This window comes from Bactrocera oleae, chromosome 5, assembly GCF_042242935.1.
Source record: "Bactrocera oleae isolate idBacOlea1 chromosome 5, idBacOlea1, whole genome shotgun sequence".
Taxonomy (NCBI): domain Eukaryota; kingdom Metazoa; phylum Arthropoda; class Insecta; order Diptera; family Tephritidae; genus Bactrocera; species Bactrocera oleae.
In genome coordinates, this window is record NC_091539.1 from 32519122 (window position 1) to 32580265 (window position 61144).

The following is a 61144-nucleotide window of genomic DNA, read 5'->3' on the forward strand; positions in this document are numbered from 1 at the left end:
CAGTACAGTGAATAATGAATATGAAATCAATATAGATTTCCATATGTTGCGTATAATCAACGACTTTTTATCTGCACTATAAGTTAAATTAATTTTTGTAATCTATCTGTTTACAGTTTCTCATGATAATTTTTATAAAAATATTTCGAAAGATTCAAGTAAAATTTCTGAGCTTATAGCAAAGGTGATAGATGTATGACCCAATGAGTGCTTGGTTGAGTTAGGGAAGTATGAATGTAAGTATATTAAGTATTGTATCTAGCTTTTTCCAATAGCGACTGCTCTTAATTTAGCTGAAGCGCATCAAACTTGTATGTTGTCATTATTTCACAGCTCCAAAACAAAAAATATCACTTCAAAGCATGAAAATTATCGATTTCGTATATATGATATTAATTTCTTTAGTTTTTTAAAAATAATATTTTTTACGACACCTAGAAGGAAACGTCGCAGACCCCATAAAATATAACTCTGAATTATCAGCCATGTGCGTCTGTTTGTCTGTATGTACGCGACCTTTTTTCAGTTTTTGAGATATTGATCTGAAATTTTGCACACATCCTTTTCTCCTCAAGAAGCTGCCCATTTGTCGGTGTATATATACATACTCGTATCTGAGTAAAAACACGTCAAGTGGACCCCCCATTTTCCACTTGATCATCGAATTTGAATGTGAGAATTTTTTCATAAAGTAGTCATCATAAGCAAGTAATCCCCTGCTCAGTTTTTTTAAATTTTAATTTTAACAACAATTTTTTTTTAATTGAAAATTTTTTCTACTTTTAGTTAAAAAATTAATAACTAGAAAACTATTGGTGATTTTTTAATAAAATTTTCAGGAGATATAGTTCAAAACTTTTACTTTGAAAAAATATGTATGAATTTTAATAATTTTTTTTTTCAAATTGTTAATTAACTTTTAAGTTAAGAAATGAAAATTTTAATGACTTCTCCCTCAAAAATTAAAAAATTTTTTTTTAGTATTTTGCAATAAACATTAAAGTAACGAAATCCGCAAAAAAATTTGACCGATCGCGATTAGATTAAGCAAAAAAAAATTTTTATGACGGGCGGTAGCGCTGCCGGTATAGCGCTGCAGGTATAGCGGTTCGGCAACGCAACACTTAGAATGTGTTGCATATTTCATTTGTATGTTGGGATGATGGTCTCACATTTTGAATTAGCATGAATGTGGTAGAACAATATGCATAATACCTACCCGCTTAATAGTTTCAAAGAAATACTTAAGACGGGAATTCCCTAATCCACCAGAATGTATTGAATACCCGCTATTAATATTTCAAGGCCAAATTTTTAACTGGAATGTCCTATTCTTTAAGTATTAAAAATTCATAATTTCTTTAAATTGAATATTTTTGAGTATCTTAGTCATTGACTTATCTTTAGAGTTACTTAGTAATTATAAATAAAGAATACTACTTCATTTTTTAATTAAAAATATCGTTATTTTATGAGCGGGTAGGTATTATGCATATTGTTCTACCACATTCATGCTAATTCAAAATGTGAGACCATCATCCCAACATACAAATGAAATATGCAACACATTCTAAGTGTTGCGTTGCCGAACCGCTATACCTGCAGCGCTATACCGGCAGCGCTACCGCCCGTCATAAAAATTTTTTTTTTGCTTAATCTAATCGCGATCGGTCAAATTTTTTTGCGGATTTCGTTACTTTAATGTTTATTGCAAAATACTAAAAAAAAATTTTTTTATATTTTGAGGGAGAAGTCATTAAAATTTTCATTTCTTAACTTAAAAGTTAATTAACAATTTGAAAAAAAAATTTTATTTAAATTCATACATATTTTTTCAAAGTAAAAGTTTTGAACTATAACTCCTGAAAATTTCATTAAAAAATCACCAATAGTTTTCTAGTTATTAATTTTTTAGCTAAAAGTAGAAAAAATTTTCAATTAAAAAAAAATTGTTGTTAAAATTAAAATTTAAAAAAACTGAGCAGGGGATTACTTGCTTATGATGACTACTTTATGAAAAAATACTCACATTCAAATTCGATGATCAAGTGGAAAATGGGGGGTCCACTTGACGTGTTTTTACTCATCTGCTATACAAACTGTTCAAAATGAAGTTCTGGTAACTTGGAAACATTATTATTTTGAAGGGTCTTATAATTTCGATTCTAACGTCTGTACTTGTTTGATTTGAGAATACGTTAATATTATCGAAATACATACATGCAAATTTGTGTCCCATAGTGGTTATGGAGCATTATCGCTTGTCAATTCGAAATTGGCGCTCACTTTATTAGCGAGCGCGCCATGCAATACAAGTAGAAACTCAGCTTCGATTAGAAAGTGAATAATTATGAATACATTTACATTAAGTACATTACAACAAAGGGAGTACTGTAGGAACACAAATTGGTTAAAAACAAATAAATTTAAAAATGTTTAAGCTATAACATGAACGAAATGCATATGTCGACATATAAACTGCATACACACCATATATAATATGTTATGCATGTTTGTAAGTAAGCATATTTGTATATACATCTGTATGTAGTTGATGCGTTTCAATTTCGTTTTATTATTACAGTGAAATCTTTCTGAAAATTGTCGCTAATTTTAACGTATGCGTATCACGTGCTTCATTAGCCTTTAAGCAGATATGAAAAATAACTCGAATTAAAAGTAAACAAAAATAAAACCTTAACTTCGGTTGCACCGAATCTATAATACCCTTCACAAATACAAAGGTTCTTTACAATTTCGTTAAGATGCCTCGTCAAAAAGTTTTCCATGCAGGCACTTTACTCCGATCGTTCAGTTAATCGATCTACACAATTTCTTCGGAGATTACTTAGTCTATGCAAAAATTTCGTGAAGATAATATCGTCAAATAAAAAAGTTTCCCATAGAAGGACTTGCTTCCTTTGTAAAACAAGTAAGGAAGGTCTAAGTTCGAAAATATTTAGATTCGGTATATAGGGGCTATGGGAAGTAATCACCCGATTTTACCCATTTTTGGCACAAGGGAATGCATGCTGCCACGCCCACCGTCCAATTTTAATACCGGCTCCTATAAAGCCCTCTTGTTCCATCGTGGGTGTAAAATTTAATGTCTTTGACGCATTTAGTTGTTGTTAAATCACACTTATAGTAGTTTTTAACAAAATTGTTGTATGGGGAGTGGACTGGGTTATCATCCGATTTCATCGATTTTCACACTATGGTAAGAAAGGTTGAATAGATGTGTACTCTGCAAAATTTAGATAATATAGCTTTATTATTTTGGGCGATATGTATATACATTAAAATTATTAGAAGGCGGACCCACGCCCACTTTTTCATGATTTTCAAACCACGGATGCCCCTCCTTAATTAGGTGTCATCCACGTTGGGCCAAATTTCAGTTCTGTATTTCAATTGACGGTTTAGTTAAGGCATTTTATATGTTTTCGATTAATAGCGTTTTGTGGGCGTGTCAGTGGTCCGATTACGCCCATCTACGAACGCGTTCTAAGTTATTTACTAAGAAATATGTGTACTACAAGATATCTTAATTTTTATTAAAGCTACAGCTTGCACAGACAGACGGACGACATCCTACTCATTTATATAATAATATATATAACCAAATTGTTATCTGTAGCAGTATGTGCAAGAGTATAAAAATAACAAATAAAGAATATACATATGTACTATGTACATATATCATTTTCAAAATTAAACCTCGCGGACAATCTCTTTGATATTTATACCGCCAATAACATTATAAATATAAATATATTTTCACTGTATTGAATACTTTACTATAATGTATCTAATGTATGTACATATACCACAGCAACGGGTGACCGGATCTACTAGTAAGAGAAAATAAATATAAATAATGCCGTCAAAAATGTTAAATTTTTCCTCAAAGATGATTCAACAGGTCCACAAGTGACTAAGCTGTTCATTGAACATGGTGTCATCCACATTGAAAGAAATTTCATATCTCACAAAGTACCTGGCCGATTTCAACCACATATACATAGTGTATGTCAAAACAATATAGGCTCCTTAACATATGGCAATTATATTCCGAAAGTAGTCGTGAGTGATCCTCTTAATAATGAAATGAATTAAGGCTCTGTACTTTTTACTTTTCTCTAGCCTCCGTATACAGACCAATATACGATATTTCTTAATAATATTATGTGAGTATTTTTTATTGGTCCATCTGTTAGGTCCCATATGTGTATCGCTCAGGTTCACCTAACACCGTGTTATTCGATGAAATAGAAGTCTACTAATATTTATATATTCTATTAATAGGTCTTCTTATTTTTTTTTGTCCAATTGTCGCAAGCAAAAACCAGAAATGGTTAGACGATTCCTTTTTTCACGACTATCCCGCTCTTGCGGTATTAAGCTCATATTTCTTCAGCCCTCCAGGTGTCTATCCTCCTCTCTTCGTATTCGTTTTTTGAAATTCTTATATGTATTAAATTTTAAGCATTAACGTTAAAATTATGTGCCAAATTTCTTGTTTCATTTCTATCCTTCAACTATTTTTGTACAGAATATAGAAAATCTTCCATAAAGACACCCTTATCTTAAACGATTATTTTTTAGTTGTATATATTTTTTTTTGTTCAAATTAGCTGAAATATCTAAAAAATTCGTGCTATTTTTACATCAAACTTACATAGAACCTGACATAGCCACTCTTATTTGTTTACTATGTATGCATGAGTATACCATATATTTGGTTATGTATGTATGTTCGTACAACATTGGACTATAGTATTTAAAATTCAGCGCGCAAACGATCATTCCAAACGTAAACAAAAGTTTATGCAATATGTATGTATGTAAATACTTTGAAAAATTATGCTTCGTTCGTTTTTGGCAGTTCCCTATACTAAAATATTAAACTTTTTCTGCAGGTGCTTTGATGATGTTCGTAGCACAAGTAGGCCGATATATTTCAGGCAATATTTTTGCATACTGACAGCATTGAATTTTTGAATTCATTTAAGTGCCACGCTCCATTTTTTTCTATACCAAATCTTATGTATTTCGCTCATTTTGGCTCTAAGAGCTGTAGGTTATATCAATTATGTAAACAAAAGCTTAGCATTATGCTTTTCGATAGCATAAGTTATGGTATATTTATAGTGATTTTCAAACAAATAAATTTCACAAAAGCTGGAAAGTACTAACAGATTTTAGTACGCAGCAGCGATAATTATTTTTCGCAGTATATAAGCCTACCATATTTATTTAATTAAAATCAGGCAACCCCTCCCACTCCCCATATGTTGAAAATTACTAAAAGTGCGATAAGTCAATAAAAAAATACGTCATAAGCATTAAATTTCACATCTTTTATGATACCACTTCGACCACTTTCAACCAAATTTGGTGCATTATACCATGTTCCGACCAAAAATTTTAAGTGATTAGATTACATTTATTCTATTCATGAATCTAAACTGTCCTCACTGCCATTGGAGACATTAAAAATTCCCAGTGTTTAATATTTATTAAAAAAAAACATTGTAATGTCGTATTTTGTTATACTTGTACTAAAGGTCGTCTAGTTTCAAATATTTTCCATTTAATGGATATGATGGACGATTTTTTTTGATTTGGGAAGTCGTTTGCCAGGTAAATTCAGGTCTATTGTTTTTGATTTATTGGTTTGTTAACATTCTTGTTCTCTTTTTAGTGGCTAAATCAGCTGTGATAATGTGAAAAATTTCCCAACTGACAAACAGATGGCGCTAAACCAGAGTCGGATACGGAGATTTCGAGTAGTAGATTAGCTTTCCTCGGTGACGAGATAATCTACTCAATAGCCTAAATCTCGTGATAAGGCGTCGGTCGGAACATCGTATTATATTATCCTTACCTACTAATGCTACAGTGCCAAAATGGGCAAAATTGGTTTAGTTCCTACATTTACAAATTTTAAATACAATCTGTTTCATTCATTTTACAATGCATATATCGATAATCAATTACGTTATCGAAATAAAACTTTGCACAAACAGCGCCTTTAATTTATTCCATCTCAAGTTTAAAAAATGGCGAAATCGGACCATAACTTTTTAAGACCCCCGTCACCGAATATGTGAACCCCTGTGGTTATGACTAACTTTTTATGAAAATATTGGTCGGTCTGTGAGATCTAGTATTTGGAGAACATATCTTTATCTTGTACTTTCGAACTTCAGGTTGAATTTTCTAAGAACAATGTATCCTCTTTCACAAAATTGATGCCGTATATATCAGTCAAGACATCTAAGCAAAATTATGTTGGGTAAAATATTGGATATATTATAGTTTAATGCCGAAAATGTGGGAAATCGTTCCACGAATTACCCCAGCGCCCATATGCTTCATACCATGTATAATGATTTTCACTATTTTAACAGACTTTATGCAGTATATGTCGGTCAGCGTATGAGTTTTCTTCTTAAAATTGTGTGGAAACATGGTCCCCAGCATACTAAAAATACGAACATCATTTAAAGAACTCAAACTGAGCGCTTGTCACAACAATTCAAATGCTTTTCTGAACTCACTTTGTCTATTTGTATAAAACCGTCGTATTTAAGTACCCATAAGTACGCTAATATATATATTATGTGGTGGTGTAAGTATGGAGCAGTCAATGGCTAGTTGGGTGCGCAAGTGGAATTTGAGACGCCATTAAAGAAGACCACTTGCGCAAATGTCACATTGAGATATACATTTATTATACAATATATGTATATTTTAAATATGTATTTGGCAATTTGGAACGCTTTAGATTAAGTACTGGCACATGAAACCCCGCTCGCCCAGCTGCGGCTGCTTGTCAATTGAAGCGCATAGGCCGCAAGTCAATACACAGCACTTCATAAGAAGAATCGAATTTAAAGAAAACACCAAATACGAACTATGTTAGTCGGAGCGCCAAGCCATATAAATTTGTAGCCCAGATAGTGGCAGGAAACGTGCGTGAAGCGTTTAGCAACAAGCGTGGTGGAAGAGTGAAGAGGTAACGCCATATGGAGAATCTCACATGACGCCATGCCACAAGTGAACTTATTGAAAATTTTCCATAAAAAAGAAAAAGTGATCATAAAAATGTATATATGTATGTATAGTTATGTTCAACAGAAAAGCAAGAGGAGCAAAGCAATAGAGAGAGAGCGCCCAAAAATAAGCAAACGTAAATAAATACAAATTTAGGTTTTCAGAAACTGAAATTAACAGCTAGTCAAGGATAATTGTAAAATTTATACTTTTATTTTATTGAATATATTTGAAAATTATATTTCAATTGTAAGTTAATCTGCCATACTTATGATATGTGCACTTACATATGTATACTACAAGTATATTACATTCATTCGCATTTATACATGAACTTCATTAGACCAAACAAGGAAAAAGTACCGTTATGCGGACATTTTTTTCGATTGGAAAAGCTCCTGTAAACTTGTCAATTAGAAAAATGTTTGGAAAAATCGGCTAAAGTGAGAAAGCAACATAAAATTCTTTATAAAAACTTTTAAGTACAGCAAGAATGAAAAGAAACATATTGAATGGAATATATGTAAGTGTTATAACGAGCTCGCCCACAGTCCAAGCAAAAATGTGTTTGATTTTCACACGAAAGCACATAAAATGGAAATCTGAATGAAGCTACGTTGTCTTTCGTATGAAAAGAAATTTTCTTTAGAAGGACCCTACTAAAGCATACTAAAGGCCTTAAAACTAATATTTGCAAAATGACCATGACGATACGGAGAGTTACGAGTGCGGAAAATAATACTTCAACAAAGAAGGGTAAATTGAAGCTATTAAATGGCGTCTCATCAGACCTAGATTTAAAAAATATAAAATACTATATACTTGTACATATGTACAATTCGCTTACCAATCGGAACAATGGAGGATCAAAATACTACAAAACATTATTTTAAAAAATGTTCAAATTATTGAGGAAATATATTTCCAAATATAATATAAAATATATATTTGCAAAAAATTTGAAGATATATCATTTTATGCTGACCCGAAGACCAAAATGAAATCCTTTTTTTCTTAATGATTTTACAATTAAAGTTTTTGAGGAATCAAAAAAAATTTGGTTCTTTAGTTTGGGTGAAGTTGTTCTAAAACTATGTAATGCCTGAAACTACATCTGCAGCTGGAATACATGTGCAGTAATTTTTGACAAGCAGATGATTACTGAAGGCAAACAATTCAAAAATACGTTAAAATTTAATAAAAATGGAAGTTGAAATGTTCAATGTTTCGGAGAGCTCCTGAAATTTTTTTCACCCAAATTGCTATTTTTATAATTTTTGTTTGATTTTTTGTTGGCGAGGAGGCGACAAGGAAGGACGATTAAGTTTTTGTGTGAAAAAACTTTTTGCAGGAGCACTATAACGTATATCTGCCATACGAATTGACCGATCTAAATCAAGTTCTTGTAAGGAATCTTTTGTATTTGTGAAGGGTATTATAGTTCTGGTGATACCGAAGTTTACGATTTTTCTTGCTTTGTTTTCTAATGTTTAATCGAAGTTTGGTTGAAAAGCAGTTGATCGCCACTGCGTATGTGTAATATTTCGTAATATCAAGTGTTCAGTATGTGTTCATAAATACACAAATACCAGCACATATCCAAAGCAATCGTATGAACAACAATAATACACAAAAACCATGAAAAAAAAACATAAATATATATATGTATGTAAACAAACGCTGCCGCCGACAACTTGGAGGTGCGATGAGCAACGTCTACTCGTATATTAGCGAAAAATAGCGACCTGAACACACAAGCTCTCACTGAGCAAATAATTGGCAATGGTGAGCTGGCAACAGGCAACGCGCGGGAATCGCGGTCAAAAAAGCTGGCCAATGTACAAATAAACAAAACCCATATAAGCGAGCGACTATGTACATCTGTATATACCTGCCTACCTGCATACATATCCATATATGTTACATACACACACATTCTCAAATAGGCAGCCGCTTATTGTTCACCGCTAGATTGATCTCCTACAAACACACAGCGTAACTGGATGCTGGAGCTGTTTGTTTAGTGTCTGCTGCCTGTTCAAGTTGTTGCTTTATTTTTGGGCCTTTGCCGTAGAAATCCATCGTCATAGCGGCTCACTTTCAGTTTCGTTGCGTACGCGTGCGGTGTTGAGCGGTTTCATATTTGCAAATCACTTGTGTGCCGGATACAGAAGGAACACAAAACTGTGAGATTTTCTAAGAAAGCGTAAAATGCCTCGAAATATTTAAATATTCTAAATCAAAAAGTTACCGAAAAGTCGCCAAAATTCTAATAGTATGACAAGTGTACTGGTGAAATATATCGACGCAGCGTCGCATTTACAATAACAAATGTGTGTTAAAAATAGATATTAAGAAATGATAATTAATTCTTAAGCACAAACGACGCGTGTCATCAACAATCAGTGTTTGCTAAAAACACACAGGCAAATACATATGTATGTATGTATGAAAATTAACTTGGTATACTTAGTGAAAATAGCAAACTTGTAGTCTTCGAACGCTTGTGCGTAGCATTCTATGCAACCTCGAATTACGCTTTGTGGAAGCGTGTCTGACAAACTAGTAGTGTATTCCATTAAAGTGTGCAAATTAGATTTTTTACTGCAAAGCGGAAATACTTAATTCCTGCAGTTAAATACAAAGCGATAGCAAAGCTTTGCGATGCATTCCACGGCATGCAGTGCCTCAGCTTTAAACTCGACGAACTCTACCAACACATCTTCTTCCAACACGTAAGCTTGCATTTTTCATATATTAACTAGTTATCTTTCGTTTTGCATTTTCGTGTAGAATGAAGTGTGAGAGAGCATAATTATGCACAAAATATTACATTTTCTGCACAAAATATAACAAAAGTTAGTTCACCTATACACTCCCCCGAATTCATCAATGTAGATTAACATACATATCAACAATAAGTCAATAAGAGTTGTCTTATTTTACATCTTGTGAAGAGAGTATAATAGTTTTGTTCATATACATACAGGGTCGCCAAGAGAAAAACCGGGCCCAGGGGTAAAAATGTGGGGCACCTTCCTTTCAGAAATATTTTCAATATATTATTAACTATCTTTCCACTTACTACTTCATTGTTTTTGAAGAATCAATCAAACCGAAGGTTTATGCTCTCATCACTTCTGTATTAAATTTGCTTTCTTGTTGATGTCGGGTGGAACAAATTTGTTTTGTACGATTTTAGAAATCATTAATATATAAATCAGTTCACACTTAGACTTTAAGTCAAATATTTTTTTCAGATTATACCGGAATAAATGAATATTGGGATAGCAAGACCTGACAGTTAATAAGAAGACAGAAACATCTCTTTCAATCATTTATTTATCGATATAATTAATGAAAAAACGGGTCTTTTGAAATCTGTTGACTCTATCATGATTAAGTTTTTGAACATGCAGTGTTAAATTATCCAATATTCAATTATGTGGAACTTATATAAATAAAGTGAGCTTATCGACCTTTGGCTGCAGCGAATGCGTCGATAATAGTCTCGAAATCCAACTTCTTGGTTAATTGATGTCATTCATGGTTGTATGGAGTAAGACGGGTTTCATAAATTACATCGTACACGTGTTTGAAGGGAATAGCTCTATTGAACAACATATCAGATACATCAACAGGATAATTTTTTACAAAATTTTTTTGCAAATGTGTTAAGTTAATCTTCGTCCATATCATGGAATTGCCAGAGAAATGACAGCGGCAAATATTCGCTTCATTCCACAGATAACTATGTAAAGTATGACGTAAAAAGTGTTTTTTTTAATTCAATTTCTTCTTCACTGCAGTTTTTATCTACTTCTTCATCGTCGCTTTTGTATTTGTTTTTTGCTAATGGTAACATCGTCACGACATGCTTAAAATTCCCTGCACTAACTTGGCATTCTGTATAAATTGCTTTCCACTGGTCACGCAGAAATTGCAAATCCACAAAAAGGTTTTTATATTTCTTCAGCGTCGATGGTGGCATTGATCTGCGAAGAACCAAGTTTTTTTCACTGATTGACCGAAAAAGTTATTGCTCGAGGACAGCATTCCGCTGAATCGACTCCAGCCAAATTCAGCGTGTAGGCGTCATTGAACTGAAAGAACTGCATACTTATTTTAACGTTGTAGCCCTATTCACGGCAATTTTCCAAAAGAATGTTGCAATTTTGCAATATTTTGCAAATTAAAGCGGCAATAGATTTGCCGGTTTATTCGTGACAATCTACAAAAGCAAGAATACGTTCCTCTATGTAGTAACATTTTTTCTCAGCATCGAGACGGATATAACGCAAAATAAATATACAATAGTTTGCCACAGGCCTTCTCGAGAACTCTGGGCCCGGGGGATACACGCCAAATTCCAAACCTTCCACCAGGCGAATACTGTTAATCAGGGTTATTTCAACTTAGAACAAGTAACTAAGTACAAAATTAATAAAATGAAGTTAACACGTCACCTATTTTTATAGGTGAATATGACACTAATAAGTAAAGTGTACTTAAATTTTCATTACCAAATATTTCACATACCTTTCATTCTTGCAAGTTTCGAGAGTATCTAATTACATCAGCACTTAAACTTAGGCCTTTTTCACATATTTTATTTGGTTTTAAAATTCGCTTCCCCAAAAAATCAATATCCTGTTTAGAAAAACTGAAGGAACGGCAATTCGATTGTTTTAAGAACTCTTAATTTATAAATATTGTATTGGTTTTTGAAAGTGAAGATTAATATACAATTAAATTAACAAAAAGAAAGAAGTTAACAATTTCTGTTAGCGAAGAATAAGTGCAATTTTTATTTACGAAAAGAATCTTTAACTGGAAAAACAATTTATATATGTGGTCTTTAACTGTTGTTGTTGTATTTTTCAAATCGAACAAGGACAAAACAAATTTTTAGAACAAATGTGCACGAAATTATTTTATTTTCTAAAACTATATATTATTATTAATTGACAATCAAAGACGAATTACGGGCAGAGATCATACTTCTCGGTGCTGGACGTAAGCACTAAAATATAGTTTGAAAGTTTCCAAAACTTAGCTGACCATTAATTTTGATTACAATGAAAGCTGTGGTATTCAAAACAATTTATACATATATTATATACCATTACGCTTGATAACAGGATAGTTATTTTACTTAAGAATATTTTGAAGCACTATAAGGAAAAGCTCCTTGACAACATTACTCAACTTGTGTCGTTGATCTACCTGTGGATCGAGCTTGGTATTTGCATGCAGAAACGCGTCCCCGCCGAAGCAGAAAAATGTATTTAGTTCATTGTCGCCTGCTTATATATTTATAGTAGGCATTCGAGTAAAAAAATAATTATAATTATGCTTACCGCTTTTAATTATTGAAAACATTTTGTAGTAGTTTTATTAAGAAAACTTGTTATGTTATAATTGTAATACCTTCTTCATACATAACTTCAATTAAAAAAGCGCCCTCTTTGAGAGTTTGTAATGAGCGACCACTCTTCACCTGTAACAATTCAATCGACAATGAATATTCTCAAATTCTGTGGAGACACCTATCCAACAGTAGATACTCGCTTGTCTATTTGTTTATGCCCTCGTGGTTACGTGTTAAGTGTATAAAGCATGTGGGAATTGACTTCATCAGATCTGATATGAATGGTTTCCTGCAGTCAAGTAGCGGTGACGTGATGCGGAGTATTCATATGTAAACACAAAGTTAAACTAATATAAATTTACAAACACCCATTTAACCAAAGTTAAAAGTACACCCAGGAAAAGTTTTCTGAAATAGACTACTTATGTATTTATATTTTCAAAGTTCGCTTGGAGATTTATGTACAACTATCGGAAAATACAAAATTGTATAATTATGTTAATTAGACCACCCAATATTTTTTTTATGGAGAGGAAAACGTTTCTGTATTCAGATTAGTCAAAACTTGTTTGAGAAACAGAAACATTATCAACTCGAGGTTGTTTCAGTACCTAGAGTAAGAGGTAATGTATATTTTATTATTCAGAGACGAATTTAATCAACAGTTGTCCGTCCGTTGAAATTTTATTATTCTCAAATAATTTAATCAATCGAAAGCGTTGATTATTTAAACATTAACTTTGATTTCGATATTCATTGTTCCCGATCGACTATTAGGTTTTCGGACGTTTACGACATTTCTTTTTTCCATTCTTAACAAAAATAGCAGAGGTAGTATCCCTTTGAGAACAATACATTGAGTTTGGATTGGATGAAATGATGAAGAAGGATGAAAATGTTTTATAGGTGGTGCGATATCTTCGCCAAGCCAAGAACTTTTCAGTCCATGAAGTAGTATGAAGTATGATATTAGGAAGAAATTCCATAAAGAAAGAAAGTGGTTCTCATTTTCAAATCTCGTCATTAACACTTATGCTCATTTTCATACAGCTTTTATCCTAATACATTTTAACAAAACCAGGAGCGCATATAACCTTTAGTATTACTAAACTTAGTTCCGAATATATATTATTCGGTTCACAACTTCGGTTGCCTCCATTTCATCAAATTATTATGATCCGTCCGTCACTCAACTTAAGAATTACTGTAGCCACATTAATTTCTCTGCTGGGTTTTGCTGCTTATTCGCTGGATGCACTTACAACAACACTTGCGTACACATCTACATATATATATTTATAATAAACATTAGTTAAAGAAGTGCGGAATAAAGCAGCTTATGTACAAATGTAGTATTCGTAAGTGGATCTGCACTTGTTGTCTTGTTTAGTTAAGGAAATTTATTGAAATGCATACATACAAACAGTTTTGCTTAGAAGTATGCGTTGAAAATACTTATTATTGTGAGTAGTTGTTATACACAACTTGTTGTTACGCACAACTTGTACATATTTTTTATGCATAAATAGAATTTTTAGCCGGGTGTTTCAGCGTAAAAATATGGAACAAAGTTCGGAAAATAGGCACATAAGTTATGGTCTAAAGAGTTTGGAATTTTTTTTTTAACTGGACGCCTTAATCACACTTAAGTTCTTACGCACTTGCACATGGAGTGTAACATGTGTCTTCAGGCATGTGCTTAGCCTTCACTGATCGTGCCGAAAAAATCGACGTTCCCAGTGCAAAACACATGGCGTGTTTTAATTGCCGTCTGATTAACTTATGAACTGCCAAAGCTTACCGCACATTAGAAACGACAGCAGACGCAGACGAATAAATTATTATATTAGAGTAGCGTCAGGGTCTCTGCCAAAAAAGCACTAACATAACTTAAGTTAATCATAATGAAGTCGTACATCCTCATGTTGGCGAGGGAACCCATCAAATAAATTAGCTCAATGACAAGTTCAATTATTTCGCTTGCGACCTTATTAAACTGTTGATGCTGTCTATGTTTAAAACCATACTTTTTGTTTTCTTTGCTTAAGGGCTCATATTGCATAACATCATTCCCACATATGGTACACAACTTCGCAGACGGTATATGTATTTCCACATCCGATTCTCGTCGCTAAGTCATTTAATATTAAGAATAAATAATCTCTTTCTCACCCTTGAAAAGTTGTTTCGTGTCTTTAAGCAAGGCATGGTTTAGCATATGTGAATAATAGATACATACATATTTATCTAACTCTATATATGATTTGTATTTAAATATTATTATTATCGTTTCGCCGCTCACTACTTTCTCATTGTCACACCTTAAACTTATAGAATACATGCAGGCATGAGTGTATAGGTATGTATGAAAAGTGCGCAATATTAGTGATTAATTCTCATTTGGTAATTTGAATACAAAATTAAACAAGTAAGGTGAACTGAATTTTAAACAGAATCGAACATAAGATACGTTCGGGTAATTCAAATTTAGAAATTGTTGAATAGTATGCTCGTTAAGTTGTGAGACTACATCATATATACAATTTTTAGCTTCTCCAGGTCCCTTGTAAGGTATGTATTTGCTCCATTTGGTAGTTTACTTACTCGCATTAATCTATCTCATTTCTACCTTTCTACAAGATACAAGATGTAGATAGATTTCCTATGTTCAATTAAGTACTAGCACATTTACATTTCACGGACCCAAAACCAAATTTCGTATATATGGGAACATATGCCGACAGAGATGATTGAAATGAAATATACGAGATATATCGATTGATATTGTTTAATCTTGAGAAAGTTCGTTTTAGCTTTAGCAGAAATTGGCTGAAGTTAGTGCTACCAATCTTTTATTTATTTTATTGAGGTTAGCAATGTTCTTATGTTGGCATTTGCTATCATGAAATATTCATTCTCGAAATGTCATCGGGTAGGTATGTTCGACCTGATATAGCTCTAAAATCGTTTCAACATTTTATAAGGATGAGGATTTTATCTATGCTGACATCATGCGACCGAAGCTATGCATGTTCATGTCGCCTCTTCAAAATTTGTGTGCCAATCAAAACAGCTCTGTCAAACCACCGAAATGACAAAAAGTTTATTGCTAGCAATGTAAGTCATGAAATGTATTAAACATCAATTGCTAAACATTAGCAATGTGCAGTCTCCATCTGCAAAATTGCTAGCAATTCAGATTTTTATCAATCTTTAGTTGCCTGTCAAGATGCCCCTATATGTGTTCATGCACCATATTTAATATTTGCTGGAGTTCTAGCATCTACAATATTTAGGTGTTATAAACATCGGTTAGGTGCATCGGGTTACGAGAGTATAATAACAAATAGTGGAAATGCCATTCATCTCAAAGATAAATTTGGTAAACTAGATAAATTTCAATATTTATCAATATCTCCAACAAGAAAATTCGATTTGAAAAAAGTATGAAGATCTTTTCTACTTTAACTATGATTACTAAATCCTCTCCTTTAAATTATGTCATTTATGAACTCATTCGGACAATCTTCCAGTTAGACCTAATATCCAATATTTTTAATCAATACCAAAACAAAGAAGGTGAAATCTGTACAAAAATGTTTTCTTTGATTTTGAATGAAATCAAGAAAAATAGTATTTTAACTAAAAATTTCCAAATTTTATTTGTAAAATAGCATTATTACTATGCTATGAAAATATTTTCACTGCAATTATTGTACTAAAAAAACTTCTTTAGTTTCATGCTGACACTAATTTTTTTATTTTATAATTTCGTTTTTATCTGTCTTAAAATTCTCAACCAAGTGTCAAGACACTAACGTTAAAACTACTTAGTATTTTTCCGAAAACTCAATGAGCATATAACGGAAAGTATCTTAATTTCCAACTTAAAGCATCGTAGGTGTGGAGGAATAAATATTTAAAAAAAATGAAAGTTTTTTAGACAAATATTATATCAAAACAGTAAGCACTATAAGCTGTCTTCGATTCGACGAGCGTTGTAGAGTAGCGAATTGGACCACCTATACCAGATGTTCAAACAAACTTTTTTTCTAAGTTTTAATGTGTGATTTTCACAATAGTAAAACTTTTCTAAAATAGTCGACCAAATGGGAATGTCATGACACTATGACATACAAGTATATTTTGAAGCGAAATACAAAATATAAGAAGAGCAAGCATAAATAAGTTCCTTATATTTTTATTATGTTATTTACATAGAAATAATATTTAATCGTCTTAATTTGTTTATGTTTTTATAATTACATTTAATCTTATTAACCCAATTATGTAATTTGTTAACAAAAGGTGATGTCATTGCCAACAATAAATCAATTGTGTGTCCGCTGCGCTAATTGTTCACTTCGTAAAACTAAACTCTCGATCACAGCCAATCGTTGTAGATCAGCATCATCAACACAATTGCTCTTTCGATCGTAACGAAACCATAGAACAATAATTAATAGAATATGCATTCAACCAAACAAAGCAATAACAACACACAGACATGAATGAGCGGAAATTCTCACACCATTATGATTAGACGAATTAAAATTTTTCAAAATAAGTGCAAGAAATTTTAGAGCAAGTAAAATATCGGTAACAAAATGCATCAAGAATATCAATGCAACGCCAATATTTATTATATACTTACATAGGTACTACATATGTACATATATACAATACAATAAAATTAATGGATATAGCGGTTGTGAAAACACAACAAGCGATACATTTAAAAGTTTGATATTATTCCAAAGTATTTCTCCAGTTTATAACGAACCATAAACAGTAAGTTTATATTTAAATATCAAGCGAAGCACAAATAATTTGTGGCCCTTCCAAACTTTAAACAAGTTTAAAGAGAAATTGGGAAAAAACTGGCTAAAGATTGAATATTATTTTGGATGATTTTTAAACTTGATATACAAAACATTCTTTTGAAAACCTTATCAGCAAAATTGAAAATAGAAATATTAGGTTTATAAAAACTGCCTTCACTATTGACAAGGTTATTCGCCAGTAGAGTGACTAGCTGTCTTCGATTCGTCAAGCGTTGCTCTCCAGCGAATCGAACAAACTATACCAGTTGCTCAAACTCAACACTTCTGATGCAACCCTGCGCTAACATGTCTTCTAACGAATGCGCAATAGTGTTATGATCGTTCTTTTAGTGGAAAAATTATTTTTTTCGGGTTAAAAAACTTTATTTCAACCCTTTATTTTTGTTTTCTATAATTTACTACTATAATTGAGTTTAAGTATCACTTTGTAAAAATACATGAAAAATAGAAATTTGTATTTTGTGATTATTTGTGATTTGAACCATTTACAATAGGAAAACTGATCTATAATATGCAAAAGAAAACTTGGTTGCATTGAAAATCGGTTATAACACTTTGAGATATTCGCATACTCTCTTGTACGAATTATACTCGATAACTTTGTTGTTGCCTTTACATGTAATTTTTTTTTGACTAGAGAGTAGGAACGAGCAGAGAAATGGCGAATCAAAGACAGCTACTATTGAAAAGCTTTAAGAAATACGCTTGTCACATCGTGAGATCTATTTTGGTTCAAACGTGAATGTTTATTGATTTCATACTCGTAAATTAGGATATATTGGTATGTAGTGGAATTTATGAATGACTGCAAGCGTGAATGACTTAACTCACTTTCGCCCATTATTTAGCTTCTTGTGTATAGTGATCCATTTTTGGTTTAAAAAACTTCAATTTTTCTCGATGTAAGGCACTCCAAATATTTCATATAATATTTAATTCAAATATGTGCCTGATCGCTAATACATGCGAAATGTTCTGCTAGATTGCCACAAATTTACAAATTAAATTAGATTTCCAAAATTATTAACGGTTAACCTTGACCATTACATGATTTTTGCCATTGTTTACTAAACATAACGGTTAAACACATGACAGCATGAGAACAATTTAAGTAACATAACCAACCACATTGGTTTGTAGTAATTAGAAAAGAATACTTACCAAAACTTCTTGAATGATGACAATGACCTTTTCCCAATTGTTGGTTTTCTTTCAGCCAGATGTTAGCAATCTTGCGCTTTTTTTTAATATTAGGTGTAGTAAAAAGGCTTTGCATGAAATTTAATGCTTTAATTATTACTTTTCGTATCCAGCCATATTAAAATGGTTCCAACGGTTTTTTGTGCAATGTTTATGTCCTGGACAATCGTAATCGATGTTTGGACCCGGCGATTTCCATTATTTCATCGATTTTTTCGATAATTGAACTTCCAGAGCGTGGTGCATCTTTCACATCGAGTTTACCGGAACGGAATAGACGAAACAAAAATTCCACATGTTTAGCTGTTACAGTATCAGGTCCATTAACTCTATTCACATTTTCAGCCGCCTGGTTTGCGTTTTCGTCCTTATCGAAGAAAAACTGTAAAATATATCTATTTTCTCTTTGACGAGCGCTCAAACAAAAATTTTTTAGTACGAAATGTCATCTTTTTATCACCATCTAGCCGAACCCGATCGGACTTACACAACGCGAGATACAGATAAATAACGCCATCTATTGGAAAAACAAGTAATGAAGGGCTAAGTTCGGATGTGACCGAACATTTTATACTCCCGCAAAGTCAAATGGTATACTCGTTTCGGCAAAAAGTCAACTATAGGCACTGGGGTCCACATATTCACTACCTAGGGGCTTGAATAGTTTTGATTCAATCTACATACTTTTGATCACAAGGTGGCATACTTCAAACGCATTATTCACGCAAAGTTTCACCCCGATACAGTCATTGTTGCTTGAATTGCATAGTGGAAAGTGAAAGAATCAGATGGAATTTAAAATGATGTTATATAGGAAATAGGCGTGGTTGTAGTCCGATTTCGCCCATTTTCGCACTATAACATAGAAATATTTAAATAATGTTATGTACCAAATTTGGTTGAAATCGGTTAAGCGGATCCCAAGATATGGGTTTCACCTAAAAGTGGGCGGTGCCACGCCCACAATCTAATTTTGAACGCGGTTCCTATAAAGTCATCTCTTACCATCCTAGAGTTAAAATTTAATGCCGCTGACTTGTTTAATGCTTGGTTTATCGCGCTTATAGTAATTTTTAACAGTACCGTTATATGGGGAGTGGGGAGGGGCCGATTTCACCCATTTCACACCGTCAATAGAGGTGCTAAAAACATTTGCTTCCAGTGAATTTTGTTATTATTTAGCAGTTTAGGAGATATAAACATTACACCTATCAGGAGGCGGGACCACGCCCACTTTAAAAAATTTAACTACAGATGCCCCTCCTTAATGTGATGCTGTGTACCAAATATCAGTCTTGTATCTTATTGCGGAGCTCAGTTATGGCAATGTATTTGTTTTTGATTAATGGCGTTTTGTGGGCGTGGCAGTGGTCAGATTACGCCCATCTGCAGTACCAACCGTCCGTCAATTAACATCACATTTCACAATTTTCAGGAGAAGGAAAAAATAACTTGATTATATCTGACAGAAAAAGTTTAAAACTTTGTACATGTATAAGTATGTTATGTAATATGAAATCGTATCGAATCAGTATCAATAAAAAGCTTAATTTTAAGTGTTAATATGTAAATATGCTATTTCTGGTGTTTTTAGTATAAATATACATATACATACATATATCCGACTTTTAAAAAAGCTCATTTTGTTAATAAATTTTGTCCATAATTGAGGAGCGACTTGAAACCAAACTTAGTAATTTTTAGGGCTAGCTAACTTAATTAATTTTTAAAAATTTGTTAGTAAAATTTTTAAATTTCAAATACTTTATAATTATAGATGATTATAATATCAAGTTTTATGTATCATAATTACAAATTGAAACTAGAAGAAATAAAAACAGGGAGAATAGATTTGAAATCTATGGAAAATAGTTGTATAAGAATGGGTTATAAGTTTCATTGACCATACAATTTTTGAAAGCTTTTAGGTGTGTTTAAGTTATTTATAATTTAATTATTGACAATTAAGCCGGATACCTATCCTATACGAATAGTTGGAAAGTAGACGAATTCACACACCATACAAGCCCACCTACCTCAAAACGCCATTTGGAACTCTATTCTTACCACAAGGTACAAAAAAGGTGTGATCACTAGTAGAATACAGTTTCTTTAGAATTTAACATTTTGTTTTGATAGAAATATGAAGCACTGACCCACTGGGTGACAATTACGTACTTAATACACTCGGGTAGGAGGACAGCTGATTTTGAGCCATATCTCTTGCGATGTCTATCTAGTATTAAACAAATTTTCGGTAGACAAACAAAGCATTTAAAAATATATATTGAACCATATGCGATGCACAAAGAAACGAATTCTCTGCCGCGAAATTAAATTTACTTTCTGAATTCTTCATACATATACATAGATCTCTCAATGTTTATGAATTCACTTGCTAAAAATATCCCCGTACGATGAACTTCATATTTATTTCATCTTATACATTTTATTTTGTTATATATTTTTTTAAAGAGTGCCGCTAATATAAATAATTATGCAAAATACATTATAATTATACTTTCGCAACCTGTTGCTACAGAGTATAATAGTTTTGTTCACCTAACGGTTGTTTGTATCACCTAAAACTAATCGAGTTAGATATAGGGTTATATATATATAAATGATCAGGATGAAGAGACGAGTTGAACTGTCTGTCCGTCCGTCTGTCCGTCCGTCCGTCCGTGCAAGCTCTAACTTGAGTAAAAATTGAGATATCTTTATGAAACTTGGTAGACATGTTTCTTGGTACCGTGAGACGGTTGGTATTGCAGATGGGCGTAATCGGACCACTTTTAGGTGAAAACCCATATCTTGAGATCTGCTTCACCGATTTCAACCAAATTTGGTGCATAACGTTCTTTTCATGTTTCTATGTCATAGCGCGAAAATGGGCAAAAGCGGACTACAACCACGCCTACTTCCCATATAATACCATTTTAAATTCCATCTGATTCTTTCACTCTCCACTATGCAAAGCAGGCAACAATGATTGTATCGGGGTGAAACTTTGCGTGAATAATGCGTTTGAAGTATGGCACCTTGTGATCAAAAATTATGTAAATTGAATCAAAACTGTTCAAGCCCCTAGGTAGTGAATATGTGGACCCCAGTGCCTATAGTTGACTTTTTGCCGAAAATATCGGTCAACATAGAACAAGGCGGCAAGATCCACAAAGAAATCTAAAACGAGTATACCATTTGACTTTGCGAGAGCATAAAATGTTCGGTTACATCTGAACTTAGCCCTTCCTTACTTGTTTTTCATTGATTTGATTTGAAAAACATTGAACAGAATTAATAAAAATTCAAACTTTTGCTAGAAAATTTAAAATACTTACTCATCAGTGTATTCTTTCGCACGACTGGGTGACTGTCTGCCCGCTGTCCGTCCGTCTGTGCAAGCTGTTACTTGAGTAAAACTTTAGATATCCTTATGAAACTTGGGACATTTTTATTTCTTGGTACCGTAAGACGGTTGGTATTGCAGATCGGCGTAATCGAACCACTGTCACGCCCACAAAACGCCATTGATCAAAAACAAATAAATTGCCATAACTAAGCTCCACAACAAGATACAAGACTCTTATTTGATATACAGGATCACATTAGGGATGGCATCTGCAGTTTAAATTTGTTTTAAAAAGTGGATGTGGTTCCGCCCCCTAATAGGTTAATGTGCATAGCTAATAAATCACTAAATCTATATTAACAAAATTCACTGAGAACAAATGTTTTTAGCACTTCTATCGACAGTGTGAAAATAGGGGAAATCGGGTGACAACCCCGCCCACTCCCCATATAACGGTACTGTTAAAAACTACTAAAAGCGAGATAAATCAAGCACAGACATTAAATTTTATTCCTGGGATGGTATGAGATGACTTTATAGGAACCGTTCAAAATTAGATGGTGGGCGTGGGACCGCCCACTTTTATGTGAAAACCCATATCTTGGGATCTATTTAACCGATTTCAACGAAAATCGGTACATAACATTCCCCTCATATTTCTATATTATAGTACGAAAATGGGCGAAATCACCACATATAACACCATTTTAAAATCCATTTGATTCTTTCATGTTCCAGTATGCAAATCAAGCAACAATGACTGTATCGGGGTAAAACTTTGCGTGAATACTGTGTTTAAAGTATGCCATCTTGTGACCAAAAATTATCTAAATCGAACAAAATTGTTCAAGTCCCTAGGTACTGAATATGTGGACCCCAGTGACTATAGTTCACTTTTTTGAGAGAACGTGGTTTGCTCATAACATTTTTTTCTGTGCGTTAAGAATGGATCAAATCGGGTTAAAATTTTACTTAGCCCCCATATGATTGGATGATAAAACAGTGGGAGCATTTTATTAGTCTGTGGTATTGGCAAAAAGTGGTTAATACTAACCTCAACTTCCATATACTTCTTATAATGCTTTTCGTTATTCTACCAAGTTTTATGCCGAATATATCGGTCAGTGAGTATTAATATTTTTTTTCTCAAACGAGTATACCATTTGACTTAGCGAGAGTATATAATGTTCCTTCCTTACTGGTTTTGATAACAATGTTTGATAGCACTACAACTAGTTTTATAAACTAACGAACAGTTTGATTTTAATAGGTTATAAAGAGAACAAAGAAATTCTAAATTCTTTGGTATTCTAATTACCAACTAAATTAGGTTTTTTTTCGGCGTAAGCGACTAGAGAGACATGTGTCTAAGAGGAGATTAATCGCTTCCTCATTCTCATGTTCATTAAGTTTTTTGTAGTGGGCCTCTGCCTAAAATTTTATATCTTCTTTCCTATAGTTGCGCAAAATATGACCATATCGGCTTGATAATTTGTTTATATATGTATAAGAGTAATTTGTTATGTATGGAGAGGTTTGACCTTCGTCTAATTAGCCATTCCATTTTTGACAATTTCAGGTTAAGTTCAATCCTTTTCATCTTTATATGCTCTTTCCAGCGTAATTTAACATCGAGCGTAATGCCAAGGTATTTTGCTGTATTGGTAAATGTTATACAGACATCAAAAAGACTTATAGGTTGATCAGTGATTCTTTTGTTAGTAAAATTCACGTGAATCGACTTGTCAGCATTTAGATTTATTCTCCATTTCTTCGTCCAAGTGACTACGAAGTTAATTGCATGTTGCAGATGTAGCACAGTTTTTTTTTGTTGTGTCTTCAACGCATATTATGCAGTGTCATCAGCAAAAGTGGCAGTCATACTATTTGGTGCTAACGGTAAGTCTCTAGCATACATAGTATACAAAAGTGTACCTAAAATATAAGGTTGTCAAATATCTCCCTTCCGCTCAATATCTCCCTTCCCAGAGCTCGTATCTAGCAACACTATACCTAATTTGAAAGGTCTTGACATAACCTACAAAACAACGCTATGCATGATTAGTTTGGATATTGCGTTCAACAGTTATAGACGTGTAAACATGGAGTTCACTAACGCCGAAATTCGCGCTATTTTAAAGTTTTCCTTCCTTAAAGGCAAATCCGCTAGAGAAACGTTCCGTGAGATTAATGGTGTTTTGGGGGATGGTACTCTATCACTTCGAACCGCGGAGGAATGGTTTCGACGATTCAGAGCCGGTAAAAACGACACCATGAATAAGCCAGCCGCCGGAAGACCTGTGACGACAAATACCGATCAAATCATGGAATACATCGAGTTAGACCGGCTTATGGCATCTCGTGACATCGCCCAGGAGATGGGAGTTAGTCACCAAACCATTTTGAACCATCTGCAGAAGGCTGGATACAAAAAATAGTTTGATGTTTGGGTGCCGCATAATTTGACGCAAAAAAACCTTCTGGACCGAATCAACGCCTGCGATATGCTGCTGAAACGGAACGAACTCGTCCCATTCTTGAAGCGGATGGTGACTGGCGACGAAAAATGGATCACATACGACAATATCAAGCGAAAACGGTCGTGGTCGAAGGCCGGTGAATCGTCCCAAACAGTGGCCAAGCCGGGATTGACGGCCAGGAAGGTTTTGCTGTGTGTTTGGTGGGATTGGAAGGGAATCATCCACTATGAGCTGCCCCCATATGGCCAGACGCTTAATTCTACCATCTACTGCAAACAACTAGACCGCTTGAAGCAGGCGATCGACCAGAAGCGTCCAGAATAGGCCAACAGGAAGGGTGTAGTGTTCCACCAGGACAACGCCAGACCACACACTTCGTTGATGACTCGTCAGAAGCTACGGGAGCTCGGATGGGAGGTTTTATCGCATCCACCATATAGCCCGGACGTAGCGCCAAGTGATTACCACCTGTTCCTGTCCATGGCGAATGCCCTTGGTGGTGTGAAGTTGAACTCAAAAGAGGCTTGTGAAAAGTGGCTGTCCGAATTCTTCGCAAATAAGGAGGGGGGCTTCTACGAGGAAGGTATTATGAAGTTGCCGTCTAGATGGAAACAGATCATCGAACAAAACGGCGCATATTTTAACTAAATCCGATCACTGTAACACTTTTTATAAAGCATTGAATGAAGAGCAAAAAAGCGGATATTTGACAACCTTATACTTCCCTGCGGCACTCCTGCTTCAATTTCTTTTAATTTGGCGAATTTATTTTCTTGTTTTACACGGAGGAGTCTCGAGGTGATATACGATTCCAGAAGAGCACAATACTCAATCGGAAAACATAATTTTAATTTTTGCATAAGACCTTCGTGCCACACATTATCCTGCCTGCGCAACGTCAAGGAATATCGCTGAGCACACTTTTTTCTACTCCAACGATTTATCCAGTTTGGATGTTATTTTATGACTTTGTTTTATTGTTGAATGCTTGTTTCTGAAACCGAACTGGTGCAATATAATTAATTCATTGATAAAAGCTTTTAACCTTTGCAGAATTAATTGTTGAAAAAGTTTTGAGTAAAATTGGTCTTTAAGACGATACTATGTGAGGATCCTTTCCTGGTTTAGAAACCATAACAACTGCAGCAACTGTCCAAACTTTGGGAAAATGTGTCACACGAATTGATGAATCTAAAAGATAGATGAGCTTTAGTAAACTGCTTTAATAAATATCAGCTGTTATTAGATCGAATCCTGGTGCTTTCTTAACATTAAGCCATTTGATTTCATTTTTAAGTTCACGAATGGAGATGGCTGAGATTGTTGCATGATCTGCATTGCTCTATCACAATCACTTCTATGTTAGCCCAAGTACTACTGTTAATTTTAAATGACGCAACGTGGCATCTTGGACTTAAGATATTTCATACTTTTGATAGCGTATAGTACCATATTATAAATTTGTTTTATAATTGCAATGTTTAGTTGATAATATTCCCTAGAAATATTCTTGATTTTCAGTTGATTACTGCATTTAAATTAAAGCGGATTATTTCATTACAAAGGGTTTATGCGAAGCTACATATATAGAATCTTTAAATATAGGAATGTAAACCAAACCTACTTTAGTATTTTCAAAGCAGAGTTTCGTTATATCCGTAAATATTCGGGATTGCTAGAGAGAGTCAGCAAGAATTAAAAGCTCATGAAATATTTTTTATTCGGTTTTAAGCGAAATAGTTAGTACTTTTTCAGTGTCATATTATTTTATGCCATATGTCTAAGGCACCTCACCACTTAGTTCCATTAAGATATCTAGCTCAATATCCGACTTAGACATTTAAAGCATGATTAACATAATATTAATTATAGACATTGGTGTTTTGGCAACTATTCTAAATATCAATAATTTTATACACGGTTGACATAAATCTAACCTTTAAGATCCCAACTTCTTATCTATATGGACTCTGGGAGAAGGACTGATCCAAATAACATGTCTGCCTATACTCATTAATATATCTTACATATTGTTGGATATGAACGGTATCTAAGCTGTCTAGAAAAGATATGTACCGAATTCGAACATTTTAGATAATAATAACGATTTGCATTCTAGATAAAGTCTTCCTTCATATATTAGTCGTATCCAATGGATACACTCGCTGGTGGTAGGTACATGTTTGGAATAATATTTTTAGTAAAACTCTGGTCTGAAGTTTACTTTAATGTTCCAGCTTCATAATGAAGGCAGTTAAGCCCCTTACATCTTAAATTGGCTAAAACAAAAACTAGGCGTATCATTCTGCCACATTCGTAAAATACTTAAATAAGGAGCGGTGCTACGTGATTAGGGTGCCACACTGCAGTCGCTGAAAGCCGAGCCGAGCGCAAAGTTGACGAATGCGAGAAAAAGCTTCAAAACAGTGTGCGTACATTTTCATAGGAAATCGCAAAGGCAACGCAGAGTGGAAGCTGACCGAAGTCGAGCGTAACACTGATTAATCCGAGAAAATAGTTGTGAAGCGTTCTTTTCGCGCCAACTGGCGCATACATTATATATTTAAACAAGTAAGGAAGAGCTAAGTTTGAGCATAACCGAACATTTTATGCTCTTCCAACTTGCAAGGATCCAAGCCAACTAGATACTTTCAGGTGTTGGGAAAGCTTTATATTAAATGTTGCGAAATAATTCAACATTCATTACTCGACGAAATTATGAACAGAATACAATCTAATTTGTATCTTATTAACTTACATTCATGGGTACTAGGGCAAGTTTTCAACTAATTTCATCCACTTAAAGCACATAGATACATTATTATAAGAGAAACACGCTTTTTCAATTTCATTAAGATAACTCTCATATTGACCGATATAAGGGGTAAAAAGTCAGCCGGAAACTCGAAAATTATCTATTAGGTATATGGGGACTACGGGAATTATTGATAAGATCCAATCCATTTTCGACATACAGGCATACTATTACAAGGAAAGGATTCTCTCAGAATTTCTATAATATATCGCAGAGATTAATCGATATTTTCGTTAATTCGATAATACTGCGAAAGCTCTGTCTAAAGTGCTAATCGAGACTGTCCAAAGTGCAATGTTCCAAACATGAAATTATTTCTGCAAACACAACAAATTGTAAACTCGGTAAATAACGACACGTGCTTTTTATTTAGCGATTGATAAATTGTGTGAAATCCAACGTGAACAATTTACAACCAAATGTCCGTGTAATATTGAATATATGCTGGTCCCACTAATGCCTATAGATCTCTCAATCTCACGATAGGTCTCATGACGATCGTGCAATATCAGTTTGGGCACAGCATCAATAATGTCCGGAACAACAAACCATTTTCGACGACCTTCAGAGTGGTGTGATCTATAACCTCGATTAAATTCACCATACCCTCGATGAACACAGGTCTTTGAAGCAGTTTCATGGCCAAAAATTGAACTAAATTCATCAATCCACTGTTGCTGAGTTAATCCACGTCGTTTAGCAAAAATGTTCGCGATTTAATTCCATTTTTTTGTCGAAATGAATATTTTAAGTTACTGTAAAGAAGGCTCATAGCACTCGTATGTCAAAACGTTCTGGGTATGTATAACGTCAAAAATTACAAACTTTACGATAAAGTTGTGATTTGCAGGCTTGCAACACTAGGGTTGCCAAATCACAATATTTAAAAGGCAACCTACGTATAGTTCTAATCATTTCTGGAGAATCATAATCATCAGTTATGATGTTATTGGACCGCTGACGCATTGAAGCGGTGTTGCGATATTTTACGATCATTGTAACATTTTCGTACAGTGATGCATTTGGCTTAAAATACTAATAATTTGGTCCAATATGGTACCAAACGCATTACAATTACTTTAAATTTGCAACAAGAGAAATGCAATAATATAATCTTATATCAAATAAAACCAATTTCGAAACATAATTCGTTATTTGGAAAACGTTAGCTTCAATCATGCCTTGTTCATTAATATTTTAGCTTGAAATGTCCTTCTTTGAGCACATTACACTTTCATCGCAAAGGGGAAAAAAAGAATTCGGTGCGCTTCTAGAGCAGTGAATCTCATGTGCAGTGCTGATTTTAGATATCTAAATACTTGTGTGCGCACATTTGAAATAATCGCCATGCCACATCCCACATTAACCGACAAACAGATGCATACATAATTCTATATATCTGTATATACATATGTATACATACATGTATATATATATAATTTAGTGGATTACTAGTATGTAAGTCAGTGGAGCTTTAAGTGCAATTGTGATAATTGTGTCACTGTCATCAGCGAATCGCAACGTTTTTCGCACACCATCACAGCACCAAGTAGCACAAGTGGCACACACAGAGGCATAAAACAGCCGCGTCTGAGTTAAGTATTCGCAAGTGATAATAAACTGTCGGCCTGCCGGGATGTCTACCACCCATCTGTGCTGTTAGCGCGCAAATTCATTGCGCCAGAACCACAGTCGCGCAACATGACCCGGCAGTGTCCGCAAAGTTTCGTCTATTTTGCGATTTCCGCACACGCACTGACACTCACAAGCACACACGTACGCTGATACACACGCTTACAAATAAGGCGGCACGCGTACGCGTCTGCTGCTGTTCGAACGCTGGCATTTACATATCTACTTGTTCAGACATACCGACATTATGCTTTAATACGCTTGTGTGTGGGTGTGGCGCTGACAAGCGAGTCTCCAGCTCTGCATCGCCCCATGCTTAATTCAGTTGACCATCAACCAGCATTGGCGACAGACACGCGCAAATCCAGCTATCCAGTCCACCGAAAGCGACAATTACATTCAATATAAATTTGATTCGGGCGAACGCTTCAGTCCGTTTGGCAGTCAGTCGTTCTGTCAAGTCACACTGACAAGTCATATAGCCTAGACGCGCGTACGTGGGCCTAACGCAGGCGTCGTCGCCTCAATACAGCTCTGCAATTTGGACGTGAACTCGCAGTTCCAGCGGCTGCTTCGACATTCTGCATTTATCAACCGTTTGTGTATGTGCGTGTTTCATTTAATCTGTCAAATATTACCTTTTACTTGGGTCTAATATCTATATGTATGTGTGTGCGCGACTATTTAGTGAACTTTTTTGTGCCTACTGTTTGTGTAAATGTGTGTTTGACTGCTACTTGGCCATGTAATAGAATCAGTAAGCCACAAATAATGTATTTTTAAACACGCACGTATCTGTGGCACAAGAACACTATCTACCTACGCACCTCAATTTACATATGTGTGTTGTATGCGAAGTGTATAAAGTTAGTGTTTGAATATGTATGATTACTTGTTGAACCGGCGCAATCGCTGCGGAGACGTGTTCGCCCACCATGGTAGACCATATGCACCTCAAAGTTTGTATATTAATTACAACAACACTACAATTTGAATATATCATCAATGTTTAACAAATTTATATGCATGTCATTATATGTATATGAAGCCTGATTGCCGCAACAACAAAAGTTGCGGCGGTTATATTTGCAGCGGTGCGATGATTCGCGTAACTTTGAATGACACTCAATGTAGATATTCTGACGTAAGTGATAGTGGGCTGTATGTAGGTACATACATATCTATATAAGTTTAGCGGCATCCATCTATCAAATCACGTCCAAAAATCCTTATGAAATTATGATAATGAGTAACCTTCATGAACTCACTTTAAAAATATATAATATTTTCCACATTGTTAAACTTGGGAAAAGTGGAGAAATATCAACATTAATATATACATAAATACTATTATTATTCTGCTGATCTTATGAAGATTTTATTGAGATTAATCAAAGTAAGTACAGATCATACAATATCGATATTAAGCTACCCGTTTCGAATTCGTGAAATTCGTTTTAGCGTTCTGAAAAGTAAAATACGATTCTATGACCCATCGTTCTTTGAAAAAATGTAATACAGTTTTGACAGTGTTAGCAAGAAAAAAGGTATACTAATTTTGGATTATGAATCAATGGATGAATAATACAAAACTGGATTAAATAACTATTTTTTCTTCAATACAATTTAGAAGTCATTGCATTAAATTGTATGTCGATAAATTTAATTTTAACCACTTTTAGACATAGCTGGCTCACTGTGCAATCCAACGAACAGCGTCGGGCTTTCTGTGCCGCTCTGTTATGAAGGTCGCTATTATAAAATATATTTAAATTATCTGCCACATCAATTTTTCTCTGTTGATCTAAAGCTTGCTGAGGTATAGCGAATGTGCTTCCTCGACCGCCACCCTCTCACATTTCATCGAAATGGCAGATGAAATGTCTTTTTTATGATGCCAACAATAAACTGAAATAATCTGTTGAATTAAATCAACAATGGGATATGATTTTTTTACGTACACTGAAAAAGTAATTGAAAATAACTTTCAAATCATTAGTTCATTTAATTGATAACAAAAAATCAAATTACAAATACAAATGAGTTATATGATAACAATGATATTTACCATAAGAATAAATCATGAATAACATAACATCTTAGTAAATTAATAAATTTACACAATCCATAATTTATGATTGTTTATTTTATTTTAATTAGTTTAAAATAAACCTACACTTGTTATAATATGTTTGAATATGGCCTTAATTTGATAATTGACTTGTTTGATAATTAACGACAGCCGGTTCCTATAACACTCATTTATTTTAATTACTTCAAAATAAATCGAGACTTTTTGACAGGTAATCAGAGTTAGAAATTTTTTGATTCAAAAAATTTGGATTGAAAATTAAAGTAGGTATTCAAGATGTTTGGGATTAAAAATTTTATTTTTTAATTAAATAATAAAAATTAAAAATTTTAACCTGACATGATGGGAATTAAAAATTGAGTAAATACTTTTAATCTAAACATTGGAGTGACAAATAAGAAAACTTATTTTTTAAACTAAAATATATCATATTTTTAACTGAAATACTATAATTAAAAGAAACTAAATATAAATAATACAAAAATATCGGAACTGAGTTGATATTTTTTTAAAAATAAGCTTTCCCTTTCAAGAGATAACCAAAATAATTTTAATTACCAAAAATTATATAATTTTTTAATTTTCCAATCCAGAATTTGGTATTAACAATTTTATTTAAATTTTGGATCTGTGATTAAATTGAGGTATTCGGGTTCTTCGTTTTTCAATCAGGTATTGTTGACTAAAAATTTAAAAAATATTTTTAATCAAGTTTTTCAGGATTAAATAATTTAAAAAATTTCATTCAAATATTAATTTAATTATTATTTATACTATTTGCAACCTTGCATGTTAATAGATAACGCGTGTAAAGCTAATTTACTCAATTTAATTAAATAATATACGTTACCAAAATGATAGTCGCTGCTCTTAGTATATCTAACAGTCGGCTTCAACCAAAGTAGTGATTTTAGGAATATGCGCTCTTAATCCTCGGTTTTCATACCCATAGGAAGAATAGATTTTGTAAATCATTTGCTTGAGTTTACAATATTTAAATTGGTTTCAAACTACATCACTCTACATCATCTTTCCATTCTAAGTCAACTTAAACTTAATAAACTCTGCATATTTAAATAGAACTTCCTAAGTATAATAAATAATTTTGATCTTTTTTTCTCAACGGCATTTTCAGTTGTGGCTGCGAAGCTAAAAAGAAGGACTGGGTAAAAGTACTTTGCAAAATTGAAAATTATAGCGCGTTAAGTTCCCAAACAAAAACAAAATAATATTTTGCAAAAAGTAATTTATCACTCTGCCAATAAATTTATCACACATAACTCCGCATATACATATATAATATATGTATATAATGTTTTTTATATTAATATTTTTTATGCATTTACAAATTGTATTTAATTTCGATGTTTTAAAAACTTTGACCTCATTGTGTGACAATCGTGGGGCTGCTTGATATACAGCCACAGTTCCGTTCTTTAATGTGAATTTGCAACAATAATGTGAATGTGAGCAAATACAGCCACACACAAATACTCTCAATGCGTTTCTATACGCTTTTGTACACTTAAGTGTAAAAGTGCAACCCAATTAAGAAAGTCTCAAAAGTTCACATCGGAAGAGTTTAGACAAAAGCCATAGCTCGCACTAATAAAAACGGTGGCATAAATAGCGCAAGCCATTGAAATTCTTTCTCATTAAATAGACGCACTTGCAACAATATCTCTGTGTGTGCATGTTATTGTATATGTGTGCCATATGCAAGTATGTGCTCACATTCAAACTCAATGTGGAATATGTGCTAAAATTGAGTTGAGCAATAAAAGTGCAATTAATGGCGCTCTTAGATACAAGTATATATCACACACGCAAAAATTGGCAAACGAAATGTCTGAAACGTTGCATGCTAACAGATATTAGGCAAATCATACGTGAAAACTTCAATAATATTTATTTAATAGTTAAACATCTTGATGTCTGTGAAATTTCAACGAAACAAGTCTCACATTCGTGCATTGCATGGCTTCGTATTTTATCGCTGAGATGTGCCGCCGCGAAGCAAGTTCACTGACGGTTTCGTTATCGAGCTACGAGTTGTGAATTGAGGTAGGACAGTTGAACAGTTGAGCTGATGGATTAATTGTTTTAATTGCGCGAAATCAAAGGCGAGTGGTTTGATGATTTATTCTGAAAATTACATGTGGGAAATGAAACTAATTGTACATATGTATTAACGTTTTTCATTATGAAATATTATACACTACTACGACTACACTTATCAATATGAAATTATAAATTACATGCTGCAGTGAAAATAATTTACAGCCGAGATCAGACAGACGTTATTTTACGAATTATAATATCTATGATGAATGATACAACAAAATTTGTGACTAATATTTTTGATTCATAAAAAAGCAAAAAAATTTGAGTCGGGAAGTATTGGAATTATTTCAATAATTTTTAAGCTTTGCTTTAATTTTTATTGCATAGCTCCTATCGCGTTCTTTGAGCGCGGCGACCGAATTAAAAAATTCCGTAACGGAAATAAACCTAACACGATGACAAGTATGCGCAAAATGTTTGCATACTTTTAGGCGTATTTTCGCATATCTCAAGCGAAACAAATCAATTGAAGAGACAGCAGGGTGATTCAAAAATAATATATAATTACAGTTTTTTTAATGGCAAATAAAAATTTGGAATTTAATAAAAATTTAATTAATAAAAAATAAATTATTCAATATTCGGAGTCACAATATTAGTAGCATTATTATAATTTTCGTAAATAGCTACCCCACCTTTTGGAACAGTATCCCGTTTGAATTGAACAATACAATTGAAATTAGCTATCTTGGCTGGCAATTTCAACATCAACTTCGCTGAAAAAAAATTAGAGCGGTTGAAAACTTTTGTTTTCGGAAAAATTTAATTTGAAAATGAATAATAATCTACAAGAATGCACAAAAAAATATGGGACCACCATTTACGCGGTATTTTCCAGATATTTAGAGAATATCAAATCTCAAACTTATGTTTATTATTTCAGTTATCATAAACCTATAGTTTCAATCACAGTTAAAAAGATGCCCAACTCATATCTCGAAATGAGAGCCCAATTGCTAAACGTCAAAAAATCTTGAACTCAGGCAACTGTCAAAGTTCGGGAGGTCTGACGTTTAGCAGTTGGAAAAAGAGGAACGGCCATATTGAAATCATACACAACAAGTACGGAAGGGCTTAGTTCGGATGTCAAGTGGTATACTCGTTTTAGATTTCTTTGTGGATCTTGCCACCTTGTTCTACAAGTATGTTGACCGATATTTTCGGTAAAAAGCCAACTATTGGCACTTGGGTTCACATATTCAGTACCTAGGGGCTTGAACAGTTTTGGTTCGATTTAGACAAATTTTTGTCACAAGGTGGCATACCTTAAACGTATTATTCACGCAAAGTCTTACCCCGATATAAACATTGTTGCTTGATTTGTATACGACGGACGGACATACAGTCAGCCAGATTTCAACTCGTCTCTTCATCCTGATCATTTATATATATACAACCCTTTATCTAACTCGATTGGTTTTTGGTAATATAAACAACCGTTAGGTGAACAAAACTTTTATACTCTGTAGCAACAAGAAAGAAAAGAAAAATTTTAAGAAAATATATGTTTTTTCATTCACATATTATAGTTTAGTAGCCCCAGTAGATTCTAAATTTGATATGAGTTTTCATCTGAAAAAAATTTTATAATTTTGTTGACGAGTGTAGTTTGTGTCAAATTTCATGAAGGGACTTAGGTTAGGTTAGGAGGTCGATCCCAAAAAAGGATCCCACTTGGACAGCTTAAGACGCCGGTCCGTTGTGATACCTACAAAACTCCTATAATCTGGATCAAAAGACCCTTACAAGTCGACGAAACGCTTTGTGCTTACTACGAACTTGTTAAGGCGGCCAAGATCCATTTCGGCTAAGTATTCAGGTCCGCCAAAAGTGTGATTGCCGAGATATTTCAATCTCAGCCTAGCGAAAGCCGAACATTGGAGGAGAAAGTGCCTCGCCCTCCTCCATGCAACTTTGGCAACTAGCATCGGGTAGTACTCCAGGCCGTACCGCATGAGTGCCCATTGGACAGTGTCCAGTGAGATCTCCTACCAAAGCTAGAGCGCAAGACGCTAACGGAGATCCAACCCGATCCCATTCCGATGTGAGCGGGGCATAGGTGCCCCCCTGGCTAGCTCATCGGCTTTGCCGTTTCCAGCGATTCCGCTGTGACCGGGCACCCAAACGAGCCTGATGTTGAAATAGGCAGACGCTATCTCTAGAGAGGACAGACACTCCTTGACTAGCTTTGTTGCACGGTTCGCGCGCTCAAAGCTAGTATTGCCGCCCTACTATCGGAGTGGATGCTCACTTCTACAAACGAGGCTGCACTACGCAGCAGTACTTCTACCGCCACCTTGATAGCGGCCACCTCCGCATGAAGGTACTTTGTCAAATAAAAAAGTTTTCAATATAGAGACTTGATCGATCAAATGATCCTCATCAAAAACCAAGGGGCTAGATCGCGTATATACAAACGGATAGACAGACGTGGCTAAATCGGTTCATCTCATCACACTGATAATTTATATTTATATATATACATATATACTTTATAGGGACTCGGACATTTACTTCTGGGTGTTATAAACTTCGTGGTAAACTTAATATAAAGTACCTTGTTTCACGTACCAATAATAAATTCTATCGGTTAGAAAATGGTATCTCTCAGGAAAAAGGTCCTTTATATGCATATATTGAAATATTGAAAAAGGTGGCGCAGGAGCGTTTTTGCAGAATGGATTTTATTCTCGATGTGTTAGTTTTAGCTATACAATTTTCCCTATTATTATATGGAAATTATAAGTACTCATATTTCTTTGGTGAATTCTCGCATAAAAGATATACAATCACAAACTTTTTTCAGTTATGACTATAATATATACTTATATATAAGTTTTTTCAGCTATGCTTTCAAAGAAGGAAGCGACACAAATAACTCAGCATTCCATAGTGCGTTAGAAAAAATATATTTTTTATGCTTATTATTAGACCTCGATAAATGCTAATAAATTTAGTGGTCTATCAAACTTTGGCAATAGCATATCAGAGAAAGTTTGAGAGGGTCTAGGGGCATTACTTCTTTACTTGGTAAAGAAATAAGCTGAAGTTTGCTGCACCTAACTTCTACGGCCAATCAATAAAAGCTTATTGGCTTTTTACAGCAATTTGAATTAAAATATAAAAAATATGATGATTTATTGCAATGGGTGGCACTTGGTGGAAAGGAGGCGTGTCACGTCCACAATACACAGCATATACGAATTACTTTAATAATAAGTATACAATATGTTTAATAGCTTAACAAAAATAAATAGTGGTCGCTTCATTTGAATATTTCACTACTCATTTGGAGCGCTGCCAAATTGATCATTTGAATTTTTTATTGCATTAACATCATATACGGAGCGTGAAAAGAAATTAAAAAGCGCAAAGCAAAGAACAGGTGATACATTGCTCAAATCGTTTACTGCACGGGCCACCGTATATGCTTAGACATAAATGCTTGTTGAATGAGGCAATCGCAAAACAACTGTTAGTGCTGTGTAGTACAGTGCTTGCAACACAGCACTCGACCACTTTCAAAAGCATAAGCGCGTTATAAACGAACGCAACGTTGCCATATTGTCCACTCAGTTGACACAATGTAAAGAATACGCTTATTATTGATATGCAAGACGCCATGCCCAATTGGACTGCTTCTGCCTGGTCGTGGTCGTAGCAATTAATAGCTGTAGCTGCACTTATTATGGTGGCTAGTGTGGGTTTCACAGTCACAGTCACTGCAAGCTGTTATTTGTATGGGGAATGTGTGCATGTGTTATCGACTTTATGATCACGTAGTTCATCAGAGTGTTGTTATTGCATTTTAACCCCTTGATGGGCGCCAGCTGGCTCAGAAAGTAATTGGCATGCGAACGTACGCTAAGTAACTGTCAATATTTGTAGCAGAAAGGCACAGGTGGTAATTTACTCTCGATCGGCGATCGTGTCAGTAAACGATTAAATGTCAAGAAATCTTTATTTAACTGTTTACGATTAGAGAAGTTAAAACAATTTAGACTGCGTTGAACGGGAACTTTTATATATATTCTCAATTGAACACACATAAACATTTATTTATAGTATATACAAATAGACGCGACTCAAACGTGTAAATGATATATACATAAATACATATGTACATGGCAAAAAAGATTATTCCTTCTAATTGCCTACTTTCCGCCACACCTTTGAATCTATGGAAAATTATTTCGTGTGTGATTTTCCATAAGCCATATATAACAAGCAGTCATTGCGTTAATGTTTTCTTTATGACGTCAACACTTGAAATATGTATTGAATATCGCTTACCTTGAACGGAACGGAAATAATGGTGTGTTGTCAGAACTGAAACTTTACGGAGGCATTGCCAGTCATTGCAAGACTTGTTATTGGTAAAAACTATTTAGAGAACTTCTGTTTATTGGAATTCGATAGAAAAGTAATTAATCGACTAAAAAACTATAAAATATTGCAGTCAATGTAAAAAAGTAGCTACGGTATACACCTTTATTCTTACATACAGCGTCTATCAAAGGACGGCCATGTTTATTAATAGATTTGTGCTCAATTTTGTCAGTATGTTCAGTAAGGTTTCATCATGTCTAATTTTACTTTGGTACAACGCTTGGAAATTGTAGATTATTATCTCAGATGAGGCACATTTCTGGCCTTCGTCAACAAACAAAATTGTCCCTATTGGGATCAAATCTTCCTTAGTTTAGGAAGCACCATTGCATCTCCAAAAATTTACCATTTGGTGCGGATTGTGGTATGGCGGTTTCATCGGGACTTATTTCTTTCAAAATGAGGCAGGCAACAGCGAGTGTTATAGCACGATTCTGAACGACTTTTTTCCCTCGGATTTTGAAGAACGACGCGGACGATCTCTATTTCCAAGAAGACAGTGCGCCGCCACATCACGTCTAAACATGGACACATTGCGTGCAAAGTTAGGTGACTTGTTATGCGATTTAAGACCTCTAGATTATTTTCTCTGAGTTTACGCCAATCAACCAGCAACTCTCGAAGAGCTCGATAACAACATTCAGCGCACTATAGCCGAGATTCCAGCCCAATTGCTGCCCCGGGTCATGAAAAATTGTGGAAATATGCAAATGAAAGTTGATCCCGAGTGGCCTGAGGGGCCTAAAAGAGTTTTGAACTCTTTATGTAGGGTTAGTAGAATTGAGTTTCAAAAGATATGTCAACGTGAAGGTATTAATCAATCGCCGTGGTAATCATTTGGCCACAATTTTATTCAAATCATAAATGACATAAAAGGTGGACCAAATTTGAGTTTTTATTTAATTTTAACAATACATCGTTCCTATCGCTAGACCCAGTATAATGCTTTTTTATATTTGTGTAATAAATATTGAAAGTAGAACTATGTTCAAGTGTAACCAAAGATTTTATACTCTCGCAATTTTCAAAAAAAAAAGCGGAAGCATATATTCAAGTATTGGCAAACTTTAATTTTACAATAAACAAAAAAAAAATATACGATGTGAAAAAATTCTATATTCTCAATTCTATGATATTAAGAATGGCCCACAATCATATTTGATACCTTATTAACGCATACTATAGGTCGTATTTTCATTACTACATTTTGCTAATGTTCCAGATAATTATACTCAAATTAACAACAAGTGAGATATATGTGATATAAGTTCAAATACAGAAGTTAATAAATTCGGTATATGAAGAAAATATAAACCAGAAAATCGTAGAATATGTAGTATATGGGAGCTGGGGTAAGTAGTAGTAGTAAATATATTATTACCAGAAAAATATGGTTTCTGAGATTCATTAAAATACCTCACAGATTGACGAATATATAAGGTATAAAGTCAATCGCATGTTTAGAAATCTCGAATATTAGATATATGGGGGCTAGGGAAAGTATTCACTCGATTTAAACTTTTTTAGGGACAAGGAGATATTGTTATTAGAAAGATACGCTCTCTGATTTCTCATTAAGATAACTCACATATTATCCGATATTTTTGACACAAAGGTATTTTATCATCAGAGAAAAATCCTCTCCGAATTACATATCACTCACATATTGAGTGATATTTTCAATAAAAAGTAAACCATAGGTACTGGGGTCCATACAATCAGCATTTGGGGGCTTAAAAAGTGTTAAACCGATTTTGACAATTTTTATGCTTGAGACGGCAAACCTTTAACGCACTATTTGTGCAAAATTTTATGCCGATATGTTCATTGCGGCTAGATTTGTATACTGTATAGTGAAAGAATCAGATGACATAAAATTGTGTTATATTAGAAGTAGACGTGGTTGTAGTCCGATGTGTCGAACGTGTCAATTTATACTCCAGTTAGTGCTTTTACAAGCAAACGAAACGCCGGAAGGACGGACAGACAGTCACCCGGATTTCAGCTCTTATCGTCATCCTGATTATTTACATATATCTCTCTATCTATCTCGATTAGTTTTAGGTGATACAAATAACCCTTAGGTGAACAAAACTTTTATACTCTGTATCAAAATGTTGCGGGAATATTAAAACTGACTACCGATTTTTAGGACTTCCTCTGCGAGAAGCTCTATTCCATATATATTGATGACTATATTGATAATCTTAATAATATAATTTATAATCTCGTCATCAGAATATGTTTAAGAAGGATCAAAGACGGGAAAATACTTTCAGGTGTTGACAAAACTATAACTGAGTTATATGTGTGTTATATGAGTGAGATAGAGAATGAGTTAACCGGAGGAGTGGAAATCACTATATTAGGGTTATGGGAGCCAAGGCTATGTCTAACACTGGTTTCTTCCATTTTCCGCACCAAATTGTAATATATTCAAAGAAATAAGATTTCTAACATATTGAACGATATATACGGTATAAAGACAATTGGAAGTTTGAAATTCCGTGCTTTAGAAAAATGGTGATAATCACCTTTCTGACCTATAGAATTGACTTCACCTCCTACATAAGAAATACGCCGGGTGAAGTCCACAGTTTCGATTATTTTTGTTCTCTGTTATATAATATACAAGCATATATTGAGCAACACATACTTATAAAATTATAATATGCTATAAGCGCGATCAGGTTGGCCAAGAATTCTATGAAAATAACGTCTGTAAGTCTGTTATATCTCTTATCGCTCTTATTGTCAGCCGAGTGTTGTTAAATTATTCTGGATATGCTCCGACCACTAAGGTAACCTAACCATTCCTGTTAAAACTATGCGGTTTTAATCCACTTTTTATAATCGCTAAAACTTGCGGAAATTTTATGTATTTTTTAACATTACTATTATTTTTTAACAAACTTTAAATGCGGTCATATCAATGTGGACATCATTTTAGCATTTCATATCTCTGCTCCAATCCAGTAATTGCTTCCGTTAATCGACATGCAAACAAACTTTTCCGATTCCCGACACTCACACATAATCACTGGTACTGCCTATGCAATTTGACCCACATATACATAGGTACCTTGCATGCGGCAACCCCGGTGGAAATCTGTTGATGAAATCTGCTGCTTTGCACTTCGAACCAACTACATAGTCGCACCTACAAATTGCAAGTTTCAATAAAGATTTTCTTACTTAATTACTGCTATATGCGAAAGCAATGTCTATGTATACATATACATATATCATATGTGTATGTGTGATGATCCATGTAGCACTCCAGGTCCTTGCACTTTAGCAATGGTTTAAAACACAACAAAACACTACGTAGCGTCGAAAATATTTAAGTGCCGTCGGAAGTGCTGCCGTTTGTCGGGAAAAGTCGTAAGGAAGCGGAAGGTAGGAGGCTCCTGCAGTTGCAAAAACCACGTGACCCAAATACGTGACGTGACCCACTCTAATAAATTGCATGTTGTTTTTCAACGGAATTCTGTGGGCTGGGTCTGTTGACCCGCTGACCATTCACGCGCGGCGTTCGATTGAGCCGATTTGTGACATGCTAACAAAGAAACTAAGTGGGAACCCCCTTGCATGGAACTTGGAAATTGCCGCTCATATGAGCATTAATACATATGTGCATATAGTGCATGCATGTAGTACAAATAGTTTACATGCATGAACCTTCCTAGCTCTATATTATTGAGGATATGGGGTAGGTCCATGGGAAGGGAGTTCCCTTTTTAACGTCATTGCTTGGCTATTGACTTTTATTCATATTCTGCCTGACTTTTGTACAAGTACTCACTCTCGATTTCATGCAGTTTGTGCGTCGTGTGTGGTAATTATTTTTCCTCCCAGTTCTCACAAGCTAAAATGGAAGCGTATTACGTACTCTGTCGTCACTAAACTGCGCGTCAACAAGGATAAAGGCATTTGTCAGGAACAAAAATTGACGTCTAGGTTTTCCTTTTTAACATTTCAGAGAGAGTGAGAGAGTGAAAGCCTGCATGTGTATTACTCTGTGCGTGCTTGTATATTTGCGAAAGCTTAGCGCTTTATTATAGTCAGCACTACAATCAGTTGGCATTAGACTTGCGGTGTGTAGAGAACAATTGTAATTGTGTGAGGGTTGTGCGCATACATGGAAATAGTGAACAAATGAGATTGAAGCGGTGCATCTTTTGATAAACGTTTATTTGAAATTAATTTTCACAGAACTGATGGATTAAAGATGGTACACTCCAATGAAGATGCGCTCAACAAAATTCCACTGAAATCTGCTAGCGGCTTGGATGATGAGGAGAAAAATGGTGGTGAATTCACTAGTGATACGGCAGCGGCGGAGGAGGCGAGACGCGAGCAAATGTGAGTGCAATATGTATAAGCTAGAAAAGTAACAAAAGTGCAAATGAATAATGAAATTATCGCAATTGTAAAATGTTCAACAAGCTAATGACTTGATTATAATTGTAGTTCTGCTTGTAATTGTGATTGTAATTATGATAATAACAAAAGTATAAAGATAAATCCATCAACAAGTACAAGCGCGGTTAGAACGTGGTTGTCTACTAGCATCAGTCCATCCGCTTCCCTGTGAATCGAGTAATTTAACTACATACATAAAAAATAAATGTAGCAAAAATAAATGGGGAAAACTTTAAAGATGCCATAGTCAAAAAAGATATACTTCCAAATATTGTAATAGTAATGATTGTTTTAGTTATGATATGGTTATAATGTGTAAGAACAAATTATTTGACCAATCTTAGCGAAAACCACAACTGCAAACATTTGTATGAGCATTTTAAGCTTGATTTCGATACAGTAAGACAATAGTAATACCTAGTAATTAATTAAAGTTTTTATAACTGAACAATAAGTCAACGAGTTATGACTTTTATTTAATTACACTAGGTTCACCTACGTATGTGCTTCAAGAGAAATTACCGCCACGAATAAATAGTGGGGTCCGCCTTATAGGAACATAAATATTGTAGCTACTTGAGGCAGTCGTGTTATAATTCTGCCTTTACAAAAGCGTTCCCATTACGTCAAACTCAATGACAGCTGTTGTCAAATTTATAATTGTGGTTTTCATAGCGATACTTCTCTACTGATTTCTAGTTTGAAGAAGTCAAGTCAAGAAATAGAAAAGTTAAATTCTAGCGATACCTGAGATAATAATCTACGCCGAACTTCGTGGATATACCTTGTCAAATGAAAAGGCTTTCCACACAAGGCCTTATGTTGGAGTTGTTTATTTATATATATACTTTATTGGGTCTCCGACATTTTTGCGTTACTATATATTTTTCACTTGCTTAGCACAAATTATTTAAAATTATATTCGAGTTTTGCTATATATATTTCAAATTATAAAATAATATATTGTATATATATAATATTTATGAAAAGTCATATTTTGGAATGCCTAGGCAATTTCAATTGACAGTTTGTTGCCATTTGAGTTGTTAGTAGCGGTGCTGTAAAATACATCTCATCAAAATTGCGCTTTATCCAATTCAGTGTCATTAATTTTGACATAATTTCCAGTGAAATATATATATTGCTAATATATATAGACATATGGTAAGAAGGTCAATGAAATTTCTGAAATATTTTGACTTAAGCGCCATCTATTGACCACCAAATAGCGAGTTTCAGTAGCTTTGAGCTTGCCTACTATGCCCCAAGCATAAATAAATTCATTTATTGAATTTTGTATCCTTTGTTGTGTATTTTAGGCGCGCGAACATTCTCAAATGGATGAAAAAGCTGACGATTGTTCTCATCTGCTTCATCGGTGTGGCGCTCATAACCTACGTTATCATCAGCCTCTGCTTTAGCGGTAAGTACAATATCTAAGAAAAATTAGTTCATTCCATTTGATTCTATTTCGATTCACTTTGCTTAATGTCAACTATATAGTAGACAATATGAAGAGCTCCAAAAATTAAAGGAAACGTAATGTCTTCGCGCATTTACACTGCACAAATTAACACCAACCTTATTTACTGATAATTTGCATTGCATATTTTTTCTCTTTCATTCTCCCAACTATTTCGTTCTAAATAAATGCACACAACCAACAAAACAAATATACCAACGCCACGACCATCACCACCACCACCAACCTCACCACCCCTCTTCACTTAACAGATTGGTCTAAAACGTCAAATGCACAAAGCAACAACATAACCATCAACAATGATACATCCTTCACTCTTCCATCCACCTATAATTCTTCTCTCTCACCAGATGATGACAGCAGCAGCAGTAGTAGTAGTAGTAGTAGTAAAAATGGCGCGCTGGCGTCGAACTCAACAAGTGAAGGGAATAGCAGCCTATTAGCCACTATTGGCCCCACAACGGTGGCCAGCATCGTGACAGGTAGTTTCGGTGACTCAGCTGCACAGCCCACCAACACATTCACCATCACCACTGGCGCGACACCAACGACGCCAACAACTACAACAAACCATTCTATGCCCAGCACAACGCAAACAACCGCCAACACAGTTGCGTCCGGCACAACACCAGCAACAATTATGCCCGCACAACCGACGAGAAAGGCGTTGGTGCTTAAGGATACGCCACCGTTGATAAAGGATAAATTCGAATCGAAATTGGGCATTTATGAGCAGGCGGCTGTTTGCTCAGACCGCGAAGTTTGCAGCGAAATTGGCAGGTGAGTGACATAGTAAACTTAGAGAGTGAGAGTGAGTGTAAAGCAAATCTTAGTTGATCGGAAACTTACTTGATTTTAAAAATAAATTAAATAGCATACTCAACGCATTGATAGACAGTTGTGATAAAGAGTTGGGTCATTTCCTAATCTTTGAGGACAGTTACGGACTCTGAACATGCAACCCGATAGCGTTATTAGTTAGAGTAGGCCATTAAATGTATTTTAAAATGTGGCAGCGACCATGTTTGAGTATAAAGGGCCATAGCCATTTTTAATTGAGGCAGGGCAGGGCAAAGTTTATTAAATGGGTGTTTAATTTATATACGTAAGTAAATAGGAGGTTAACCAACCTTATCTTCTCATTCGAAGAGAGTTATATTACGGCTGATTATTCTTATCAGAATTATTCTAATTTAAGAAATAAATTTGACTGTTAGAAGTTTAGACTAGTGCAGAAGACTTTGAAAATTATTTTGAATTGTTAAGGGTTAAAAATGGTTTATCTCGATTTTCGACAGAATGAAAAAAATATATAGTGTGTTTGGGGCATAATGAGGTAAGTGTGAAACAAATTTCCTGAAAGAAAAAAATTGTTTGTACAAGATAAAAATAAAAACCCAAAAACTGGATTATTTCAATTTTTCACAAAAATTTTGAGGTTATGTAACAAATTTTGTATACTATTATCCACAACAATGTAACTTTTTTCTTTAGGAGTCATAGTTTTGCCAGAAATCGAGATAAACCACGCCCCTCTCCTTTCTTTCCGAACTCAGATCACCCGTAAACTACTTTTTCTACAATGTTTGTTATATTATCTACCATGGTCTAATTACAATTTTAAGAGAAACCTTGTATGGAAGATATAACTTTTTTAATGGAAACTTCCTTAGAAACGCTACTAAAGTAGAACGATGACAACGAAGTGTATTAGATGGCGGTATACAGATGTCTCCATAGTGGCGGCTGAACCGGTCAAGAATCTTAAAAATGGCTGTTGTAGACATGTGACGTTTTTGGAGGGCTTTCAGCTTTGTTAACAATGAAAATAAAATTTTGACAGTTTGTAATGTTAATGGAGTTTAAAAGTCAACATCTTGTCTTCTATTTTGGGCAGCGGTTTTTTATTGTTTGATTAATTGTCGTTAGTTAGTTTAAAGTTCCTTTAAACTATATAGAACGTTTCCATCTTTTTACATTTTTTTACTCTCATAGAACGTTGTTATTCAAATAAACTAATTTAATTTAATAAAGTATTACAATTGGGACGTCGAACTAAATATGTATAATATAAGAAAAACTTTTTACGATAAATATTTTTGATAAAGTGGCACCTCTTAGAAAAAGTCCACTTATAAAATAGTAACTAAATTAACTTTAGTTGCACTGAAGCTAGAATACCCTTCACAAATAAAAAAGTTTGAACCCAAATTTATTTATTTGACCACTCAGTTTGTATGGCAGCTATACTGGTGTGTTCAAAAAATAACAGGAATTTAAAAATTTTAATTTTGCGGATTTGGAGAGTCCAATTTTCAAATTTTTTTTTATTATGTTGATACACATACCCCTAAAGTACGATAAAATTTTGAGCTGTATTCATTGCTTACTTTGTCTGTAGCAGCTGCTAAGGTTAGACGTGTATTCAAGAGCTTGACGATTTTCGTTTGTTAAAAGAAATTGATCAAGGAATTTGTTCGTGAATTCTTGGCCAAAAACTATACTGTAATGCTGCTCCAGCCTTCATATTAGTCAGACATGGCTTCGTGAGACTTTTTCCTATTTCTAAAAATAAAGATAACCTTAAAGGGCCGTCGTTTTACAAGATAAATGAAAATCGCTGAAAGAACTAAAGGCTATCCCAGAAATCGAATGGGGATTATTTTGACGGCAACAACATTAATGTAGGCAAAGGAACAAATATTTGTTTCAAAAAATGAAAAAAAACGTTATTTTTTGAACACACCTCGTATAAGTCTCTCTGAGCTAAGAAGTCATATTTCACTTACACTATTGATTCTAATCACTATGATACTAAAACTGTACTAAGTTTTTTTTTTATGTGCTTTACATAGTCACATGCTTGATCAAAAGGGTAGCGCTGTGGATGCCGCTATCGCCACATTACTGTGTAACGGAATACTCACTATGCATAGCATGGGTATCGGCGGGGGCATGCTTATGAACATATTTTTGAAGGACACTCAACACGCTTACTCCATCGACGCGCGGGAAGTTGCACCGTTCGCAGCGTTCCAAGAGATGTTCGATGGTAAACTGGAATTGTCGTTGAATGGAGGCCTTTCCATTGCTGTACCTGGAGAACTGATGGGATATCATCGTGCGCATGAACGCTTTGGCAAGTTGCCATGGCAAACGCTTGTCGAGCCATCGGTTAAATTGTGTTACGAAGGATTCTATTTGACACATCATCAATGGAACGCCTTAAACTATCGTTGGCATCACATGAAGAACAACACGGTGTTGACGTAAGTAACAAATGCGAAAAAAACATCTAACTTTATTTAATTTTTATATATTTAATAGCGATGTTTTCGTTAATGCCACCACTGGGCAGCTATTTCCGGTCGGCACCAAAATAAAACCACAGAAAGTGCTTTGTGAAACATATGAGCATTTAGCAGAAAATGGACCACTTGATTTCTATAATGGCAGCTTAGCGCAGATGGTTGTGGAAGATCTCAAAGACCTCGGCAGCACAGTGACAGCGTACGATCTGGAATCCTACTCCGCCGACATGGTCAGTTCAATAACAATGCAATTGGGCGATGATATACTCTATGCGGTTCCGCCAGTTAGTAGCGGCACTGTTGTAGCCAATATCCTAAGCATTTTGGAAGGTTTTAATTTTACTAAATTTGATTTGGTTGGCGCCGAAAACGAGGCTAAGACGTTCCATCGCTTCGCGGAGGCATTAAAGTATGGTTTTGCAAAACGATGGGAGCTGGGAGATTTGCGCTTCAATGATGTTCGTGAGGTACATATTTACTCTTGTAATGCCGATATTGTCTCCAGTAGGACTGAATCGATTCTTGCAATGTGTATAATTTTTTGTTGATTCATGAACTATAACATTTTTCTTGGCTCAATAGCTGGTTAGCCGCCTCACAAATCCCGAGTATGGAATGAGCATACGCAAAAAGATAAACGATAACAAAGTGCACAAGGAAATCTTCGATTATGGCGCACAATTTATGGGCGAAGATGATGCAGGCACCTCGCATACAGTGGTTCTGGCGCCCAACGGCGATGCAGTCTCGGTGACAAGTTCCGTTAACGAATAGTCAGTATTATGCAATACTGCTATCGAAGGTTTTTTGAGTAGTTTCTTTCTATTTTGCTTCCAGTTTTGGTGCCAGTCAGGCAGGGCGACGTACCGGTATTGTGTTTAACAGCGGCATGAATGATTTCTCTGTGGAAGGTACATCTAATAATTTTGGTCTGCCGGCGGCGCCGAGCAATTTCATTGATGCTCGCAAGAGACCTATGTCGTCGATGTCGCCAATGATTTTGGCCGATCGTAAGGGTAACGTTCGTTTAGCGTTCGGCGCTGCTGGTGGCTCGAAAATCATATCGAGTGTTATTGAGGTAGCGGCGCGCTATTTGTGGTTTGGACAGGATATAAAATCGGCGATTGACGCGCCGCGCATCCATCATCAACTCGTGCCCAATACGTTGCAATACGAGTTTGGCCGATTTAGTGAAGTAAGTGGGCTTAGGTAAAGGTAAAGTTTTATAATAATCCATTGTGTAATATTCGTAGGAGATCTTACTGCTGCTAAAGGACAAGGGGCATGAGTTAAAACCCTTCAAGGATATTGGTTCCGCCGTTTGCGCTATCGCACAAAATGACACCGCGATATATGCAAACGCGGACTACCGAAAACGAGGTGGCGTCGCTGGCTTTTGAGACCACAACCGTTTTTAACTGTCAACGTTTTTTAGCATAAGTGTGTGCTAAGTCCAAAATATATAAAAGATACGAGATTATTTATTAACTACAACCAAGTCAATGAAACATGTTTACATACTTACATATACACGAACTGCAAAATTCGAAACAATCGCAGCAGCCATTTTTAAGCTGTATATTTTAATATTTGCATATACATATATATGTATGCATAATTGCATTAGGTAATTCATATGCAAAAATAACAAAAAAAGCACTCGAGTACTCCACTCCGAGCTTTGAACATTTTGGACACTTTGTAAATTGCAGTATTGGATTTATATTGGTAATTCGTATTTTTTTAAGTATTATTTTTAGCATTATTTCATATCATGTGCATACATACCTAAATACATACCAATCTATTACATAATATATACACGATTACCGAGATATTGCTGAATTCCAAACACAATTAGCCAACCAATGCAGGAATGCGTATTTATCTACATATTGAAGCAGTATTGCTATAAGCCACCTTATAAAATGCATTGTTTTCAAAAACTTTAATAAAATAAATAGACGAAAAGCTTTAACTTCTACAAATTTATAATCAAATATACTTTATAAATTGATCATAACAAAAGATCCCTCTGCAACCGAATTTTATTTGAAAGGTAATGTAATATATTGTATATAAATGATTAAAAGTTAAATTGGAATCATAGCTAGTATGTCTATAGCAATAATTGACCAACATCATATAATTATGCTCTATTAATAATGACTGTCCTCAGTAGAAGTCTTTTCCATTTTTCAAAAATAATTATTTAAAACATACTATGACAAAAAAAGTAAAGAAAAAGGGGATCGCTTATTTACCAATGAATAGCCTACATTTTTCATATTATTCACAAATTTTGAGGAGAAATTTTACAATTGTTAATTTTAAAAATAACATTTTCGCCAACTTAAACGGTTTATAATCATTATACAGGTTGTATTGAATTGGCTGATTGAATTAATTTTGACATTGTTCAGGTATACTTTAGAACATATTTTCAAGCAATTTTATAAATAAATAAATCACACACCGACCGATATGTTAGGCATAAACTTTGTTAGAATAAAGAAAATCATTATTTGTAATATATGGGGATCGGAGTAATTCGTAGACGAAATTCGTATATTTTGCGCATTAAACTATGGTATATCTAATATTATACGTTCAGCAAATTTTGTTATTAATTAATTAGATTAGATTAGAATGAATATGAGGTTTGCACTGCGACCCAGGGTCTATTGTGCCCTCTCCTCCATCACATGCTTTCCCAAAGTCCCAGCACCCTGAAAAACTCCAACAACTTGCTGGGTGCTATTGAGGCAATGTGATCCCTGTTCATATAAGTGGAGCCTAGGGCCTTGAGCCTGCGTCTACAAATTGCGGGGCAATTTAGAATCAGCTGTTCTGGTGTTTCCAGCCCCATGTCGCAGAATCGGCAGTTGCCACAAGAAGCCATGCCCATGCTTGACAGGTGTTTCTTGAGCCTACAGTGCCCAGTGTAGAGTGCGACTAGGAGTCGGAGTTTGTCTCTGGGGAGGTTTATCATTATTCTGAACCTGGCTAGGTTGAACCCGCCCAGTAGCAGTTTGGCATGGCGCATCCCTGCAGCCTGTTGCCAGTGACTGTCTCTGTTCGCTCCCTCCTCCATACGGAGCAGCTCCTTTATTGTATGAGGCCCTACCGCAATACATGGTTCTGGCCCCCTCATTCTGGTAGCAGCCGCAGAGCGGGCGAGTTCATCTGCCAGCTCGTTACCGGCTACCCCTTTATGCCCCGGCACCCAGATCAGGTGTACACGGTTGCAAGCTGATAGGCGGTTAAGCCATCCTATACACTCCTCCACTAATAGCGATCGAGTCTCGTAGGCCGATATCGCTTTTAGCACCGCTTGGCTATCGCTGAGTATTGCGATACTCTTATTACGGTAGTTGCGTTGGAGATTTATTACTGCACACTGACAAATGGTAGTAGTACTTCTGCCTGAAAAATGCTTGGAAAACAGCCCATGGGAATGGAAAGCTTGGTATGCGGTCCCGCAATGCCAGCTCCAATTCCTTCTGGTGTTTTCGAGCCGTCAGTGTACCACTGAATAGTGCATATATATTGATATTCCTACATCTATATATATATGTATATATTTGCACGCTATTAGCAGAATAAAATGCTCCCGGAGTTGCATTAAGGTACCTCACATACCATCACCATTATATATGGAGTAAAGTAAATCGGTAGTTCGAAAATCTGATATAATATTAGTTTTATGAGGGCTTAAGGCAAGTTTTCATTCCATTTCATCCATTTTGGACACAAAGATGCACTGTATTTGAAAAAAAACTATTTTTCATTTTTATTATAATAACTTATATGTTGGCTAAAATTTATGGTATAAACTCAACCGGAAGTTCAATTACCTTTATATTAGGAATATGGGGGCTAAGGGAGGTATTGATCAATTGAGTTGGTCCGGAGATATGTGATTTCACTTAAAGGTGAGCGCTTCCACGCCCATCGTTCAATTCTGACCTCGGTTCCTATGAAGCCCTCTCATAAAATTCAATATTGCTGAGGCATTTAGTTAATGATTTATCGCACTTTTAGTATTTTTTAACAAAACCGTTATTTGAAGAGTGGACGCAGTTATAATTCAACTTCAGCTATTTTCACACTGTCGTAAGAGGTGTCAAAAGTATTTGTTCTGTCCAAATTTAATAAGGCTTGCATTGTATGGGTGCTATTACACTCATATACAATTATAAACTTTTTATGATGGCAAAAAACATGTGTACCAAGTTTTATCGAGATATCTTAATTTTTACCTAATTTTTTATATAGGTATAACGCTATATCTATCTCGATACGTTTTATGTAATACATACAACCATTTGGGGAACAAAACTATTATCCTCTGTAGCAACATGTTGCAAAAGTATAAACATTTTAACATTTATTATAAAAATTGTGCGGCTGAAATCATGATGTTCAGCTATTTCTAATTCATCTATTTGTGGTGGTGTTTAATTTCAACTTATTAAGAAGAAAACTTGCTGTTGCTCGAGATATTTATTTTAGATTTATATTTTACAAATCAATGGCATTGCTTAATTCTGCCCCAGGCCTTAGGGTATTATTTAATACATTTTGTGTAAATTTGTCAGTTAGTTTACGAGAAAGTAGTCTTAGTAGCACGTCTACGCATACAGATCTGTCTTTGACACGGGTCCATTTACAAACGAATTTTCTGGTAAAAAGAGCAATTTGATTCCGTTAATATTTTGAGAGGGTAAACATGGGTGGCAAGGAATAATAATGTTTTTCGAATCAGCTCTAAAGGAATAGGTTTGGAACTGAACTTGGTTGTAAAGTGTTCTAAAATAGTGTTCAAATACTCAGCTGCTAATATTTTGAAGTTGAAGTAGTTTAACAAGATTATCTTCGCCTGCTAGCTTTTATCTCAATTAATAAGCGATATTTTGATTACAAATTGAGGTATCTTAATTTGGCACATGGTATCCGTTCGAGTAATAATCCCCTTGGTTATTAATTAGTAATATTAAAAAATAATAAATGTATTGTACGAAAACTATCAATGGAATAAAGTCAGGAATGTAAATTTTGACTACAACGAAAACACAGCAGATTTCCAAGGAGAAATTGCATGAATCACAAATTATCACTATTGTAAATATTATTATATTACTTTACTTTGCAATAGATAACTCAAACATCAATCGAATTCGAAAAAAACTGCAGATATGTGGCAACTCTCATCTGAAAATGGTATATATGTTTTTACATTTTCTAGCTCCCATATAGAAAATACGAGAAACTTGTATTCTTTCTAATGGAATCGAAGTTATCAATCAACATGTCGGATATCTGAATTCATACCCATTAAGGTATGTTTTTCTGACCATAAAATGGTGTAAGTCCAAAAATGCATAAAATTGTCCCGACCACTCCTTGTCTACCTTATATCCGTTAGAATATTTTTCGTGTTCCGATTGATTTTATACAGTACATCTTATTTCTTTTGACCAAAACTACGTTAAAAAAGTGCTATTCGAAAGCTTTATTCAACATAGTGTTTCAACACGCTTGATACCCAAGTCAAAGGTCAATATTTCAGACTTCCCTCCAGATAAAAATCTGGGTAACTAACAACAGCATTTTGGCAATCGAGACAAAACTCTAATAACTCTTTCACTATTAAACAACTCAAGAATATACGCCTCCCAAATACTATAGACAGCAGTGCTCCTCATTAAAATATTGAATGGGCCGTTTGATGCCGTTTGAGGCCGTCATCCGAACAAAGAATCATTTTATCGATTGCTAATATGACCAGCAATTTGACTTTGAAGAAGTAAATCGTTGGTCAATGCGCATGTCCCATATGTCAGGACATTTTCCGAAATTTGACATTTGCCGCTTATTAAACAGCCACAAAGTAAATATTGCTAGGAAGTATTTGTTTCGTTATTGCGCAACCCTGTCGATATCACGTTGTAGTGATGAATTTAATTCACGGCGGTGTGATTATACTAAGCGCTGTAGTATTTTTATTCTACAAACTATCCAAGCAACGGAACTCCTCGCTACAAAATAGTCAATTATTACGGCCGCCGAACCCGGAAACGCCGCAGCCACCTTCATTCTCACCACTACACGTGTATGAAAACGGGGCGGTCTGCTCTGACAGTGATGTCTGTAGCAGAATTGGCAGGTGATTTTTTACATTTCGAGGAAATATATATGTGTAAATGTGTTTAACTAATTTTTCAATGCAGAGATGTTATGCAAAAGTCGGGTGGCAGCGCAGTTGACGCCGTAATTGCTACACTCTTCTGCAATGGACTGCTGGCTATGCAGAGCATGGGGCTCGGTGGCGGTGTACTCATCAATATTTACTCAAGCAGCGAACAACGAAGCTACAGCATACTGAGCAGAGAACGCGCACCACTAGACTTTCAATTACCGAAGGGAAATGTAAGCACAATTTTCCAGTCGGCTTTGGGTATTGCAGTGCCTGCTGAAGTTGCCGGCTATGCGGTGGCCCATCAACATTTTGGAAAGTTACCTTGGCGACAACTGGTGGAACCGACCACAAAAATCTGCCGCCAAGGCTACACACTCACCAAACACCAACGGGATTCGGTGTATATCAATGGGAAACTGCTTAAGGAAAATGAAGTTTTGCGCAAAATGTTTGTAGACCCGAAAACAGGGCAAGTTTATAGGACTGGCGCGCACGTACGTCCACCAGATGTACTTTGTCGCACTTATGAAGCTCTTGCGCGTGATGGTCCCAGTGATTTTTATAATGGTTATCTGATGGAGAATATAGTAAAGGATTTGCGTGATTTAGGTAGTCCCATCGAAGAGGTGGACATGAGCAATCTGACGGCAGAGCTGACATTCTCACCCAATGTTACATTAGGTCCGTATACACTACATTTCACACCACCACCCGGTAGTGGTTATGTCGTGGGTTTTGTGATGAAGATTTTGCAGAAATTTAGTAAGAAATTTGCTAAGAAAAGTGACATTGATGCCAGCGGTATGCATCACATAGTTGAGGCGCTGAAATTTGGTTTCGTCCAACGTTGGAATCTGGATGTAGAGGTGCTAGAAGAGGTACGATGGTTATTGGTGCTCATTTGGGTATATGTTACATGTACATTACTTCTCCATATTTCGTAGGAGCTAACAAATCTCACGAACTCCTCATATGCACGTCATTTGGCCTATCTGATAGACGAAGAGCGTACCTTTAGGGATGCTACAAGTTATGGCGCCAGTGAGTCTCTTGTTACACGCGTAGAGTATGGTACAGCTCATATATCGGTTATGGCTCCGAATGGTGATGCTGTAGCCGCAACAAGTTCCATCAACTTTTAGTAAGTTAGCGTCATAATATCGGAATTATATTTAAGAATTAAAAAATAAAAACTTAACCTATAATAGCTTTGGCAGTGGCAAGATTGGCGCACGCACTGGTATTCTCTTCAATAACGCCATGTCGGACTTCACCATCGAAGGTCTTCAAAATTACTTTGATCTACCAAATATGCCGTATAAGAATCGTATTAAACCCGGTGCTTCGCCGATGTCTTCAATGAGTCCCATTATTGTTACCGATCAGCATGGCGTAGTGCGTTTAGTGACGGGCGCTGCCGGCGGCACGAAAATTATATCGGTTTTGGTACATATTTTGGTTCGCATACTCTGGTTGGAGCAAAATATTAAGCAGGCCATTGACGCACCTCGTTTCCATCATCAATTAGAACCGAATATGCTGGAATATGAGTATGGGATCTTGCAAAATGTGGTTAAGGTTTTGGAAGCCAAGGGGCATCGAACGATACGTTATAGGGAGCGTGGATCGGCCGTTTGTGGCATTGAAAAAGTTAGAGGCCAAATTTTTGGTAATGCCGACTATCGTAAAGAAGGCGATGTTCGGGGCTTCTAAGGACGATGAGCTTCGAATGGGAGCTCTACAGTTTAATATCGATAAAATGTGATAGTATAGAAAGAAAACATTGCGAAAACAGAAAGTATTACGCTTATAAATTAAATGGTGTTTAGTATACAAATATTAAACGAGAGTAATATAATAATATTTTCCTTATTCAAATTATACGATAAAATTGTTAAAATTTATTGCGATACTTTATTTAAATATCATAAATTATACCTATTTATTATTGAATTCAAGTTCAAATACAGTGCCGAAAATTAACACCCTTAATAAAATTAAAACAAGATTTAATCTCAAATAAACTATACTCTGCGACAACAATATTGCAAGTAGATTGTACCTTGTTTCAATCCAATGTGTTATTTCAATAAAATCTTGCTACGTGCTGCATAGTTTTCAATACACATAGATGCCGTTATACAAGTATTATCGAAAATCATAATTATGATCTGATTTTGCACACATTCGAGATATAGTGTACTTATGGTATTAGAAATGACAAGGACAAAGAACTATTTAAATGCCCTGAAAATTTAAAGTCGAGTCCTTTCCACAAAATAATATATATGTGCCAATAATGCTCGTTGAAGACACAGATGACCTCTTCGCATGCTCAACTAGCACCATTACTTTTTAAACAAGATTCTTAAACGAAGCATTATTTGCAAAATATTCACATTTGCAGCAGAGTTTTCGAAATGACATTATTCGGAGCAAACCCGAAGAAAGATATCTTAATTTCAACCTACATTTTATATAATATATTATATAGAGTAAGTTCGGTGATTTCCCATTTTACAAAAAGTGCCAGTAAAATAGACTAAAACTTTACCGTAAACACCGACGCGAACGGGCACCTTTTGTTCATGCAATGGCATTTACTAAATTAATATAAAATTAAAACAAAAAAATTAATTAAATACTCAATTTAGTCAACATGCAGGCTGGTTGAAAAGTTTATTTATTTTCTATAATTGAGTAGCATTTTTAAATACGAAAGTCTTGGAAAAAGTGTATCTTTAATTTAAAAATAATAATATTATGCAGTCAGTGACTTGATCAGTATAATAATAATCAGGCCAAATAACAAGTTGTATGAAGTTAACTAAACTCCGTAAGGATCATATGAGCATTAAACACAATGAAACTATGAAAATGCATGCAACGTCTTTGGATGACCGCAACTTCATATCAACGTGTTAGATATATGCTTCATGAATTGTGATTTTAATTTCTACTTAGCCATTATTTTCTCTAGATCAAGCTCCCGGCATCTTTTTCCTGTTCTCAAATATCAATAGAATTTTTGTTAGAAAGAAAGCCGCAAGACTTATAGATCTTTTAAAGTAAAATACCAATCGTACTAGAAAAATTGTGTCGAAAATTGTAAGATCTCTTTAATCTCTGCATCACCCTAGAATAATAACTACCTGTAATAAATAGCAAAATAGTATTTTGTCAAAACAATGCGCTTTTCTTGCGAACTTTTCCGCCTGCCTATTTCATAATAAAACAAGAAAAAACGTTAACTTCGGTTGTACCGAAGCTATAATACCCTTCATAAATACAAAGGTTCCTTACAAGAACTTGATTCCGATCGTTGAATTTGTATGGCAAGTATATGATAGATTTGATCTTATCTGAACAATTTCTTCAAGGATTACATTGTTGCCTTAGACAATAACCCTTGCCCAATTTCGTGAAGATACCTCGTCAAATGAAAATGTTTTCCATACAAGCAGCATATGCTATAGTGATCCGATCTAAACAATTTCTTTGCATATTTCATTGTTGCTTTAGGAAATAACTCATGCCAAATTTCGTAAAGATATTACGTCAAAAAGTTTCCCATACAAACACTTGATTCCGATTGTCCAGCTTGTATGGCAGTTTATGCTATAGTGGAACGATATCGGCCGTTTCGACAATTGCCTAGCTTCTGAGTGAGAAAAGGACAGATGCAAATTTTCAGGAGGGTAATGCTTCAAGTAGAGTTTTTCCATCAAGGAATTGACACTTTGACTTCCGGTCGAATTAGTGGTCTTATTAACTCTTCTGTATATTCTACATTTTTTCGATGAGGGTTATATTTCGTAAAACAATTATCCTTAATTATTTTTGGCAATAAGACTACACTTTCTATTCAGCTAATAATATTGTACCATTAATCGATATTTCAATTCAACAGCATTTGTATAGCACACACAATTAATTTTAAATTCCCATTACTGGAGTTACGTATTTAACAGGGCTTTTAGCTTAATTATCGTCTGCTGTCACGCCTTTCACGTTATTCTAACGGTAGCAATTAGACAAAACTTCAATGCCTTCACATGGTTTCGTCATTTCAAAGTTCATTAGCTCAGTAGATAGTTGTGGAACAAACAGGGAAATATAAAGTAATCAAAACATGAACAGCAGTTCGATTGGTGGCACGGAAAAGCTTCACAAAAAGCATAAATGCAAAATGGTTTTTAAAATAATTGGCGATTATGTAACACAATTTTTAGGCCATACAACACTCCAAGGACTCATTTATGTTGGTAATTCGCAACTGTCCATCTGGGAAAGGTAAAAAAAAATATTCGTATACCACAAAATCTTTTAAGAAAAGCCAACAACTAAAAATAGGGCTTATTTTCTCATCTGGTTTGTGTCTGTTATAACTGTGGCCATAAACTTTGCGACGAATGTCTACACGCGTTGGGAAACGACACCGGTTATTATAGCTTTGGAGGCACATACGACTGAAATACGCACCACACCCTTTCCAGCGATCACTATATGTAACATGAACCAAGCTCTACGCAGCCAAATCAAAAACTTTTCGCAGTAAGGGCCATAAAAAATAATAACGTTCAATTCAGAAATATTTCCTCTTTCTATACAGCGATTCTTTGGGCTATGCCATGACTCAGAAGATTTGCTTTCAAGACGTAGATTACAGTCAGTTCGATGACTTGAAACCCGCTTCAAAGGACGACACATTCATGAATTTCATCTGGCGCGTGGTGAAAACAAACATTGTTTATGTGGAATTTTGCATTTAGTTGTATATTTTTCTCAGAATGGTCAGACGTGCGACAATATGATTGTATATTGCCGCTTTGGTAACAAGGAGGACCGCTGTACTGACTTCTACCGGGAGGTACTTATGGATGAAGGAATTTGCTGTGCCTTCAATATCTTACATCCATCCTATTTATACAAGGGGAAGTGGGTTATTCCCTACTTAGTTATACCTAAAGGTCTAAATTTATTAAAAATATTTATTTATTGTTCAGATATATATTTGTACGTGATTTCACTTCCTCTATTGGCACCATACCTGTAGACTGGAATTCGGAGACTGGTTATGCTGATAACATGCCACTTTACTATTATCCTCGTACCGCCGTAGGTAATAAATAGTTTAGCAGCAAATGATGAAATATTAGAAAAATTAAAAAAAAAAATATATATAATGTGTTTATTCCAGGAGCAGGTGTAACTTTGGGATTTACTTTCGTTCTCAATGCTAACCTTAGCGAATATATTTGCTCTTCAACTTTTAGTACCGGGTTGAAGGTAAGTTAACGAGTTATAATTGTTTTCAACTTTAGATCAAAATGCTTAAGATCATTAGACACCCCTATTATATATCCTTTGTGATATTAGTACACCAGTTGATTTCGATGAATAATACAATAAGAGAGTATTTGTACGACTTAGTCAGTATAGTTGATCTATGACAGTTGTACCTTTGAAAAGCCATACAAATTTTGGCGAATCGAAAATATCTACAGATCTATTTTTAGTCGCTGAAGCCCAATATAACCCCGCGAACAAAATTGACCTCTTCAGATAGTACTTACCTCGGAACTAGCGTGCTTTTTACATCCAAACGCAATTTTCAAAATGAATGGGATTATGTTATAGTGCCTATTGATCATAAATTATAAACTTTTCGTTACTCCAACCACCAGGTGATCACTCACAATCCAATCGATACACCGCACGTTAAAGAGACAGGGTTATCGGTCCAACCAGGTTATCAACACCGTTTTCGATTGAACATCGACAGTTCAAAGGCGCTACCTTCGACTCGTAGTATAACGCCACAACGTCGCCAATGTCTCTTCAATAACGAACTGGAATTGTTATATTTCCGTTACTACACACGACGCAATTGTGAGATGGAATGTGATTCCAAATATTTTTTACGTCGCTGTCAGTGTATTCCATACCACATGCCACTCATCTATCAGAACGCTAGTGTATGCCATGTGAAAGACTTTAATTGTGAAAGTATTGCCGAGGCGGAGGTCAACGATGAGCAGCATGTGTCTTGTAAGCGTGAGTGCCTACCGGGGTGTTTTAATTTGGAATACTTTCCAACGGTCTACCGGACACCATTGGCGAACACTTCTTTTGTTTTTAAAGATAAGTTCTTTGGAAATTTTACAAAGAAAGAGATACACGAAAACTTCGCTCTAGTGCAAGTATACTTCGCCGATGATTTGTTTAGGTCCAAGGTTAGATCACCGTACACCAGCTTTACGGATTACCTCTGTGAGTTGATTGGTATCCAATGTTAGTAATGTTAAATACCTAGTTAAGAGTTCCCTTTTCTTCTTGATATAGCACAAACTGGTGGCATTATGAGTTTGATGGTTGGTTTCGGGGTTATATCAGTGCCTGAGTTCTTTTACTTCTTCTTCATTCGACCAATGTTCGATTTAATTTTGAAGCGACTACCATGTGCTGTGCGCCAAGTGACTGCAAGGAAACTTCGAAAAGGTGAAAATGGAAATAGACTTCTGTTTGAAGATAAGGTATGAACATATAAAATGTAGATTTCTAATAATTGTGCTGTTGCCATAAAGTGATTTCTATTATCTGCAGCATCCACATTTTGCGAGAATGCCGTTCGCCACGAGCCGTCGGCCTTTGAAGCCTTTTAATGGTTATAACAGCAAGAAGGTATACAATAGCTTAATGAAAAAGATGCCAATACAAAGGGAGCAACTTTTAAATATCGACATGGAGAAGGCAGGTTTGTTCCCGTACACGGAATGAACCGTAGATACCTTTCCGCTGCGTATCCTCTTTTTATTCCCCACTTGTTTGAAAACAACACATACGCTATCCCCGAAAGTTTTGAGAAGAAGCTCTGATTTCCGAATATAAAATCCGTTAACACCATAGCTGAAATTATCAGGAACATCTCTAAATTACGATAAACTTAATTATTATTTGAAATTAAAACAAAGTTGAAATCTGATGAGTCATTATAACTGTAATCAGATGCTTTGAAATTTTAAAATAAGATTCGGCAGATTGTCAAGTTTTTTATATCCTAAACAGGGTATGTTAAGTTTGCAACACATTGTAACACTAAGAAGGAAAAATCGGAGACCCTATAAAATACGTATATAAATGATCACCATGATGAACTGAGTCGATTTAGCCATGCCCGTCTGTCTGTCTGTCCCTTATTTTTTCAGAATTCGATCAGAAATTTTGCACCTGTCATTTTCTCACCAAAAAACTGCTCATTTGTCAGAACGGATATCCGTTATCGGACCACTATAGAATATAGCCGCCGTACAAACTAGACGGTCAAAATCAAGTCTTTGTATGAAAAACTTTTTTAATTGAAAATATATCTTCACGAAATTTAAAATGGATTCTTATCTAAGGCAATGCTACAATCTGCGAAGAAATTTTTATGAAGGCTATTAGCTTTGGTGCAACCGAAGTTTTTTTCTTGTTACTAGTTAGTTTTAATTAGATACAAGTATATTTGGAAACTTAATAAAGCTTGTTAGACATGTATCCAAATGTTTGAGGTTAATCTTAGTAATTAATTTCACCTGTTTTTGTAGGTCGCAGTATTAATACTATATATGAAGCTTTTCAGACAAATTGCGAGAGCATTTAATGTTTAGTAATGTTTAAATGGCTGAACTTTAGGCAATAAGCTGAAAATCGTTCTTTCCACGCTTTGTGTGCTCGTATACAGTTATTATACTCGTTTTTACTGTTACTACTAGTTTTATTCTGATAAATTTAGGATAAACATGAACTTTTGGTCTTTCCATCAACTTTTTCTGGTAAGGCCATATTTTCATTTATCAAGTGTCCCACATGTCACAGTTTAACCGGGAGTACGTATGTATACCATAAAAATCCCTAATTAATTAGACCTTATTTTGTAGGTCACATTATTAATTCTACTTGAAGCTTTTAATTCAGACAAATTGCGAGAGCATTTAATGATCAGGAACATCACATTTAAATGGCTGACGTTTAGGCAACAAGCTGTAATTCGATTTGTTCTATCCACGATCTGTCTGCTCGTATACAGGCATACTTATTTTTAACTGTTATTCCTAGTGGGGCAAGAACGTTGTCAATATTTGATCTTATAATCTACTTTTTCTGGCAGCGCCATATTTTTCATTTATCAAGGTTTCAAACCTACAAAGCTTTAGTCTTGTTGAAAGCTCTCATAATAATGCCTATTTTAACATTAACTTTAGCAACCCAGATGGGTTCGAACGACGACAAAACTTGTTGGATTCATTCAAAGTCTATTAAATTAGAGAATTTAAAACAAGCTTTAAGTTCTCTGATTAAATACTTGTAGTTCATTTGA

The 61144-nt window shown here is 34.9% G+C and overlaps 3 protein-coding genes across 6 annotated transcripts; all 3 read left to right on the forward strand.

The window, feature by feature from the left end:
• Positions 1-9175: 9175 nt before the first annotated feature.
• On the forward strand, positions 9176-48568 carry LOC106620199 (scoloptoxin SSD14). 4 transcript variants are annotated; one of them, XM_036371835.2, is made up of 9 exons: positions 9176-9797; positions 41577-41726; positions 43106-43209; positions 43521-44049; positions 46125-46538; positions 46597-47047; positions 47163-47353; positions 47418-47775; positions 47834-48568. In XM_036371835.2, exons 1-9 carry the CDS (start codon positions 9727-9729, stop codon positions 47978-47980), a joined length of 2415 nt encoding a protein of 804 aa, XP_036227728.2. In that variant the 5' UTR covers positions 9176-9726; the 3' UTR covers positions 47981-48568. The 4 variants fall into 4 exon arrangements, with proteins under 4 accessions (XP_036227728.2, XP_036227730.2, XP_014094095.2 ...); XM_036371837.2 differs by having other exon boundaries at positions 9178-9797; positions 43620-44049; XM_014238620.3 differs by lacking the exon at positions 9176-9797 and adding an exon at positions 29076-29362.
• Positions 48569-52416: 3848 nt separating this feature from the next.
• On the forward strand, positions 52417-54854 carry LOC106620197 (glutathione hydrolase 1 proenzyme). The gene is made up of 4 exons (XM_014238615.3): positions 52417-52749; positions 52814-53660; positions 53727-53923; positions 53991-54854. The coding sequence occupies exons 1-4, from the start codon at positions 52538-52540 to the stop codon at positions 54493-54495; spliced, it is 1761 nt and encodes a 586-aa protein (XP_014094090.2). The 5' UTR covers positions 52417-52537; the 3' UTR covers positions 54496-54854.
• A 2060-nt stretch (positions 54855-56914) lies between these two features.
• Positions 56915-60102, forward strand: LOC106620193 (pickpocket protein 28). Its single transcript, XM_070110283.1, has 9 exons — positions 56915-57047; positions 57114-57336; positions 57395-57450; positions 57483-57720; positions 57789-57904; positions 57983-58071; positions 58470-59055; positions 59128-59318; positions 59389-60102. Exons 1-9 carry the CDS (start codon positions 56915-56917, stop codon positions 59560-59562), a joined length of 1806 nt encoding a protein of 601 aa, XP_069966384.1. The 3' UTR covers positions 59563-60102.
• The last annotated feature ends 1042 nt before the right edge of the window (positions 60103-61144 follow it).

Bases quoted from the DNA above. Each gene is read 5' to 3' on its own strand.
- LOC106620199 (XM_036371835.2), top strand. From the start codon at position 9,727: ATGCATTCCACGGCATGCAGTGCCTCAGCTTTAAACTCGACGAACTCT. The intron at 41,727-43,105 runs GTGAGTGCAATA...TGTGTATTTTAG, and splicing joins GAGGCGAGACGCGAGCAAAT to GCGCGCGAACATTCTCAAAT. The intron at 44,050-46,124 runs GTGAGTGACATA...TGCTTTACATAG, and splicing joins GTTTGCAGCGAAATTGGCAG to TCACATGCTTGATCAAAAGG.
- LOC106620197 (XM_014238615.3), top strand. From the start codon at position 52,538: ATGAATTTAATTCACGGCGGTGTGATTATACTAAGCGCTGTAGTATTT. The intron at 53,661-53,726 runs GTACGATGGTTA...CATATTTCGTAG, and splicing joins ATGTAGAGGTGCTAGAAGAG to GAGCTAACAAATCTCACGAA. The intron at 53,924-53,990 runs GTAAGTTAGCGT...AACCTATAATAG, and splicing joins ACAAGTTCCATCAACTTTTA to CTTTGGCAGTGGCAAGATTG.
- LOC106620193 (XM_070110283.1), top strand. From the start codon at position 56,915: ATGAACAGCAGTTCGATTGGTGGCACGGAAAAGCTTCACAAAAAGCAT. The intron at 57,337-57,394 runs GTAAGGGCCATA...CTTTCTATACAG, and splicing joins CAAATCAAAAACTTTTCGCA to CGATTCTTTGGGCTATGCCA. The intron at 57,451-57,482 runs GTCAGTTCGATG...CCCGCTTCAAAG, and splicing joins CTTTCAAGACGTAGATTACA to GACGACACATTCATGAATTT.